The sequence below is a fragment of the Xenopus tropicalis genome, chromosome 1 (genome assembly GCF_000004195.4).
Source record: "Xenopus tropicalis strain Nigerian chromosome 1, UCB_Xtro_10.0, whole genome shotgun sequence".
Classification (NCBI taxonomy): Eukaryota; Metazoa; Chordata; class Amphibia; order Anura; family Pipidae; genus Xenopus; species Xenopus tropicalis.
The window spans coordinates 129,836,131-129,900,975 of record NC_030677.2 but is presented as its reverse complement, the minus strand read 5'-3'; the positions used below and the strand labels follow the sequence as shown (position 1 = coordinate 129,900,975).

At 39.1% G+C, this 64,845-nt stretch overlaps 1 protein-coding gene across 1 annotated transcript; it reads left to right on the top strand.

The window, feature by feature from the left end:
- The first annotated feature begins 46,791 nt into the window (after positions 1 to 46,791).
- klf9 (Kruppel-like factor 9) lies at positions 46,792 to 54,835 on the top strand. Its single transcript, NM_001113674.1, has 2 exons — positions 46,792 to 47,814; positions 54,568 to 54,835. Exons 1-2 carry the CDS (start codon positions 47,175 to 47,177, stop codon positions 54,795 to 54,797), a joined length of 870 nt encoding a protein of 289 aa, NP_001107146.1. The 5' UTR covers positions 46,792 to 47,174; the 3' UTR covers positions 54,798 to 54,835.
- The last annotated feature ends 10,010 nt before the right edge of the window (positions 54,836 to 64,845 follow it).

The following is a 64,845-nucleotide window of genomic DNA, read 5'->3' as shown; positions in this document are numbered from 1 at the left end:
AATTAAAATGATTCAGTTCTAATTTTAGTACAAATTACTATTGCTTTGTGTGTCAAAAATTACTGCTTACTTCTCAAGAAGTATCCCCATGCTGCCTTGGCATGCAATGGAATTCAGTGGTCTGTAAGACAGCTAAGGCATGTGTGCCACATGAGTGCTACAGGAGGCATCTTCATGTTGGTGTGTGTGACAGATTGCTAGGCTTTTTTAATAAATACAACTGGGGCATTTCTCTATACTCTACCAGGACAGAGTGGGCCAATATCTACAATAAAGTTTGAAGCACACATCTGTCAGATATTGCAGACCCACAAATTTTAATCAGATGGAAGGGCTCTATAAATAATCCTTTTACGGTGGCCACACACGTGGCGATTTGCGATCTTTCGTGTGACCGATCGGTGAGTCGACCGATATCAGCAGCCTCCTGCGATGTTGGTCGACTCGCCGACTTGCCATACTCGCACCGAATATCGGTGCGTGTATGGCCAGCTTTATATTTATTTCCTTATTTACACAGTGCTGACACATTACTGCAGCTTTTTACGGAGACTATGCACATACGTTCCTGCCCAAGTGCAGCTTACAATCTAAGATCCCTATCACGTTCACAAACAGTAGGGCCAATTTTATCAGAAGCCAATTAACCTGCCTATATGGTTTTGTAGTATGAGAGGAAACCAGAGTACCCAGAGGAAACCCACACTGACACGAAAAAGCATACAGGGACATTCACAAACAGTAGGGCCAATTAACCTGCCTATATGGTTTTGTAGTATTAGAGTACCCAGAGGAAACCCACACTGACACAAAAAAGCATACAGGGGCTCATTTATCAACACTGGGCAAATTTGCAGATGCTTTCTTTCCGCTGCGTGTAGGGCAAGATACTTAAGGGTTGATTCACTAAAGTGCGATAAAACGAGCGCTATTTATAAAAAAAAATTTTATCACGTCTTATTTTTCGCATCTTAACGCACGATTCACTAAAAGAATATTTGCATTAATTTAGACGCAATGCTGTTTGCGTTATTTAAGTCGCAAAGACTATTTTTGTGTGGTATTTGACGAAACGTGCGATAATTAACGCAGCATGCTACCTGTTGTGCGCGCTAATTAATGCACGTGCGCTACTTATCACACGCACGCCATATTAGCCATACACACCATTACGTTTGTAAAACTACATTTTTTAAAATGACCATTTCCCTGCAAACTGGAGGCTACATCACTCTAGGGCCAACACATACTTGAATAAATCCCACTGCAAAGTCCTTATTGTGTTGCCAAAAGCTCATGAACTGTACTTTTCTATAATTACCGCCTGCCCCAAGTAGGTGTTAATTTTCGCACAGACTAATGCGATATTTAGCGTGTTTTTAGTGTTTAAGAATCATGCGTTAGTATTATTTCTGTGCAAGAATTAACGCAATGCGGTAAAATTAACGCATTTGGTTGCGCGCTATTTAAAGCACACAATATGCGACTTAACACATGCGATAATACTTTAAGTGTGTAAGTGTAAGTCTGCAATATGAATAAGAGAGGACCTGAATAAAACAAACAATAACAATAAAACTGTACAGTGAAAAAGTGTTTGGCTTTTCACTCTACTGCACATGTGCAATACTTTTTTAGCGTCAATTTTAATTAAAAAAAAGCATGCGATAAGCGTTATCGCACTTTAGTGAATCAACCCTTTGGTGTTTTTTTGAACTTTGTAACTAACTGCTAAATGTTTTTAATTGTAACTTAATATGTAACAATTTTAGTTACAGTGTTATTAATGTGGTAAAAAATGTTTTGTATTTTAGTATCCTGTGGGGCTGTTTTCTTCGACACATTGTTTCATTTTGTCATGGGACTTGAATTTTAAACTGTGGCTTTCTGATGAGAAAACTGTTGACTATTTATGTACACTTTATGCACTTTATTCACTATGATCCAAATGAATTGGATATAAATTGTTGTCACTTCCACTAATCTGTATGCTTGATAAAGGGGTCACTTTGCCCTGAAACGTTGCACCTCCGCAATAAAGATTTTGGGGTTTGTCCCAATTACAGCTCTGAGTGCCATTACTTTTGTTACTTGGGAGGGTGCCGATCCCTCCAGCAGTGTGCACCGAGCGCTAAAAATTTTTTTGGAGAGCTAAGGGTGTGCGAGCAAGGTCACCTGTTCATTTACAAGTTTGCAGATGGGCAATAACAGTGATTGACTAAAAAAAACAATTCAGGTAAAATAATGAATGCAACAATTTGATATTCCATAGGTAACTGCCCACAGGAAAACCAAACTTCAAACTGCAGCAAGGCAGCTGTGCTTCCCCCTGAACCACCGTGCTGCACATATACAGAGAGAGAAAAGGTAAGTTATTCTGGGAACTGTACAGAGTAATTTTGGAAATGTTTTTAAAAAAAGGTTTACTCATTCCTAAAGGAGAATAAAAGGTAAAAACTAAGTAAGCTTTATCAGAAAGGTCTATGTAAATACAGCCATAAGCACTCACAGAAAAGCTACACTGTATCCTCTATCAAAAGAAACACAAGATTTCTTGTCTACTTTTTTGTATTTAAATGCTCATCCTTGATGGAGAAACATATAGGTATACTTATGGATACAACTTAGCTGTAGCAAGTAATGCTAGTCACCAGCAGGAAGCAAATCAGTGTATTGGTCTGTATTAGAAGAGGTAGAGATTCACTAAAGGAGGGGGTAATTCTTTCCATTTACAAATCATCTATGATATGCAGTGCAGTGTTGGGCTACAGTGCACAAAGAAAAGTGGCAAAGCTAGTAAAAGGTATGGAAAACATTAATTATGGAGAAAGGCTGATCAAGTTGTTTACCTAGGAAAGGGGGTGCTTGAGGGGACATGAAACCTATGTATAACTATACTGTATAAGGGGACCAAGCAACAAGCTTTTCAATGTTTTAAACAGTGATCCATCCCACAGATGGGTCAGCAGTGTTAGCAAACCAAGGGCCACTGTGGATCACCAAGGGCCCCTGGTCCTTATTAAGTGTTTAGTAAGGATCAATGAGGAAGCAGACTGGGAAACAGACTGGGCAGGTGTGTGAGAACAGAAAGAAGCTTTATTACAACAAGACAAAACAGAAAGGTATGTGCCACCACTGGCAGGGTTAATTGAATGTAGACACTTGTATAGATGCTCATTTATGTAATAAGCCAAAGCTGAGGAAAAATACTGGTACAAGTGGGGTTAAAATACAGGCAAGCCAGCTTATTCACATGCAATATAAAAGTCCTAGGGCAGCACCAGGTGGCAACAGCTCAGGAGGTCAAGGTCAAAGGCAGTTTAAGAGGTAGCAAAATAACATAAGAGGGAGGCCAGGTCATTGGTGTCAGTGGCCCTTTAATCTTCTATCTTCACACCTATGTGCTCCACAGTGGCATCTTCCCCAGTAATGTCCCTGTTCAAGCACGATGCAATGATGTCACTTGGGAATGCTCAGACCAGAGGTGTCTCTTACATTCAGCCTTCAGAAAGGAGATTCCATCTTAAGGTGAAAGCTGTTTTACTGTCAGATAAATTAAAAAAACTCTCATATTCCAACTTCATTGGTTCTAAAGAGAAATTGTGGAAAGGTGAAGGCAGTTAATAAAATGTCAAATTTCCACCCCCTCTACAGAGCTAAATGAATGTATAAGAGGGAACAACTGGGGAAGACTCTTCTATACAGAGCTTACTGTAAGTCTATACTGTAGTTAAACAAACTGTCTTGATAACAGGGAGAAGGTAAATAGTAAGGACAGGAACAAAACAACAATACAAAAGTGCATTATAATGAAAGAAAATCGCAACTTTTTAAATAATAGAAGGTAGAATATATTCTAAACATAACTTCTACATAATTTTTGTGTATGTTGAACACAGGTGTTTATTGTCACTGAAATAACAGTTCTGTGTGATTGTCCTTTTTAGCTTTCCTGTCATAAGCATCTCAATGTTTCTATTCTCAGGTCTTATTCTAGGTCAGAGGCTTTGTACCCCAACACAGAACCGGTACTAGCTAAAGCAAAGTAAGTATATATACTGTATATATATATATATATATATATATATAGACATAGTATTTGTATTATTATTATCTATTATTTAGAAATAATAAATAGTTATTAATGTACCCCTATTGCAAAATATAAGGATATTAAAAGTCACAGAAGAGGTAGACGGCTGAGTGATTTTATACAGTTCAAGGAACTCTGAGTTGGCTTATAATATCCTTATATTTTACAGAGGGGAAGCATTATTTATTATAATTCACAAGGTTCAGTGAGTCATGTAGCAGAAATTACATCACTGAGCTCCGATTATACCTGATAACATCACTAAGCACCATTTATAAGGCTATATATATTAGGCACCCCCCAGTGATTGTAATCATTTACCTTTTACCCCGGGCTGGTGCTCCTGTTAGGAGAAAACCGCACCAGCTGTGAGCCACCAATCCTCTTGCTTCTTCTTTCTTTGCGCCGCTTGTGCATGTGCAGTAGAGTGAAGAGCCAAACTTTTTTTTAAAAAAATGGCTTTTTCACTCTACTGCACATGCACAGGCCCCGAGATCCCGAAGAGAGAAGGGAGAAGATCGCTGTCTTGCAGCTACTCCGGGCTGGTGTAGTATTCTCCTAACAGGGGCCTGGGTAAAAGGTAAGCGATTACAATCACGCAATCACGGGGGGGGGGGGTTCCTTACATTTGTGATGTAAAAGTGATTTTACCTTTCCTTCTCCTTTAATGTTATGTGTTAAGTGTTTCCCATTTTCCTTATCAAAACAGTTCCTTTATATACAGTGGCTTGCAAAAGTATTCGGCCCCCTTGAACTTTTCCACATTTTGTCACATTACAGCCACAAACATGAATCAATTTTTTTGGGATTCCACGTGAAAGACCAATACAAAGTGGTGTACACGTGAGAAGTGGAAGGAAAATCATACATGATTCCAAACATTTTTTACAAATAAATAACTGCAACGTGGGGTGTGCGTAATTATTCAGCCCCCTTTGGTCTGAGTGCAGTCAGTTGCCCATAGACATTGCCTGATGAGTGCTAATGACTAAATAGAGTGCACCTGTGTGTAAACTAATGTCAGTACAAATACAGCTGCCCTGTGACGGCCTCAGAGGTTGTCTAAGAGAATATTGGGAGCAACAACACCATGAAGTCCAAAGAACACACCAGGCAGGTCAGGGATATAGTTATTGAGAAATTTAAAGCAGGCTTAGGCTACAAAAAGATTTCCGAAGCCTTTAACATCCCACGGAGCACTGTTCAAGTGATCATTCAGAAATGGAAGGAGTATGGCACAACTGTAAACCTACCAAGACAAGGCCGTCCACCTAAACTCACAGGCCGAACAAGGAGAGCGCTGATCAGAAATGCAGCCAAGAGGCCCATGGTGACTCTGGGGGAGCTGCAGAGATCTACAGCTCAGGTGGGGGAATCTGTCCATAGGGCAACTATTAGTCGTGCACTGCACAAAGTTGACCTTTATTAAGTGGCAAGAAGAAAGCCATTGTTAACAGAAAACCATAAGAAGTCACGTTTGCAGTTTGCCACAAGCCATGTGGGGGACACAGCAAACATGTGGAAGAAGGTGCTCTGGTCAGATGAGACCAAAATGGAACTTTTTGGCCAAAATGCAAAACGCTATGTGTGGCGGAAAACTAACACTGCACATCACTCTGAACACACCATCCCCACTGTCAAATATGGTGGTGGCAGCATCATGCTCTGGGGGTGCTTCTCTTCAGCAGGGACAGGGAAGCTGGTCAGAGTTGATGGGAAGATGGATGGAGTCAAATACAGGGCAATCTTGGAAGAAAACCTCTTGGAGTCTGCAAAAGACTTGAGACTGGGGCGGAGGTTCACCTTCCAGCAGGACAACGACCCTAAACATAAAGCCAGGGCAACAATGGAATGGTTTAAAACAAAACATATCCATGTGTTAGAATGGCCCAGTCAAAGTCCAGATCTAAATCCAATCGAGAATCTGTGGCAAGATCTGAAAACTGCTGTTCCCAAACGCTGTCCATCTAATCTGACTGAGCTGGAGCTGTTTTGCAAAGAAGAATGGGCAAGGATTTCAGTCTCTAGATGTGCAAAGCTGGTAGAGACATACCCTAAAAGACTGGCAGCTGTAATTGCAGCAAAAGGTGGTTCTACAAAGTATTGACTCAGGGGGCTGAATAATTACGCACACCCCACTTTGCAGTTATTTATTTGGAAAAAATGTTTGGAATCATGTATGATTTTCGTTCCACTTCTCACGTGTACACCACTTTGTATTGGTCTTTCACGTGGAATTCCAATAAAATTGATTCATGTTTGTGGCTGTAATGTGACAAAATGTGGAAAAGTTCAAGGGGGCCGAATACTTTTGCAAGCCACTGTATATTGTCATCTATGTAGCTGAACTACAATTGATGAGAGCCAGTGTTAAACAGTACCTTGATTACTGCAAAGAGAGAATGAAAATTAGTGTGAAATTCCTGCTGCTTCAACTACTAAAAGAATACTGTCATGGGAAAACATGTATTGTTTTAAAACCCATCAGTTATTAGAGCTTCTCCAGCAGAATCCTGCACTTAAATCCATTTTTCAAAAACACTAACTGATTTTTTTATATTGAATTTTTAAATTTCACATAGGGCTAGCCATATTTTTCATTTCCCAGGGTGCTACAGCCATGTGACCTGCTATCTGATAAACCTCAGTCACACTTTACTGCTAAGCTGCAAGTTGGAGTGCTATCACCCCCCTCCCAGCAGCCGATCAGGAGAACAATGGGAAGGTAGCAAGATAACAGCTCCCAGTAGATATCAGAATAGCACTCAATAGTAAGAAATCCAAGTCCGGCTTTGGACTCCTCCAGTTACATGGGAGTAGGAGAAACAATAGGTTACCTGAAAGCAGTTCTAATGTGAAGCGATGGCTCTTTTTAGAGGCTCAGACTCAATGCACTGAGATGGCTGCCTACTCACCAATATTAGAGCTAAAAAATAGTTTTGTTGGTTCAAAAATGGTAGCGTGAATTATTTGCTATGTATACTGTGTAATTTAGAAATAAAAAGTATACCATAAAAATCATGTCAGTATCCCTTTAAGTACAACTTCCAGCATACTACAGGGAATGCTGGGAATACTGCTTCTAAGCTACTGTCTATTGTTAAAGGGCCTTTGTGTTACATAAGATGCATTTTAGTCCCTGTAACTTCCTTGAACTTAAGTTCTAATTATATAAAAATTTTCCTGATGTTTAAAAAAAAGAAAAAAAATCAATCTAAAATCTGCACCCCCCCCCACAGTGGTCATCATAATAGAGCAGACAGCAAAGAAAAAGAACATTTTACCTTCATTTTCCACTTGGCCTAATGTTTACTTATAGATAGGAGGGAATCTATCCCTTATGGCGTATGTAACATTAAATCAAGTTTGTTTTTCCAAGTCACGTGTTACCAAGCAGCAAGAAATTATAGCTCAGATATAAAGCTTTTTAATCTGTTCCACTGAAGTTTGCATTCTGTTCTTTGTAACACGCAGAGACAGACCTGGGTAACTATAGTTCGAAGTGAAGTGCCTCTGCAGCTATAGACTGAGGCCTTTTCTACTTGCATCTCGCGTGTGTACTGTACCTCTGTGGTGACACAGTGAGGTTGCACAAGTTCAGGCTCAGTTCAAGAGAAAAGAACATTCTGTGCTGGATCACAACAGGCAGGGCTGAGACTGCTATCACTGCTGTAAAACAAGATCAACAACACCAGCCTGGAAAAAAAAAGCACCACAACAAGGGTAACTGACAGATCCTTGGAACGACCATTCCTTTTAACCCATCCCATGCCAGAGCCATCAGCTGTTCCCTGCCGAGCAAATTAATGCTAGGCTGGCAAGCACAAAGACTTAAAAGCATGACGCAGGCGAAATTTCAACAGTCAGTGGATATCATGTCGCCTGCCACAAAGCAATTATAGTTTAACCAGGAAGAGCAGGGTTTCAGTGCCAGCACTGTTGTTACTGCTCATTATATAGAAACTGAGGCGTACCAGAGGATTCCCCATTATGCCAGTCACGTGTGTCAAAATAAAATCTGGAATTAGCTGGCAAGGGTAACCAAGAGATTCATTATATGTTTCCAGATGCAGTTCTGCTTGAATAACCATTGTGGGTTGGATGAAATACGAATATGATCAACCCTTTCCGTGAGATGCTGCCATGTTTGGGTACTTTTCAGCTGCCTCTGTCTTGCTCTGGGATTTTATTTTCCCTTGTTATTTCCTCTCAAGTCTCTGGGGTGCCTTTCCTGTTACCTCTGCTCTGGGAATGCCCACAAGGCTTATAAGCATATTTTTTAACTCTTTAGGCACACAGTATATTTGTTCTACAGAGTTGTGAACGACAAGCAGTATTTGTTATTTCTAAGTACGTAATAATTGGGCCAGTGTATTCTTGATGCATTAAATCATGGCTAGTGTGATATACAGATAAGGGGTTAGGAAGGGCTGCCCCAAAATTCATACAACATGAATGTGGTATTTATATCAATTATTGTTCATAAACTAATGTTCACATTATCCTTTGGTGAGTTTGCATAAATATGCTTTACTGCTTTTGTATAGGCAATTTATACATTTGATTTTGATTCTCATCATGCAAAAGACTAACCTCAGACCTTACTGGGCCTTGGAAACTTGAAGTCTAAAAGCTGGGCCTACACAGGAAAGCCTATTCCTTTAGCACTAAATGAAAAAGATATTTGTCCTACTTGCCTAAACTAAGTTGATTGCTTGGCCTCTGCTTATGATAAGTAGTCAATCCACCTCCGGCCTGCCTCTGATCTGCCCTATGCCATCTCTAATCCTCCCCTTATTAGCTCCCATATACTCACTAAAACTCCTGCAGAGTCAACGCTGACTGTACACCTCTGCCCACTTGTGTAATAACTTTGAACCTGCAGCATAACCGTGCCACTAACATCATAACCCATCCTGCCTCCCACCCCAAGCAACCCTTATCCAATACAGTCCTCATCTGACAGCTTTCAGACAGATATTGGTGGGAAAATACATGGAGAGGGCAACATACATGGGTCAATAAGATGATAACTATGTTGGTGAGCTTTGTTCCATCCCCTCAAAGATGATAATGATCAGTGGCAACATCAGTATGCTTTAATAAAAATATATTATGTACCTTTAGAGGCAGTTCATCATCATTATCAAAAAAAAGCTCAGCTGTTTGAAATTAAACTGATCTGACACGTTGCTATGGGTTATTAGACTTTGCACCTTTAATTACATTGTCCATGGTGAATTTATGTGACATGTAGGAAGCGTATAGGACTTTACAACGATCTTTGTATTTATGGGGGTCCTAAGCTGTAATACTCTTAAAGGAAGGTGTGCTAATATTCTTGATTATAGTTTCATAAAATGTGGTCAAGTTAGCAGCACTTTAAATAAATATGCTTTGAAATTTGTATGCACATTTGCTGGGGTGTGCTGGTCACACCTTGGAAAATACACGCCACACATTAACCTCAGAGATCCTTAAAAGACCAATATTGGTTGCTGTATATATTTATTGGCCTACTGGGAAAGGAAACCTGTGACAACATAGTGGCCAATATCTGAAAATATTTTTTTAGGACTCTCTAGGTCACAGTGTGCCACATGAGACAAGCTAAAAGTGGGTATCTTGCTCCCCTAAGTACTTCCTATCAATAACTATAGTTCACAGAGTGAGAGCAGACATTAGGCACTGATTTGTTGCCACAGGAAGAATAAAATGATTTGAACATTATTAAGGAGAAAAAGATATTCCCTGGATAGATAGTCATAAAGTGAACTGTCCCTGGAAATTAGGGAGAGCTGGGAACTATGCAACCTTGAAATATCATCTCTGGATAGAGGGCACAGCTGCACATAGAAATGAAAGCTGTTTGCTGAGAGCATAAATATTAAAGTATTGCCTCTACTGGCAGTTGGCCATTTAACATGGGGCACTTCCAGCTGATTAAAATGAGAGGTTAGGCATTTGTAGAAGATGATTCAATCAAAATATATTTTAGTTGAATTGTTGTATTATCTGGCTTGTCACCGGCAGCCACATGTCTCATATGTCCTGGCAGGACTGAATCTTTATCAAAGGCTACAATAGGATAGCACCACTTTGTGGAGTAAACAAACCAAACAATGTTTTAAGGGAATAACTTTCAAATTAGGTATAAATTCTTATTTCCTAGTTTTAAGGGAGAAGAAAAGTACAAATTACTAGGTGGCAGCATTGTATTCACTGGGCACTAAGCAAGGGGCAGGGTGCAAAAAACATGTTCCAGGTATTGTAAAGAAGCCCTCATGGGTCAGAATGCCACCTGAACCCTTATCACACTGGCAAAAAGTAGTAAGGTGTTTACAGTCCCTATTTTAAGTTTGTTACCTCCATTCTAGTTATAGGCAAGTGGTGCTTATATGCTATTTATATATATTCAGCTATTAGGATGCTATTCAGCTATTAGGATGCTATTTATTATTAGGATGAGAGTGGATTTTAAAACAAAAAAGTTCCTGACTGCCAGCCACACATGCTAAGGGATAGAAGTCTAGATCAGTACTGACCCCCACCATAATTATTTTACCATCTGTAATAGAAGGCATAGTTTAGGGGAAAATGTGAGTTCAAAGAACCCCCCCAATTAATACCACCATACATACATACAGTATATATACAAACATACAGTGTTTGTCTAGGAGGCCCTGGAAACCTTGTGCTATTTTTTTATTCAGGTCATATCTAACTGCTAATGTGGCCCTGGATGGGTTGGTATTGATCATGGCCATCATTTAAGAAAGGGTCCAGTGACAAGTAGCTCTATGTTACCTCCAGCATAGAACCTTTTGAGACAGATATATGATAAATGATAGGTGGATATGAGTATAGAATGAATGTTGAAATACTCGTTTGACAGAAAATTACAGACAATTTATGTAATGTATAAACCCATAAAACAGATGTTATGTTAGGCAAGCAGTCAAAACTATGAATGAAGAATCCAAGCAGGCAATGATTATTTCAAGAGCCAAGCCAAAAGGAAAAATCCATTTAAGCAAGTTTATTTGACATGGTCCAAATATGTACTCAAATGAAAATGTAAAGTATCAGAAATTCCAAAACACCTAATAACAGTTAGAAATATATATGACCTGTATTATTGTTGGAAAACCATGTATTAAAAAAAAACTTCTCTGTTACCCTTTGTATGTATACACTGAAGTGCCTGCACACTTTTGTACCTGGGCCTATAAAAGGACAGGAAGCTGCCCTAACCAGTGGCATTTACTGTGAGCTAAGCATCCTGTTCCAACATCTTTTCATTAGAATTTCCTGGCTTGTTTCTCACATTAATTGCCTGCCTCAACCTGGATTCTACCCTATGGTACTTTGCTTTTGCCTGGACTCACCACCTTCTCTTCTCTCCACTGCACTTCTGTCCACTCAATTAGCTCTATGTTCCATTGTCGGCCTGTTCTTTTTCAGCTAAGGTTCTAGTGGGCCACACTCTTGACCTTTTTTCGAGCTTATGAGAAACATAAAAAAACAAAAAAAAATAGGGCTCTAGTTTTCTACCTATTCTTCGTACGTTTATGTAACAACAAACACAACAAAAGATTTTACATTTATTCTGAATGATTTTTTTTAATGAATACTTTCCTGTAAAAATAAAAATCTAATAAATGTCAGCACAGTTAATGAAATAAATGAGCAAAGGGGCAATAGCCCTGGGCCAACCAGATGCTTGTCTGACTACATTTAAAATATTCATGATGGTAAAATTATAAAAGTCACAAAGTTCGCACAAGATCTAGTAAACAAAAGTAACTTATAGGATGTTTGCTTTCCAACTGGTGACAAATAAATGCTTCCTGCTGATTTGTTGTTTACTACACCTGGGAAAACTTTGCAACTTATGTATATTACCTTCTCCTCCCTTTTATTCTTATAGGAGGAGAGTTTGACAGCCAAGCTAGTAGATATTCAATACAGTGTGCAGTAACTTGATATAACCCCTGAGACATAACTATCTAACTATCTAAGCTAATTTCCCAGCAGCCTTTGCTTCTTGACATGTGACTATGCTAGCACATGTCAGTGTGACAGCAATTTATCACATTCTCATTCAGCTTGTGTGCTCTACAAGCAGCTGCTACTGCTAAATGTCTCAGTCCCCACAAACATGTATGCAACAAGCAGTGTCTGTAATCTCCCAACCTCCCTTTTATTTTAGTATGGGTTTCTCAGAAAGAACATATATGCTGTGCTTTAAATTGAAGCATGTTTTTAAAAATGAATAAACATGAAAATATGAAAAGGTTCATGTCCGTTCAGTACATATTTGAGATTCCTGTGCTCTTTCAACTGGTCAGACCAGGCCTCCATAGGAATCTTTAAGGCCTGTTGTGCTTTAAAAAAACAACTCTAATGGAGGCCAGGGCCAGCTTCTTGCTCCATAGAGCATCATATGTATGGAGAAAAGCATTCATTTTTTAAAATTCAGGAAAAACAATTAATAAACTAAGCATATTGTTTTATTATAAATATTTAAGCTTAACTGAGTGGTCAGTTTTTGACATAAGTTATCCAGTTCAGTAAAATTACAGAAAGTCACTTTATGTTCTAGATTCCCTCAATCACAAAACCCAAACAGAACCTTAGATGTGGTGTTCCAGAACTGTAAAAGTAAAACTGCTTTCATTAACTGAAGCATTTTTATATCTATATCAAATGACAGTGAAAATTATACTGCATAACATAGGCACAGCGAGTATATTATAAACCTTTTTGTTCCTGGGAAATAAGTAAAGAGGCTGTGGTTTATATTTTGGTTGTAAAATTCTATTCCATATTCAATGTACCAAATAAGCTAAAAACCACATGTGTAATATTTGAAACACAGTCATTTTATGTCTGGTAAATAGTTTAAACCACATAGCACAACCAACATGCACCTCTAAAACTGGTAATTGGTAAGGGCTCAGTGGACAATATCTTGCACACATGTTCCTCTGGAAGGCTGACCCTGATGCTGCTTGGAAGGTAATAGCAAAATATGATATTTAGAATGATCAGAACCAACAGTGAATGCCAGTTTATAAAATCCCTGAACCACATGTCCTTGGAAACGAATACACATTTTTCTGCAGCCCCAGCTAAAAGCAAGAGGTAAAATTAAGTGCATTTTGCAATTTTGGGTTTAAGGACAACAGCCACTAAAAAAATGTTAGGGTCATTGTGGAATAAATGCAGTAGTTAGCAAAAAGTAAAAGATAAAAGATTGTTAATTAGGACATAGGATGGCCTAACGCATGTCATGCCAGTTGGAGCACTACTCATAGGACAACAGTCTCAAATGCTATGAGTTTTAGGGCAATTCCAAAACCATAGCTGCAAAATATTAGTTAAAATCAGATCTCTCTTCTTCTATATGGGCAAGACTTCTGCGGTAACAGCCATCTTTTCTGTATGTAATAAAATGAGGCCATTATGACCCATGCATTTAATCCATATTAACCAAACGGTGATTCACATTGATCAGTTTAGTGGAGTTCAAAAATTATAACCAAATATCTGGTTGTTATGGGTTACTACACATGGGCAATTTATAGCATCTTATATACTACATACATACTAAAAAAGCCAAATAGTCCTAATTTTAATGCAACAACTTATTGCCCTATATGATGATAGTCTTAGCCCCAATGAAACCAAAAGAAAAATCAAAGAGGAACCACCCTGTCTTCTAAAGTTGAGCTATGTTGTCTAAATGAGTAACAACAAATGATAAAGAGCTCTGAAGTAGCAAGCTATGAATCTATAAAGAAGTATGACGTTCTGTTTGGGATGGCAATTGGTAATACAGTCATGAATTATTCCAAATTATGTTTCAACCGATGTTTTGTGAGAAAAGAATTGAAATGAAAAAGAAAAAAACAAAATGAAACCAGATTATACAACCACCTTAAATGCTGAAACACACATTTATAAATCTATAGTAAATAAACTACTCCACTTGTTTCCCCATAACTCTAATACTACTCGCTTTTAATTCATAATATATCAGCTTTGATTATTCAAATTTAAGCTTTAAAAAGAATTTAAGTTCACTACTGAGTTCCGAAACAAAATGCTTCATGGAGTCCTAAACTATTTAAGTGTTAAAGAATCACATTTTGGTGGATATTTTACTAGCAATAAAAGAATTTTCTGTTTTGGAAAGAAGAAAATAATTCTTATGATAAGGATAAATTATGGGTAAGACAAACTACTTGCCCACCACCAACAATTATCGGCAACAAACCAAGGCACTACTTTGAAACCCAGACAGTGGTATAACTATTTTGGTTGAATGGGGAGCCTCCACAATGGAATCTGCCCCTCCCATGCTTCTAAATTTACAGTTGCTGATTTAAAGGTAAGCAGGGGGCAGCTCAGCTTATTGTCAAGTTAAAGAGGCCTAAAAAGATTTTCATGTGCATCCAAGTATGTTTAGTACTGCATGCAAGGCAGGGTCTACCCAGATGTGCAAGTGGAGAGGCAGGGACATGCTGCCATGCCTTGTTGGGGGTGGATTGGGTTCTCTCCATACTCTAGAACAGTGATACCCAACCAGTGTTTTAACCACCCCCAACTCCTTGGATGTTGCTCCCAGTGGCCTCAAATTAGGTGTTTATTTTTGAATTTCTGGCTTGGGGGAAAGTGTTGATTACATAAAACCCAGTGTAAAGCCAAACAGAGCCTTCTATAGGCTGCCAGTCCACATAGGGGCCACCAAATAGCCAATTATAGCTGTTATTTGCACCCCCAGGACCGTTTGCCATGCTTGTGTTGCTCCCCAACACTTTTTCCATGTGAATGTGGCTCATGGGTATAAAAGGTTGGGGATCCCTGCTTTAGAAAATACGTGCAGTACAGCCCAACATTTTTTTTTAAACCATTTGCTGCTCTTTAAGGAAATTTACAGACAGAAGAATACCAACCCTCATTCAACTACAGGTAGCAAAGGTTTGGTGGTGCTGGAAACTTTGTTTAGCAGCTGGGCAGTATATATCTCAGATAGTGTTTTTAGAAAGACAACCGTTACTGGGGTTGGGGCTAAACTGTGAAGATGGGGCACTAAAGATAGAGGTTCAGACGATGGCCATATCAAAAATAATAAATGACAAAGATGTCTAGAAATCGTACAGGCTGTCTACTTTCTCTTCTGAATCTGAATTGTATATGAGTGGTATTGCTTGTCTCATTTAAACTGTAAGAAAAAAATTAACACAAATTCTAGAAATATACGTTTGTTAACCAGTTAATATAAAAATATGCAGACAAACTGTTTCAGAAGCATCACAACCTGTTTACATGTATAATGCTTGTGTCAAGTGGTTAGCATGCTGAGCAGGACTCCACACCCCTCTGATTTGCCTGCATGTTGTGAAATAAATCCAAGGAGTGCTTCCTTCCTCTGAACAGAGGCTCTGTGAACTATAAATGTAAATGATGATTCATGGCAGTAGTCTGCTGACCTGGCTCAGGGCTTTACCAGTGAACATTTAATCTAAGTATTTTATAACCCTTCCAAGTAAGCTGTCCTTATGTTTCTCATGCCCTGGTGACCCAGACCTAACGTAATTTCCTTATTGGCCCCATTTAATGTTGTAAACATGTTTAGAGATAACCAAGGTCCCAAGCTGTAACTGCCTGTGATAATATAGAGCTTGTATAGATGAGGATTTGATAGCTATGAATATGGAATAGACAGTACCAAAAAATCCATAGCAACACTTGCACATTAACAACAGAAGGTCTGTAGCATTGAGGAAGTATGATCTTATTTTCTTTGAAGTGATATGACGTATGCTTGATATGCTTGATTTCATTGTGATGCATCTGCCCTGGCTGAAAACTCAGGATAATTTAAGGCCAATTAAAGCGATGTCAGGTTTTTATCTACTTGTGGCCTTTTAAAGTACCATTTATGTAGTTTTTAACCAGCGTTTCTGTGTCGCCAGAGGTAGCCAGTGCCACCCCCTCAACCAATCCACATACGCAATAATTCCCTCTGGTTTCAGCTTAAACAAGGCAGCTTTTTTCCTCCCCTGGTAAAGTCCTGCATGCTGCATTGTGGGGCACGGATCTTACCTTGTCTCATGGCAGCCGTGCCACTCTTTCTAACCACTAATCTGTTTTATGAGGAAATCTGTCTTTTAAAGGAGGCCTTTCTAGGCCATCTTTTTTGTGCCAACGGCTTTGCACATGTATAATGTGCTGTTGAAAAGCTAAGCTTTGGGGTTGCCATTAGCAGAAAGTAGGTGACATTAGCTAAATCAGTTAATTCTTTTTTTCTGTTTTGGGAGGTTTTGCCATCACCAATTAATGACATCTGTTCTGCGTATAGAGGGTACACATTGTGTCTGTTGCCAGTAATTAAACTTAAAGGACAATGAAAGGTTAATATAAATTAAAAGTAAGTCTAAAGGCATTCTTTTTAAGTACTTACTGCATATCTAAATTCCCAGATCCCTGCTTGCTTCTCTGAGATATGGTGCTGGCAGCCTACAGCAGTGTGAAGACTACAGTGACATCACTGAAATCTCTCTTCCCTTCCTGTAGGTGCCAGCGGCAGCCTTCCTATTCTCTGAGCATGTGTGTAACTTGATCCTGTCTCCTGTTCTGAGCTACACATGCCCACCAGCCAATCAGAAGCGGATCTGGCAGAGAGGAGGGGGGGAGGGAATGAAACACATGTGCAGTATGAAGCAAGGAGGGAAAGGAAGGGAGAATACCTTTTTAGAGATGGCTGCCTGTTCTAGAAAATGTGAAGTAAGTGTGACTGAGTAAATATTTGATTAGGTGAGCCAAAAGTGTGGCGTTTTTACTAAACAATAGGAGGACTATTGGGCAGTATGCTTTTTACATTTTGACTTGCATTCTCCTTTAAGGTTATATTGGAAATGCTAATTTTAAAGTGGCATCTGGGATTCTTTGCACAAGCTATCATATTGCTAACCAAAATTGCCATAGTAATAGTCAAGACCACCACTCATGCAAACAGCATCACTAAGCCATTATTTATTGGGGCTGTGCTGAAGATTTCATCAAACCTCTTTAAAGTTAGATAGCAGCCATATTTCCAGGAAATTTCTAGGTGGTTTGGGAATTTCAGGTATGCACATTTTGGCTGATAGTCAATAGCTAACCATCAGCGGGTAGAATTAATTGGTCACTTGTTTCAAACAATAAATAATAAGAAAATGATGGGTCCAAACATATTTTGATATTATTATTATTTTAGATGTTTTAATATATTTTTTTAACATTTACTTTAAAATGTGTGGCATATCCCCTTGACTAAGGCATTGCGTGTAAAAACTGGTTTGTTTACTCTCATTCTCATTTCTTTGCAGAACTATTTCACAATCACGTGTATTGTGTGGTATACCTGAGGTGATATTACACTTGGATTCATTTTCTCCTACAATAGAAACTTAAATCTGGAACATGTTGTGAATTTTTTCTATGAAATGGCCAATATCATCCAACATATTAATGAAGCAATATATGTGCAGAATTGATCAGGCAGTTTACCCAATTGCAAATATTCTTCTCAGTTGCCTGGGGGTGTACCTTAGGGGAAGTTTTAACAAACCATCCTGTCATACTATTAAATCACAGTCAGTCAGTCTATCAACCTACCTGATGTATGGCACAATAATATAATATCCCAATGTTCGTCCCACAGGCCAATCTGTCCCATTCTTAGATTTTGATGTATATATCTGATGTATATATCTGTATTGAGCAATAGGGTTAATAGACCCTATGGCTTTAATTCCCTACAGGCTCAGTTCCCTTAGTTATTAGGCAGAAGGGTCCACATCAAAGTTAGTTTATTTACGTGATTGTTACTGGCCCATGGGTTGGTGACCACTTTCTATTACACTTTAATATAGTGCTGGAAAAGGTTTGGCACTTCTTTGGCCTCCGCCTATGGAAAAGGGTGCATGTTGCTGGGAGGCCCTAGCAAACATAGCCCCCAAGGGTAGTCGGCCTCAGAGTAGGTTCTTGGAATGTAAGATAGGAAGATAAGCTAGTAAGACAGCTTGTACTCCAACAAGTACTGATGGCTGGAGGTATCCCTCTACTCTGTTGATAACTACCTCAAATGATATTTGAGAAACCCTGTGTGGTGAAATGAACATTCTTTTGTTTGGTTTGCACCCTGTCCTTATTTTCTGTATAGCATCAAGAGAAGTGTATTTGCATAACATCCCCACCTTCCTCTTTTCCTTTGCAAAAGCCCATTCTGGGTAAGACAGTCCAGTTTGACCCACTTGTACTAGTCTGGTAAGGCATTGTTGAACCACTAATAGAGGGTACATAGCCATTAAACTTTACCCCTGAACAATGTAGGTCTCTATTAAAAGAGAAGGAAAGTCATTTCGGCATTTTATAGCCAATAGATTTGCCACATTAGTGCTACCTAGAACAATATATTTATTCTGCAGAAACCATTACCATACCTGAGTAAACAGCTTTAGAAGCTTTCTCCGTTTGCTTAAGATAGCAGCTGCCATTTTAAGTAGCTTCCTGCGTGCAGTCTAGCCGTTATAGCTCAGATCACACTTTACTAAGGGAGGGGAGAGGGAGTTCTTAGCATTCTCGTGGGAAGGGGAGCAGGAGAGGGGAGAGAGAAGAGAACTGAACTGAACTGACTCTGGCCACAGGAATTAAGGGTGTTTCTGAGAGAGGAAGTCAGACACTGGAACATCATGTTTACAAAAAAAGAGACAAGAAACCCTGTGTTTGTTTTGATAGATAGAGTGCAGCATTAACTGTGTCGCATTTATGGGTCTATGATCAGGCCTGGACTGGGATTCAAAATAGGCCCTGTCATTTCATGTACACAGAGGCCCCCACAGTCCCCCGTCCCCCCCCCAGCAGCCCAATAAATAGTGACTGTCTATAGCAGAATCCACAGATTGCCAGTCCAGGCCTATGTACTTTGCCATCAAACAATTTCTACACCTCATTCTCTGGTATGCTTACCCTTATCTCTAATGATGTTTCCTAAGAAGCACCAGAGAAGTAATACTATTATTTGCTAGTGTAATGGCATCTTTAATAAGTGAAAACAGTTATTGAAATGCTATCTACAACAGGCCTCATTTACAAGGTAAATTGCAGCTGCAGTCATTAAGGGAACTTGTATCAAAAGTGGTTCCTTGCACTTCCATATATGTGTATCGGCTCCACCCAGTCTATCCCACCCCCTGTTCAGAACTGAGTGCAAGGCCTCTATTGATGCAGACAAACTCTGGAGCAAATGGGCAAATTTGAAAGAATGCAACTTATCCCATAAATGACACCTCTAATGTGTATTTTTGTAACAATATACAGGTTTTTAAAAAAGGGTCCCAGCAATCCTCATGCATGGAAACAACTTGAAAGATAACACTGCAGAGATTAAACTTTATTTTAAACTTTGGAAAGCAACTTTTAAAAACAGAAATGTTAGGAATCGTTGGTACTTTAAAACATTTCTGGATTCTTTCCATGAGCTGGCATAGCTCCCAGAAAAGGCCCCCTGGCTAAGGGCAATGAATGGTAGCTGGATAAATGGCAGAGACTATAGGAGCTTTATATAGTTTACTGTTCAACTTAACTGTTCTTTTCCTTAGTGGCAATAGGCTGAACTGCACGTTTTCATAACAACACAAAGAACATGTATCCATACATTTTGCAATGCATTTTGATATGTTTATATATTCTAAATCCCACTGGTACATTTTAAAATGGAAACAATGTTCTTCTCTTTCTAACAGGAACCTCATCCCAACTGTGTAATAAAACACCTATTACTTTAGCTTATATTTATTACTGTTTACTGTTTAATTTATCATAACTATACCCCTGTTTGTGTTGTATGCCAGACACACATTAGAGAGAGAGAGAGAGCAAAACACTCTATTCCCTATTTGACCTGTGTGAAAAATATACATAGAAAGTGGGTTGATTTTCCCCCCACCCCTTCCTCACTGCACCACTGGCAACAAGAAATGTTTGTGTTTAGGGACTAGGTAGATGGCAACTGTAGGGAAATGGGTGCTATATGATTAGTAGGATGATTACTCCTCTTGCCTTGCATCTCATACCTAAGGCACAAATGGAATACCCCTCAATTACTGCTAAAAAGGGTTTGCAATTTAATTTTCTGGCCTAACATGTTAAGCACATTTCACTAATTGTTCCTATAAATGTTGAAATCACTCAGGAGACTCTGATGCTCATGTATAAAGTAGATATTAAAATGTGTCAGTCATTGGCTGCCTCCTACGCACATACATAAACATTGTATTGTCTGCTCACAAGTCTTGTTTTGGGCTGCTAGGTTTCCTATAACCTGACATGCCCTGATAATTATATCTATACATATTTTAATCCTCCATTATTTTAGCTTAAAGTGGAATTCCAAGCCAATTATAGGACTGTCTCTCTGTGGCTATATATGCAGAAAATCTATAAGTGAGATGCAAATGATTCCACTCTATCAGCAACTTGGCATGTTCAATAGCACTCTAAACTCCAGCCCTTTGTTCCCAAACAATGACTAAGCATAAAAATGATACACGCACTTCTGCCAAGCTTTAGCCTTATTGTTTAATCAACAGAAAGCAGCAGCTTCACAGTGGGCTTATGCTGGAAATCTCTACGGATGGTTTAACAGCCATATTTATAGCACTTCTTAGCATTACACACAAAGAAATAAAATGACTGCTCTATAAAGGTAGCCGATATCATACTTGATTAGGTTAACAGCTTAACTAATCGGTCTTTCGAAACTAAAAAAGCCAATGCTTTGTTAGGACGATGTGGTCACCTCCTTGACATATTTTACAATTTATAACAAATGTTGCAATTCTGTTAGAACTCTTATGCAATGAAATTGGCGAGAGGTTGTAAATTTAAAGAGCAATGACAGTACAGAGTCTGTGCTTCAAGGCCCAGTATTAATATGTGACATTCAGGCACATTTTTATCTTTGGTGTGGGAGGGTTTGGGCTGTGCTCTTCCTGACACCCTGCCCACTCATGGCCTAAATGTGCCCCGCATCTATTTATAGACATGTTTGCCCCGTCCCCTTTGTGACATCAGAGATGGGGCGGCACAGATATATAAATAGATGCTGACCCACGGCCATGGGGGGATACCTACGTGCCTCCTTCAGTGTCTGCTTGGCTTTTACAAGGTGAAAGGACTGTAGGGAAGCTGGTGCAGGAAAACTCCCAGGATTTCCTCCATCTCCCGTGGCAACAGACTGCACGTTGCCACTCTAACTTGTTCTGAATCTTAGTTTTCAATTTCACACACAAATGATGAAGGAGTCTATGGGGAGAATAAAGGAGAAGGAAAGCTACTAATGCAGTTGCTTCTGAACAGATTAGCCACAATTGGGCAAGCTAGAATGTTATAAGTATTCTGTAGAATGCTTTACCATACTTGGATAAACAGCCCTAGAAGTTTAGGAAAGCAGCAGCAGCCATTGTAGCTTGGTCTGACTTCCTGCCTGCATCTCTGTGCTGTGGGCTCAGATTACAGCAGAGAGGGTATGGGGGGTAGGGAAATGGAAGGGGGAGAGGGAGAAAGCTGAGCATGCTCAAGCCCAAGCCCAGGAGGTTTGAGCTGAGAGAAGGAAGTCTGATACAAAAGAACATGTGTACAGAATAGAAGGAAAGAAATGCTGTATTTCTTATGATAGAGGACTTAGTGCAGAGTTTCTGTGAGTGCTTATGGCTGTATTTACATAGACCTTTCTGATAACACTTACTTAGTTTTAACCTTTTCTTTTCTTTTCATTTAATATATTATTATACAATAATCTCATTATTAAGATCTTTTTTTCTTGGGATTATGGGTTTTCCCATAATATCCATATTTATGAAAACTCTTAAAAGGCTTGATCTTGATCATGTTAAGTTGCTGAAAAGCCCAAGTTAAGGGAAACAATTCACAATCAAGGAAAAAATAATTGTGAGATGATTTATAAATCTGCCTCTGAGCTCAGCTTGACCTGACCATTGGATTGTGAACCTAACCCACACCACAGTATACTTCTTTTATATCCTCTTATTTATAGTAGAACCGCTACTATGACACCCTACTATGGCAATGTGTAGGCATACAGCACCAAACATATTCCCTGGCAGGTTTGGATTTATATTTCTAGCAGCCCTAGGCCAGCCCATGTTCAACTGCCGTACTGCCCCCCACCCTCGAGTGTGCATATGCATGGATTTTCCTTAGCTGCTTGGCACTCAGGGCACTAGTGATTTTGTATGTTAGTATTAGGGAGTAGATGTGATTACATGGCATGGCACCCTTAACAAGAACTTTTGTGGCCTTCCCACAAATCTGGGCCTGTTTCCTGGACAAATCAATACTTTCAATACATCACTGGGCATCTTGTAAACAACAAATGGGAAGCCAATAGGGTTGAATTACAGCCCAGGCCCTTGCAGTCAAATACCAGCCAGGTGGTAACCCTAGAAGCCAGCCCAGTTCTCTGCTGCAGTTTGTCATTTTGGGGCCTTACTGGTGGAGAAAGGAAGCCGTGTGAGGTTTTTAAGGTACAGGAGTCCTGGAGGATTTCTTTCTAGTAACAAAAGAAAGAATCAGCAGCTTGTAAAATGATTTCACGTGATGGTATGTACTAACAGATTTCTGCTATATAAGTTAAAAAAAAAACACTTACTAAAACATCTGTAAACAACAAATGAGGAAACACAAACCGCACAGGAAATAAACACCGCAGTTGCGTACTGCTGTCTTCAGCAGAGCACTCATTTCTCACAGCAGAAACAGACTGGAGGCAAAACGTTCGCCTCTCCGAGCATACAAGGTAGTGTTTCAGACACTGAAACCAATATGCAGGTCAAATGAGGTGAACAGCTTACACAGCACACTTTCCTGTGAGATGCTATACCTTCCTGTGTTTCTGTTTTGAGTTATTACAGTGCAGCCTGCAGAGGCCAAGCTGAAATATTACTGCTTTTTATTAGATGTGAAATGCTTTCATGAAATAGGTTCATGCCAACTAAAACTATGCCATTTAAGTAAGAGAATTAAGAGAGGGGGTCATGAATGGCCCTTTTTGTTTTTAAAGGGAAACAAACCCCGAATGTCGGCCTTGCCTAAAACTATGCTGTAACTTTCAGAAACACATTTGCATGTGAAACACCCTGGGTTTCCTGCGCAGAGCCATGGGTCTCATTAACCCTTTTCATTGGATAGCGTTTCTGAAATGCCACCTGGTGCCTTACTGCATTCACACATCTGCAACACACAGCGGCTCCACCATCGGGAATCAATTGAGTAGTACAAGCAGGCCAGGACGGCTCAGTTGTCAAACCACACGTAGCAGACAGTAAAATGGCTCATTCTGTTGCTATTACTATTTATTATTTAATGGCTCATTTTGTTGCTATGAACCCTGTACAGCCTTCCTTCTAAAACTTTGTTTCACTTTAGTGTGTGTTACGCAGTGCCGCGTGGTGCATCCGCTTCTTATAACACATGATGCCATGTACAGAAAAAAGTGGGTTAATGGGGGCAGTAAAAGTACAATACTAGTAGCTTTAGTAGTATAGTAGCACAATGCAGACAGCTTTATGTAAGGGTAAGATTCTAGCAAGGCCTTCATCTGAGCGAATAGCCCGTTGAGTGGATTTATGCCAAAAGTATCAGAAAATATTGAATGGATCACCTAAGGACCAAGCAACACCCTGCTTTCACTCATATATTGTTTTTATGTTATTGTAGAGTACTGGATTTCTACCAAAAAAGTATTAGTATAAAGGAAAGCTTTCCAATATATGTCCCCTCCCACCCCCACAAATGTAAATTGAAACCAAAACACTTAAAATGCATTCGCTGACAGCCCAGCCTCCAGCCTCTCTACAGTGGGCCAGCAGAACAGAAAGCCAAATCACAAAGACACAAACTATGAAAAAATAAACTTTTGATGACCTGACAATTAATCTATCATCTACAACTGAACGTAAAAAAACCCCATTTGTTAAAGGGAAAAAAAAAAAATTGGCAGAAATTATTTGTTTTATATTCTGTTTCAGGATCTCTGTAAGAGTAAGCATCCAGTAACTTCAAAGTTGTGCACCGGGGATACCATTTTGTAGTATCAGTGTGGTCTGGGCAGCCGTTGAGAAGGTCATTACAAATCATCAAGCAGAAATTAGGGTTGCCCAGTGCCGGGCCAAGCTGGCTAGGTGCCCTAGGCAACCCCTACTGACTTGCCCCCCTCCCGTGGGTGCACGCACATTGAGGAGGGGGCTGTGGGGACCGCTGGTGGGGGTGTGGTAAAGGGGTAAAGTGCTCGGAAATAGGGGCAAGTGAAAGAAGAGGTACTTGCCTTGCGCCCCCACTGTTGCGCCCTAGGCAGGTGCCTCTTCTGCCTACCCCTAGTTCCAGGCCTTGGGGTTGCCACCACACCCCTTTAATACCAGCCACATACTGAATCCAAATTCTTCATGGCTAGTTAGCAATTAATTTAGATGCATGCTGCATGTAAATCAGTTTAGTCTGTAGCAGGCATCTAAATTAATTGCTAATTAGCCATGAAAGATGTGGATTCAATATGTGGCCAGTATAAAAGGGGTGAGGTGGCAACCTTGCATGTCATAGACGCTGATGCTACAGGGTTGATTATTAAATTCTGATGCTAATTTCACTGGTGGCAGACCTGTTATGTACTAATAATCTGTATTATTTACTAATCGGCCTTATATTGTGCCTTATATATATATTTATACTATATATTGTGGGTTAGCCCCTAAGATCAAGTAACTGACAGCAGCACAGAGCATGTGTAGTGAATCAACAGAAAAGAAAATGGGGAGCTAGTGTGGGCATATGTAGAGACACAGGTCTTACCTACTAAAAGGCTGTGGTTGCCTTAGACTGGTACAGAACCCCAAAACATAATGCCAGTGCACGGTTTGCCTGAAAAAATTATTTTTACAAAAAATGAGGTGTTAGTATCAGACTTTGGCCAACAAGTTGCCAAAATATGTTAGCTCACATGCCATGTCAAGGCCCCTCCTTATACATAAGTCCTGTAAAGGCAGTGTAGGGGCCTTGATGTGGCATGTGAGCTTACATATTTTGGCCAAAGTCTGGTATTAACACCTCAATTTTTGTAAAAAAATATTTTTTAAGCCAAACTGAGAGCTGGCAATCTTTCTCCTCCTTTTTATGTACAAATAATAGTTTTTTTTTATCATTTCTAGCAGCTATTCAACTCCAGAATGTAGGTTAGACCAAGTGCTGGCACAAGGGTTCCCCCTTTAACTGCACCATTTTACACATTCAAAATTGAAGAGCAGTTTATGAATTTTAATCTTTTTATAGAGATGCCCACTCTCCATTCTATACTGACCATGCACCAGGGTTTCTAATGTATTTCTAATGTAATTACACACACTTGAAATTCAGCTTTCCAGTTTAAAATAAAATACATTTATATTCATCAGTAATTTACGCAGGATTTTAGGTCTATATTATGGTCCTATATTGGTGGAGGCATCCTTTAGCAATAAAAGGTCACATATATTGAACATCCCCCAGCTATAGTTTGTAGTATATACAACGTTATATAACACAGTAAAGATATTTGCAAAACATGAGCTAGTGTTCTAGAACTAGAATACTGCAATAAAAGTTTGTATTAAGAAGCTAACAAATACAGTGAAGGCAATATAAGTTTATATCAGGGATCCCCAACCTTTCTTACTCGGGAGCCACAGTCAAATGTAAAAAGACTTGGAGAGCAACACAAGCACCATAAAAGTTCATGGAGGAGCCAAATAAGGGCTAAGATTGGCTATTAGGCAGCCTCTATGCACACTATCAGCTTACAGGGCTTTATTTGGTAGGAAATCTTGTTTTATTCAACCAAAACTTGCCCCCAAGTCAGGAATTCAAACATAACTCCCTGGTTTGGGGGCACTGAGAGCAACATCCAAGGGGTTGGGGAGCAACATGTTGCCCCCGAGCCACTGGTTGGGGATCACTGGTTTATATAATCCTTAAATGTGCTAGGCCTATAACATGACACAAGAAACCTGATCTCATGGTAGCATGGAGCACATGACACAAACTTCCCATGATGCAGTATTTATATTAATGAAATAAACCCCAAACATCTATCATTGTGCTCCAATTTGAAAGAACTGCAAGAGGCTTAATGTGTAATAAAGTGTTGTCTCTACATGTCTACGGTGTTTAATTCATATTCTTTATAGATGAATATAGATGTATCTACACTAATACAGTTTATGAGAATGTTTAACTAGCTGCTAAAGTGTATGTAGTAGTTTTGGCACTGTGTCCTATCCATGATCTTATCCATAATTGGCTATAATTTGGGTTGTTTTATAGGAAACATCTCTAGGCAAAGATGGCACGGAACAGATATAACAACACAACTCAGCTAGGTCTATTTGTTTTCCTCTCCAGCAAAAAATATAAAACTTAAGCAGACAGAACATTTGTAGTAGTAATTAAAATGCGTAATGGCAATACGTATAAAAATTTGCTTTGTCATCAATTTCATGCCGAGGCCTAACAGGCTGAAACTGTAGTATAGTTTAGTGTACATACTCTGTTCTTTCTCTTGACTGACAGAATCTGCTATGCTTTCCAGATTGCATATATATCTTTATTTATGCAGCTACTTGTATGATTTGTGCAGTACATTTTTTCAATAAATTAATTGTATGGACCGTGGGAGTAAACACTGCAATAATGAATTATAAATATGCATCTCCCTGTATTAATTTCTATGGGATTTGTAGGGGCTTATTTATCAAAGAGTGAAAGTGCAAGTTCATCCTTTGATTAACACACCTCTAAAAATCCCATACAAACTAACAGAGAGTTGTAGAGATTTACTCTGTCAGAGTATTGGAAGCTCTAACTGCACCCTAACCCCCATATCAAATAAAAGGTACTAAGTTTTCCCATGAGTAGTAACCCATAGCAACCTATAAGATGTTTGTTTTTAAACAGTAAATGCTAGCTGTTGATTGGTTGCTATGGGTTACTGCACCTGGAAAATTAGTCATCCTAAGAAATAATTCCAAATCCTTTTTTATCATGTTAGATGAGCAAAATAAACGTTACTGACACTATATAAATTACTACATTTTGTTTCCTTCAGGCTTGGAATTCACAATCACAGCAAACAGACAGGTGCCATTCTGTGGGCACTTATTAAGGCAAGTTCTGTAGCACCCCAAAACCTAATGCTATGCAAAGTCTACACAATTATTTGCTGTGAGAAGGGAGGGGAAATGTGAGGAGTGCAGTGATGCACAAGAAGTGCTAAATGGAAAGTGAAAGTAATCTCATCTTACTTAACAGGACTTTTATTATACAGTTTTGTATGTGTTGGTGACAGGTCCACCTTAAGAGACACAGGTGGAAGTAGGTTCCTGCCCCATAAAGCTTATTATTATAGTGAAGAGGTAACTTAATGGTATACATTGGAGAGCACTTAGTGCTTAAGCATTTAGCCCATAAAAACAGGATCAAATACTATGCTTTTCCTCCAACATGTATCACTGACATTAGTTTTGAAGAAGCTGTAGGAAAGTTCCTTTTGGAGGAATTCAGAGCAGTAAGACAAAAAGATTAAAGATGGGAAATGGTAGTGAGTATTGTGGAAAAACAGTGGCTCTGATAAAAACAACCAGGAACTTATGGAGACGAGATGTAGTGAGGAGTGAAGGACTTTTATTGGATTTAGATTATATGAATTGAATTCATTATTGAGGCATGACAATAAAGAGTGATTTTTGTCACCACTTTCTAGTTACAGGTTTGTACACATTCAAGTCAACAGAACAAGAATTGTTTGTTTTTTTTTTTAAAACAACACAGTAATTCCAAATTATTCCAAATGATGTAACATATACTGTGAATTAATAATGGTCATATAGACAGATCTGCCCATTCAACCACGTGGTAGGCCCAACTTTTGCAGATCTAGTTCTTTGGGAAGACTTTTTGACAGAAAGGGGACTCTCAAAATAGCCACAATATTAGTGCAAACAATATTCTTATATCTGCAAGTAGACTCCTCAGACAAAAGTGAGGTGCGGGGACTTGGTGGTCCAGACAAGGTGAGCATCTCAGAAGACAGGGGAAGGGAAGGTAGAATTTCTGACTCCACTCCACAGATCTGCTACTTTTGTTACTGTTTTCCAGCAACAACAAGGGACATATAAGGATAAGGAGCAAAAATGTTATCATGGGTACTATCCAGGATTACCAAGGGCAGATAGATATTACTAAATGTACTGAAGGTGTGAGGACTGATGGGAAAAGAAAGTGTCATCTAAGCACAGTTGTAGATGAAGCCAAGGCGATCTAATGAGAGTATAAAGAGAGAGAATAACAAAGGTTCCAGACTGGTACTAAGAGCAAGACTCTGCACTACAAAGCAGCAATGCTAGCCACTAAGCCACCATGCCCCCCCATATTTTCAAGTAAACAAAATGAAGTATATGTATGCCCTTGAGATTTTTTAACAATAATATTATTTCTCTTGGCACTTTAGATGGAAAGAAAAGTTGTAAGTAAAGGTGCTTTTTTGTTTTGCACCTCAGTGGCTACATTCTGTTTCTTCTTAGTGAATGGATGGGGCATTAGCAGATGGATGAATGAAAATAGTTTAAAAGCTTAATGCATATGGCCACCCCTACACCTGCTCACACAGCACACCGTCAAGATGGAACAGAGGGGTAACTTGTGTTATGATTGACATGTCCTCTGGCCAGAGCAGAGCTTGGAGAAGGATCTCTAGGCAGCAGAGAAACTGAAAAGGAAGACAGACTGTGATTTAGGCTGGTAGCAGACAAGCAATAACTAGACAGGCTTAAGGTCAGGGCTGGCAGTGGAGATTTAGAACTGATAGGCAGGCCAAGGTCAAACACCAGTCCAAAAGCTTAGTCTGAACAAGCCAGAGTCAACACACACTGGAGAAAAGTATAATCATATAATCAATAATAAGAATGCCAGGATGATGTCCAAGTACGGTGCAGATAAGGTGATGTCCCCATCAGACCTCAAAGACACAGCTGGGTGGTGTGACATCAATACACACTTAGGGGTTTATAAATTAATTTTCTATTGACCATGATTCAAGAAAAAAAATAGCTAGGGCTCATATATGTGCATTTAAAGAGACACTGTCTGACTTTAAAGTGAAGTGATATACATCATGTTGCATTTGCTGTAATTGTAGTGCTCCTTAAACAGACTAAAACAGTCTGTGGAGACTGGCTGGATACAAGCCTGGATGTGACCAGTATGTGATAAGTACACTTCTCTTTGAAATCATTGAGTGAGCTGTGTACCCTTTTCTGCCTGCTCCCTAGTATTTTAGTAAATTAGTCATCAAATATGATATATCAGTTTTCGTTATCATAGGGGAGTATATATATATATATATATACCACTTTGATAAAGGCTAGAGTGCTAGCTGAAATTTGTTTATATAAGTCCTGTGAGTGCTGACCCTCTCTCAAGCACCTTCAACTATATATATATATATATATAATATATATTAATATGTATATTAATACTAATGTGAGAGTCCCCCCTTTCTTCAGGCAAAAAACAGCAGTCCAGTTGGAATTTAAACTATACAGTGTACATTTAAAATCAGAGCAGTAGTAGCTCAGGACTAGTAATTTCAGACATACTTTATCTGGAAGGTTGAGATTTCTGGAAAATAACGAATACAGTAATCTGTGTGACATACCAAATTCCTTGTTGTACAAAAACATATGTCACATTGCTAAAGATTGTATTTAACTATAAATCTGTTTTTATTGATTCCAAGAGGATTCAAACTCTAATATAACAAGTCCACTGTGACATAAGACTGAACATATCTGCTGACTATAAATACACTGTGTTTTTCTATATTTGATAACATTTATGTAATGAAATAACCCTGAATTTAATGAGTGTCAGCACAGAAAATATTTCACTAGATACATCTCTTTCTGGAAAACAGGAGAAGCTGAATAATGCTTTGTTTGATAATCATCATCCATCAAAACACAAAAATAAGGCTGTGGGTTTCTGATAAAATTACTCTGGAGTGCAGAATGCTGGCATGCCAGTTTTTTTACAGTTATATTGCAGTCAATGTTGCCTGTTTTACTAAGGACATTTTTCTTAATATATGTTGCATTCAGTCTTTTTTCTGCCTAAATCCAATAGCTTTTTGATACAGAAAAAAATATTTTATGGATCTTCTCTATATGGAAAACAAAACGTTAAAAGTGTGACGTTTCCTTCTTCTTATCAATGTAAGCACCAACTATTTGCACTGAAATCCTTAGCACTAGAACTTTTATATAACATGGGAACCATGTGTAATGTGATACAAATTTCACAGCTTACAGAATAATTAAAGCATGAAGACTGTTTTCATACATTTCCAATGCATAGGCCTAACCTGAGTATAATACTATAAGTTTGTGCCAGCATGGTTTTATGCGTAACAGATCTTGCCAGACTAATTTAGTCGCCTTTTATGAGGAGGTGAGCAGGTATCTATACTATATAGCATAGTATCCAAGGCTATTGTGATACTAATATCTACAGTTAGTATTAGTGGTTGTATATATAGTTTATGTATGTTATAGTATAGATTGGTAAGTATAGGTTGTGTGTGCTGGGTTTACTTGGAAGGGTTGAACTTGATGGACTCAACCCAATGTAACTATGTAACATGAAACATCTTTACACATGTATGGGATCCATTATCTGAAACCCCATTATCCAGAAAGCTCTGAATTATGGGAAGTTCATTTCCCATAGACTCCATATTCAAGTAATTCATATTTTTAAAACAATTAATTTTTTTCCCTCTAATAATAACACAGTGCCTTGTACTTGGTCCTAAGATATAATGAATCCTTATTGGAGGCAAAACAATCCTATTGAGTTCAATTACTGCTTTAATGGGTTTTCTTAGCAGTATGAAGATCCAAATTATGAAATGTTTCCTGATCTAAAAAACCCCAGGGCCTGAGCATTCTGGATAACAGGTCCCATACCTGTATAACAACAGTATGTGTCTTCAAAGTCTGTGCAAATGATCTCCCAGTGACAGCAATGTAGTTTTGATACAAAGTACTGCTATGGGTACTTGGTTAAAAGGGATATTAATGAAAGAAAGAAAGTTCAAAGAAGAGTGACTAAAGAGTACTGAAGGTCTCAGATAAAAGGAAGCCTGGCCAGAAGTTCCTTATGGAGAGATATGACCGGCAAACTTGGGGAACCTGCAGGTTTACAATAGAACATTTTGCAGGTTAGGGTCGGGTGCTGGTTTTAGGAGCTAGAGTCGGGTGTGGGTGGCTTTTCCTGACCAGCACATCGCTACTGTGCACTGTGCACAACTGGCTGGGGTGCAGTAACAAGATGAAGAAATATATATGGCAACAGAAAATAAGTGGTCCTTTGCAGAAACACATTAGTTATATCAAAATTTGAGGGACTTCTTACACAACCCACAGGTACACCAGTTCTATACACCAGGCTATAACTTTGTATTGCCTTATGAGTTATAACAGGTTTTTTTATTCAAACCTACCTTTATCTAGCAGGTACAGAAACTGCCCACATAGGTGGAAAAAGTAAAGCTATATAGGACTATCATAAAAGGAAACAATCACTAAGAGAGACTGTTCTGTACTCTTTAGCTGAAGCTTTACCTCTAAATAACATAACAGCAGTAATGTTTCAAGGACTTCAGGTAAAATGACCTCAGAATTCCAAGTACTTATATCGAAACAGAGCACTATAGAAAACCTGGCAACAGAGGAAGAATTCTCAGAATTATGAGAGTGACACATGCACATTTGTACTTTGCTCTCTTGTTGTACTTGTGGCCACAGTTAATTACAGATTTTAAAAATGACGCAGATGATTAACCATGTATTACACAGGTATATCCTGTGTTCCAGCCACTGCTTCCTCATAATCATATAAATGATAGTTGTTAAGATTACAGTGGCACTTGGACTGTTATTATGGTTGGATAAAGAATGATCACTCACTGTACGTACTGTACTCACTTTGGCCCTAGGACTTTAAATAAAAAGTAACAATAAGATGGAACCCAAATAGTTAACGCATGTTTAAATATTAAGGGTTAAATTCTATATCATGTGTGGAGTTGTCACTTGCTCCAACATATTTACCACTTTAGCCACTTGAAAGACTTTTTAACAATAGATCAACTGCAGTTCTAAATACATTTCTCATTACTCTCCTTAATGTGGCTCACAGTATGTGGGGACATAGCCTTGATTACCAAACCCAGGACAGACAGTAATGTTGCCAAAAAAATTTCTTTGTATTGAGGTGACGATTTACAGTTTTTTTGTATTTCTGGTACAGGTATCGGACCCCTTATCCGGAAACCCGTTATCCAGAAAGCTCCGAATTACGGAATGCCCGTCTCCCATAGACTCCATTTTAATCAAATAATTCAGAATTTTAAAACTGATTTCCTTTTTCTATGTATAAATAAAACAGAACCTTGTAATTGATTCCAACTAAGATATAATTAATCCTTATTGGATGCAAAACAATCCTATTGGGTTTAATTAATGTTTTATTGATTTTTTAGTAGACCTTTAGTAGAAGGTATGGAGATCCAAATTACAGAAAGACCCCTTATCCAGAATACCCTTGGTCCCGAGCATTCTGGATAATGGGTCCTATACCTGTATTGATATTTTTTTACTCTAAGCCTATGATTAAATGCACAAGCCTGTTTTCTTGGATACGATTTGGAATTAACTTTGTTAGTTTTACTTGGTCTTATTCATATGTACAGGGATGATTTGTGTAGCTTCCTAGTCTAACTATTGCACACAAACCATTAGCAATTTCCATGTGAGTTAAAATGCAAGGTAGCAAATAATACAGGTATGGGATCTGTTATCTGTAAACCCCTTATCCATAGAGCTCTGAAATTATAAACCCCTTATCCAGAGAGCTCTATAATTATAGGGAGGCCATCTTCCATAGACTCCATTGTAATGAAATAATTCACATTTTTAAAAACTGTTTCCTATTTCTCTACAATAAAACAGTACCTTGATCCTAACTAGGTTATAATTAATACTTACTGATGACAAAATCAGAATGGGTTTAATTAATGTTTAAATCATTTTTAGTAGACAAAGTACGGCGATCCAAATAACAGAAAGACCCCTTATCTGGAAAACCCAAGGTCCCCAGCATTCTGGATAGCAGGTGCCATACCTGCAATAGTATTCCACCCATCTGATAAACTGATAACTGCATTTTAGCATAAACATTATAAAGTTGAAGGTGTCTAAGATCAGGAAAGACTCATGCAAGGCAAGAAAGGTTTCCTGAAAAGGAAGAGTATATAAACCTTATGGACACTTTTGACCACTCACAGGCAGAGAACACTGGAACTAGAAAACAGTGGCAATGCAACTTGGTTCATTGGTAACTACCTCATTAATCTAAAAGAATATCAAAATTGCATGATCTAGACCTATTTGAAGGCAAGCCAGGATTCACTAATGCTACTGCAGTAGACAGTATTCAATATGTTTTAGTCTGTACACAATGAAACACTTTTCATTCTTTTGTCTTCTGCTATAGTATATGCTGAAAAAAGAAAACAACTCCTGGTCACTAATACCATATAACTTATTACAGACGACTTAAATCACGCAAAGAAAAAATTAGCAGTTCCCTAAAAAACTATTCTGTGGTATGCTTTTAGGCCTGGTTGTACGTCATGATTTTCGTACAACCATAAAGACTTTCATCACCTTGCTAGCAGAAGTTTAGAAGTGGTTGGTTGTGTCATATATGAGGTTACTCCATTAAAAGCACACTATTGACATTGACATCTGAAAGGGAAAGTATTTAATATTTTTTAAATATGTCATTTATAGTATGTGCCATATGGCAGCCATGTTACTAGACCTAATATACTAACAGAGTCCTCATTAGCCTGTACAGTGTATTAACTGTGTTGAAAAATACTGTGGGCAAAGACTGCCTGGCAAAGAAAAGTCAACACATCTCATGTCACCTTTCTAGGTCATACACAATTCAATTTGAGGTTATGTTTTTATGCTAGAATATTTTATGGTTAAAACCTAGATGAAGGTTTAAAAACCAAAACAAGTAACTTTGGCACATAAGCACAGTTGTGGTTGCGCAAAGGTGCCCACAGTCATTGTTGACCCTAGGCAAAGATCCAACTACTATCCTGCCGAGAACAGTGCAGCAAAAAAATTATTAAGCCAAACCCACTTTTGGTCACACCCCTAAATATCGCACCCATTTTACCAAAACTCAACCAAGACTTGCCACAAAAATTATTTGAGAAAATGCAGAGCTATCAACTGCAGGATTGTAAAGAGATACTGATACCTCAAATTAATATTTTTTTAAAAAATATATCATAACATTGTCTTTGCATGCCAGTTATAATTTTTCCATAAAAATATTTTCCCGGTGCTTTTACATTACCTATCATATCCCTCATGTTTCTCTATGAGGGGGCTGCCATATTTGTGCAGCAGGAGGCCGTTAGCATTAGAAGCTGTAACTGACAGGCTGAGAAGGGACAGTCAGGTTGGTAAAACAGTCAGGTTTAGGAACTTCAAGTAACAAATCAGCCCTATCAGCGAAATATGATCAGCATGACCTATAGGGAACTTTTTATGTAGATTTGTATTTTGAAAAGTAGTTATTTAGTGTCAGTATCACTTAATGGCACAGTGCACCTCTGATCTGGTATAACCATATGTGATATGACATCATTTCGCATGTGCAAGATTTGTGTCATATCATGAAATGCTAATAGTGCGTGCGCAGTAAACATTCGGGAGTTTCCATCTTTCCTTAAGCTCTTGGTGCATTTGCTTGCTCTCTCTTATGTAAACTTATGTAAGTTTATGTAAGACTTATGTAAACCATAGTGTATATTATTCTTTTTGAGCATAGTTGTAGTAAATGACGATCAATTACGTAATTCAAAACCTGATTATTGACATAATAGATATATGTTCTTGGAAACTAGTTCTTTCTACGACACCTAAGTGGTGTCCTCCATGGGGGGAGGGGTTCAAACAGTGGGTGCTGGGCCATATCCTACAGGTATACTATGATGAGATTTCAGGGGGAAAAAATCCTATTTTCTCTCCTAGATAATCCTGGAAGCCTAATGTGACGACAAAAATGAGATTTAAAAGGGCCATTACCAAAGTTTAGACCAAACAGTCTAAAAAACCATTCCTTATGGTATACAGAGTACATAAAATTTCAGTATATTTATTCATGTATAATCTAACCTGTAGATTAGAAATAATTTTATATGAAATAAACATACATCAATATAAAGCAAATCTCTTCTTGAATACAAACTACACATACGTTATTATACATTGTTCCCTGAAAATAAACAAATTGGATTTTCTGACTTTAAAACATTAACACAGTTTGTGTTGACAATGTGTAGGCTCCTAGATGTTAAATTCCTATCATATTTAACCTTGTCAAAAATGCATAACAAACAATGCATTCCATTCTTCTATCCGCAAAGGCCCCCTTAAAATATTTTCTGTATACCTTAGATAATCTTGTTTGTTAACACTACTCAGCAAAGTAAAAGTCTTTTAAAGTCGTTAAAGTAGGGTGACATCAGCACCTTCTTCCCCTTTGCCTCCCCAGCTCCAGGCTTACTTTATTGCATTCAGTTCAGAGAAGATGTGGCTCATTTGGTTGCAATTCTTGGGAAATGTGTCTCCTGACCAAAGCATTAGCCTCACAGTCTGATTCTTCTTCACTGCAGCTTCTGAGAGATCATCACCCATTTTTAAGGGGCATAAGACTACCATTAAAGGAAATATCTCACTGATCAATTTGGCCAGGTCAGTTATATTTGCTATTTGTTTAATTTAATTAGCTTTGGAGTGCTCCCACAAGAAAATAAATTGTTCAACACACCATTTACATATTTTTAGGGTGCATATACTTATAAAAAAGTGTTTAAGTATAATATAAGGTATGACTGAGTTCTCCCACAACTCAGTTATAGTCTTCATAGATTTGTTTAATAGGAGTGCTTTGGAGTGCTCCCACAGAAAAACTAATTATTCAACACACCACTTACATATTGGGTAAGCACTGGGTAAGCAAGGGTGCATGTAGTGTTTCCCACTCATAGATTTGTTTAATAGGACCATATGGTGCTACAGTATGATGTTATAACAGCATTATGGTGACTTATTCATTATGTATTGCCAGGGTTGTCTAGCAGGCTGTTGTGACCATCTAAGGGATCTTTATGGCCCCAATTCTGGCAAGAAATATTGTATAACATAATCACTTGATTATAACACACCCTGTTACATAGAGAAAGTTTTACAGCATTGATATATGGAATAGGCATGTTATATTAAGTAGTATGTAGTTCCTTAAAATTGAGGGTAGTAGATTTTGACAAAAAGGTTTAGAGAAGCAGAGCTTATTCACCAATGAAGAGTTTATTCACAGAAGGGCATATTCACCAATAAAGATACAAACAAGCAGTTGGTTGTGTCTGGTTCACACTGATTTTAAACTTTTTGACTTCTTGTCTTACCTACAATTCTGGGCTCTCAAAGCACAAATGGGCTTGTAGCTCAATAGCTAGAGATGTGTTTGTAGGTTGCATGTTCCTGCTTCTAGAAAGTCAACCCAGAGAATGCAAAGGTATGTTAAATAATGGCCTACCCACAGAGATTATAACCACTGTGTATCATGCAGTGTCGGACTGGGACCCCAGGGGCCCACCAGAAAACCTTAGATCAGGGGCACACCCTCCAAACTATCTTTCCTCACCCAACCTCTTTATTCTCCAAGTCTCTTTTATTTACACGCTAGCATCTATTCTTCCATCTATTTCTCCTCTTTGTTCCCATTCAGAAATAGAGAATGGACCATGAAACAGGCCAAATGGTCAGGAGCAGGAGGGCCCACTGACACCTGGGCCCACCGGGAGTTTTCCTGGTATCCTGGTGGGCCAGTCCGACACTGGCATCATGTACCAGCAACCTTGGCCTCTACAGCTCAGGCTGGCATAGCTTAATAGCTGACCTTCCCAAGTTAGAGATCTCATCTATTAAATTAGCCATGTGGCTCCGGTCCAAGGTCATCTTTCGTTCATCCACACAACAGCCTGTTCCCTGGTCAGCTGCCATATTACCACAAACACAACTAATATAGAAATTGATGCCATAAAGGGACATGAGACACTGGGAGGCTCTAGGGCAATCCCAAAACACATTACACTGCATCAATTTTTGGATTTTCTTATTTCATAATATCCTACCAAACTTTTCTTCTCAGTGGCAGTCAGTGAGCACTGCAGAAAAATGAATTTAGGACCCATTACTTATTTTATATACAGTATTTATACAGTATTTATTGGAATTGCACAGCAGGCAGGGCTCCATCAGATCCCCTACACCAGTGCTGTCCAACTGGCGGCCCGTGACCCCCTCTGTGTGGCCCCCCACCTGTCTGGCTGATTTAATGGCTTACCTTTATGTAAGGTTTAAATGGTATCAGTACTGAGATTAACTGGCCCCCTGCATATTCAGGCTGTAATCCCCCTGTATTGAAAGAATTATATTATGTCACATTAAGACATACCCTTAAATCCATATGCCTCCTCCTCCCCTGTGGATAGCACAGCAACCCCCAGTACATGATTACACAGGGCAGGCAAGAGTATGGCACATAGGCAGCATAGGGCAGGAAGAGTATGGCACACACAGGCAGCTAAGGGCAGGCAGAGTATGGTACACACAGGCAGCATAGGGCAGGAAGAGTATGGCACACACAGGTAGCATAGGGCAGGAAGAGTATGGCACATACTGGTAGCATAGGGCAGGCAGAGTGTTGGCACACACAGGCACCATAGGGCAGGCAGAGTATGGCACACACAGGCAGCACAGGGCAGGTAGAGTATGGTACACACAGGCAGCACAGGGCAGGTAGAGTATGGCACACACAGGCAGCACAGGGCAGGTAGAGTATGGCACACACAGGCAGCACAGGGCAGGTAGAGTACTGCCTGTGTGTGTGTGTGTGCCATACTCCGCTTGCCTTATGCTGCTTGTGGGAGGTGAACCTAGCAGGAGTTTGTTCTGGTAGTTTGTTAGCAGTTGGAAATAGCCATTAAATTGTCCCTAAGGTGTGTAATTATGTGCTGGGGGTTGCTGTGTATCCACAGGGGGGAGGAGGCATATGGATTCAAGGGTATGTCTTAATGTGACATAATATAATTCTTTCACATATGAATGATGGTTGATATCCCAGTAGTGAGCACCAAGCATTTTGTTTTTTGCTGTGCTACCATCATTAATGTGGGCATGGTCTTAAAAGCTCTTGTGATAACATGGGTGTGGTTTAAAAGGGGGAGTGGTCAAAATGGCTTCCATTAGCGGCCCTCCGCTATGTATGCTAGAGAAATTCCGGCCCTCAGCACCACAGAAGTTAGACAGCACTGCCCTACACTATGACCCTGACCCATTTTCACCAACCAACCCCTACTCTACTTCCTATTTTTTTATGCCCCTGCCTCCTCAGCTAAATAAGTTTTCACCTAAATCGGTAGGACATATTATTTAGCATGGCCCTATACAACTAATGGAGGTTCTACACCTTCTTATCCCACTATTGTTAGCCTGTCCATATAATGTAAATGTCTAACATTTGTCACCTATCCAAAGAGTTGTAGGGAGTCTTCATTTTAGAACAGTTTAAAGCAAGAGTTTGTACAGGAATGATCAATATAGCCTTCACTTATATATTCCATATATATATATAATATAATAATATTTATTTATTTTTCTCAGTACTAACCCACACCTGACACACGCACACACCACCAGTCAGCACACGACAAGTGATAAGCACTGTTATTTTCTGAGAAGTCTTGTGACTAATGTTTTTTTCCTTAGCACGCTGCAGCTGTTATTAGTACAGAGGGAGAGGGAGGGAGAAGGGCTTGAGAATCAGCAGGAGGATAAACACGCAGAGGAGGCAGACAGCATTTCCTGAAGCCTTTCTATTATCCAGCACGCCCACCATTAGAAAAAGTACATGCAAAAGTACACTGAGTCCTTCCCTAAGCACTCTCTCCCTCAGTGCCATCTCCAGCAGGCAGTGGGTGGAGGCCTCACTATCAACATACACAAATCCCTCCCACATGTCCCTCCTCCTTCTCCTATTCTGACACCCTCTTCTTTCCTCCTTGTGCGTGACTACTCTTTTTTTTTTTCTTTGTAAGCCAAATGTCAGTACAAACAATGAAACAGCAAGAGTACAAAATGACCAGGGTCAACATCTTCCTGGAAGGAAGATACCAACCTATTTCTGTGAAGGGTAAATAGGAGCTGTATATGGAACTCACTAACAACTGCCAAGTCATCTAAAGGGATCTGGGACAGTGCTAGATATGGGATGAGTTATTAAGTGGCAGTACATGGTTATTGTGTCGGAATAGCCGGAGGGTAGATGTGTCTGGCTCATGCTGCACTAGGTAGTGCAAGAGCAAACCAGGAGGTATAGCGAGAGACATGGTGTACCTTTGGCACTGACAGGGCTTCAATTACCAAGGAACATTTACTATGTAAAATTAATAAAAGCAAAAGAAAAACATTTATTTAAAATCAATCATAGAATATTAAAATAGTATGATATGTTCTACTTATAAGAGAATTATGTATGTGTGGGCTGAGAACCACTTATTTAGGTCTCGATAAATAGATGTCTTGACTTTGCTCACCTCCACCTTCTGCGCAGGCCAATTTTGCATTTTAATATAGTTAAAAAGCCTTGCATGTTACAGCAGTTCTCTTAACTATTTAGGAGTTATATAATGTTGGCATTGGTTGCATCATATTAACAATGCTTGCCATTGGGACATAATTTAACCTCTCGCAGGGGCAAGCATCTCTCCCTCACCATTTTATTAACTGATATGAGGTGGGGTACCATAAGGCTACCTACTCAGACATTTATCTCCCATCAAATCAGTAGGTGGCACACTGCTGCATTTTCTGTCTTCTCTTTCTTTGTGTCTGGAGAAAGGCAAAGTAAGACTTAGCAGCTGCAGACTGGGCTGCCAAGTTTATATGTTGCTAGTTCTCCCACCTATAACAGCCAAATATGATCATCCTTTTACTGGGTGATCAGTAAGCTGATCTATTTAGATCTTTGTAAAAAAGCAGAGAAACGACTGTTCTGTTGGTCTGGCTCGGAGCTTCCTGATAGCTAGATATTAGCCTTTCTTGGCAGGAAACACCGTGAAACTCCCTAAGCCCCATGTAAAACGTGACATCATTATGTAGCAAACATAAAATCCTTCCTAACAACAGACATGGGATAATCTAACCGTCCCTTCTTTTGTGTACATTGGCATCGGCATCTCAGTACAGCCTCACAATAACTGCCATAGTCTGTCTGTAATGGCAATGTTTCTAACAGCAAAGTGGCACGAACAGCTTCCGTAACAAGGCAACTCATCATAACAGAACAAAGGGGTTTTTTTAGGATCAGATCGTGAGCTCCACAGTTTCGTCCCTGTACCATTTAGGGCGGGCTGCAGTTTCAAATCCAGGGCAGTCTGTTCATGTGCAACAGTGAACTGCATGTTCCAGCAGAGGGGATTTCTGAGAACTGAAGCTGTGTCCTCAGATGAACTTCCCTGCTGCTTGCTGCAGTACAATTTCTTAAAGCGGCGCTCGCCTTGCCACATCTTGTAAACAAAACCTGAGCTGAATCAAGCATTGCCTATAGATACTGGATCTGGTAATTCAATACATCGCTGGGGGAGAGAGGCTAGTTTTCAAGCATTAGAAAAATGGAAGTTTGTTGAATAATTAAATAAAATTAGATGTTAAAATGCTTTTCCTAAGTGGAGGCTTATCCAGAAGATTTAGCAGTGCAAAGAGTTAAATGGCTAACAGAAAATGTCTGTCTATTTCTGAGACAATTTCATATGGTTTCTAATCATATACATAGGAAGCAAGCTATATTTAGCAGTCGCTTCAGGCATTTTCCTCAGGATTCTTCATGGCTGGAAAGCATAATGCTGTCAGTTGGAGCAAGGCTAAAACCCCTCATCACCTGCAGCACAAAAAGGTGCCATTGTTCTGTTTCAAACAATGCGTACAAGCCCCCTCAATTTAACCCCTAACTGCCAAATCACTATTTCCCAGTGCAAATCTAGTGTACTTGTGTCTTATTTCTGAGGCTGGAGGTTAGTAAAATATTATAATATTTGATTCTAGAAGACATGAATAAGTAAAATAGCATAGAATAACTATGCAGGGCTTTCCTTAAAAAGCATTTGAAGAAACATGAGTATAACTTGTAATGTTTACATGCACTTTTTATGTCCATTAGTCAGCATCTGTGTAAGCACAAAGAAATATTATTGTAGATCACGTTACAAGCCAAAAAATAGTCTTCAAGATAAATCTTAACACAGACCAGCTTGAAGCTGATTGTTTAAGCCATGCTGGGGGAAAAAAAACCTGAAATCCTGTGATAAAAGCATTAAATAACGTAACCAGCATGGCAGAATTAAACTAAATAAAGCCAAACCAGTCCCCACTCAAACATACTCCCAAATTTGACAATAAGCCACAACCTAGCATAACCCAGAATAACCTTAGGGTGAAAAGGACAGCTTGTATAGGAATTTAAAGTGCTTCTTTCTATTAGGGAGGCACCAAATTTGGTCAGGGATTCAGCCTAACTCCAGACCTTTTTGCAGGATTCGGACTTAATTGAATCCTAAAGGGTTCATTTGCCGTTGCTTGAGTGCAAGTAAACTACAATGAACTGTGAACATTAAAGCAGTCAGGCACCCTGAATAACACGCAAGCTATAGGGGTGTTCCAGGTGTTGTCTGGGTGCCACCCACATGTTGCCCCTACTGGTCAACTGAATATGGCTATTTTTATGTAGAGGATGCAGGGTTTTTAAAAAAAACTACTCCAAAAATGATTGATTCTCTGCATCAGCATGTTGTGACATGCTGCCAATTTAATAATATATATTATTTGCATGGCAGAACTCCCCTTCCCTTTAAAGAACACTTAAAGGTGTTTGAGGCTCCAGAAAAAATATGTTCAGAAGGCCTTAACATATGAGAAACCTTAGAAAACATCATTAGAGCAGGACAAAACCACAAAATGAGCAATAGGCCCAATTAACCACAACTATCGCCTTGGAAGCCTATTATTTTCTTCTTCGTGCTTGCTTGGAGCAGGCATCATCATTCCTGGTGGTAACTGTAAATGGCAAATGTACCATGGAAGCAATGCTCATTTTATTTTTTCCACAAACTAGACAGGGAATTGTGTGCTTAAGGTTATGCCAAAGCTTTTGCAGTAACATCTAGAATGGACAGGGGTAAAATGTAAGGAGAATGTTAGACGTTCCATGCACAGGCTGTATGCTTTTATACAAGTCATGGAAATGTGAGGAACTTTAAATATCTTCATATGTTAAAGTAGGGGGTATAGGTTTTATGCCATTTTTAATGACACATAAATGACATCACCAACCACAGGATATAACTTATGATATCTCTCACCTACCAGGAATATTAATGAACAGCGGCATAGCTAGCGGTCTGTGGTCCCTGATGAAAAATCTGGCCTTTAGGACCTTTTCATTGTCAACTCAAATATGCACAGCATCAGTTACCACAAGCCACGACCCAGCCCTATCTCTTGTATCTCTGGTAGCTTCAAACAGCATATCATGTTCTTAGGTTCTAATATGTGGTCATTTTCCTTTAAGACAAGATGCATGAACAGAGTAAAGAAGGAGCATACTTAAGTAGCACAAGAACATTAAGCAACCAATACAATACATATGATCTTACTACATTCATTTGGCATACAAGACATGTTGCCAACCTGCCCCTTATTGGTACTTCGCCTTATCTGGGTGGCATGGCATAGCAGAGGAATCACAAATTGCTTATCTTAAAATTGCAACTTTAGAATTAATTGATTTAATTTATTATTAGATAAGATGAATCACCGTACACGAAGCAGCTTATTACTCATCAAAATGAAGGCAGATAGTGGGAGAGACATGATAAAAGAATCATAAGGAAACATGTTCGGGATAATCACTGATGAATGCATATAACTTTATCTTTGCAATGCCAAAAGTTGCATAATAGCATATATTCAAAGTGCCTTCAATTTCTGTTTCCTATGTCTAAATGATACCTTTGGTCTTCATCTGAATCCTCTTTGAAGAGCAAGTAACACAAAGAAACTAAAGTGTCCTGTTAACAGTTTATATATAATACTTCGATAGATTTCGCCACAGTGTATTTCACCTAGTAGAGCACCCAAAACTGCCCCTGCTGGTTATCACTGACTGAACTACCCATGTATATTAGTTTTTGGCTCAAATACGCACTAACAGTTCTAGTGGTATTAGGTGCTTCTTATTGAACTCAATAATAGGAAAAAAAATGTCCTGTGTGCCATTAGCCTTACGCTGTATATAGATACCTATAGTTTTTTTTCTGATTGGGCATTTGGGGCAGGTCAAGCATTGATTCTTGGATAAGATGGAGCGATGATCCTGAAGACTTTATGAAACATCTGAGGAAACATTTACATTTACAATTACATTATGCAGGTGCACATGGCCACAAAGTGGTGCACTGGATGCTATTCACGAAGCTACATTGTTCCCAAACTTGCTCTAGCTGGCCTAGCTCCAGTGAATCACATGCTAATGTCATTAAAATGATTTTTGGAGGGCATGCCATATGTACAAACACAAAGCAATATCTTTAAAAATAATTGGGTGTAAATGATAATCTGTTTCCCAAGCCCAACAGAATATAGATACAAATCAATGAATTACTCAATGCACAGCTATTCAAAAATCAGAAAAAAGGAAGCAAATAGTATGTTAACATATAATGCTTTTTATTTAGCAAGTAAAAATTAACAAATAAGAGTTTCACATTTCAATGCATAATATACATTCTACTAATTAGCCTTGACACAACAGAGCAGATATAAAAAAAAGCAGACATGTGTAGAAAGTCCTTTGTCAAGGGGAATCCCCTTGTTACTTACTATATAAAGAACATTATATGTTAAAATACCATTTGCTTCCTTGACTCTCTGATTTTTGAACTTTGCAGACTAATCTGTGTTGCCCTGCCTCCCATTCTCTATCTTCTACTAAATGGCAATTTTTAAGGCCCCATGACTGCTGAAAGACTCAACAGACTATTTATGACATCAGGACTTTAATACAATTCAGCAACCAAAGGTTATATATATATATATTGGCAATAAAATTGTGTAATTAAAAGGCAGATACACTACAGTACTGCTTCTGCAACTGATTAATACGGCACTGTTCAACTTTTTCAACAAAGCAAAACTACAGTCAGAGGGTTAGGACTAGACTGAATATTTGCCTCAATGTTAAAAAAGTTAAACAGCACTGTATTAAACAGTTGCAGAAGCAGTGTCTTCTTTCGTTACAGGAACAGTTCTAGGACACTCACACTAATGAGTCAAAGTGAACAATAGCACATACACAGCAAATAAATCAGCAACTTAGGGATAAGGTTCCTGACCTACACTATGCCATGTCAGCAGAGAAGAAAATATAAGGTTCCAGTAAATTTCAACAATCAGCACATTAGGATTATTGGATTACTCTGGACCAGATTCAAACCAACATCCAAAATGTCCCATATTGCATTATAAAAGTGAACTTCTGTTGAGAACTTGAACATTTTTAAGACCAAGTTGATCACACAAAAAATGAATGCAAGAACTGGTGCCATTCTAGCCATGCTAGATACATTGACCTTATGTCTCAGCCGCTCTCCCCTATGGAAAGTAAGCTCTTGCGAGCAGGGCCCTCCCCCTAGTGTCTCCAATCCTTATCCAAATGTAACTGTAAACCGTTTTTTGTGAATTTTCTATATATACATGTTAACGGTTTTGTATTTTGTACCCCTTTATTGTGTAAAGCACTGCGTGAATTGATGGCGCTTAATAAATAATAATTCATTCATGGTATTCTGCAACCAAAGACACTCATTGCACTTTCCACTGGCCTAAATCGGTCACTCAGGGCCCCTCTGCAGAAAAATCTTATAAGGGAGTCCAATATGACCAGTCCACCCTTCCCCACCCCGGTAGGAGAGGGGCTGGGGAGGGGGGACTACTGTACAGCAGTATATATAGTTACACCACTGGCACTTCCATATAGTTGTGCCCAGCACCAATGTGTCCATTCAGCCTCCTGTTCTGGGTCAAGCGCAACTGTTTCTACTGACACAAAGGAGCACTGAAGCTACCACCACCTTGAAGGTGGAGTTAGTCAATATGTGCAGCACACTTGCACCTAAAAATGCCACTGTAAATTGTGATATCCCAATTCCTAACATTTCTCTTCTACTTCTCTTGTTAGTCAAGATTTTGGTCAGCTAGGTCTGTAGCCAAAATGTTGGGTAGAGGTATCTCATGGTATTTGCTGACACCATTGGTTACTCTATGGATCCCATTTATAAATGGAGTATTTTATTATCAAGCAGATTTGCAAATATCTCTGGGCAATGCACAATAACTTACCCTTGAATGCTTAGGAGGTGTGAGCACCACAAATACAAAGGAACCATGCACTTGCGGAACAGGTTAGAAGGCAGTTTGTAGGGATAGCAGAAAATTTGATGGGAGTCTCCTACTCTGCCTGTGCATCATATAGGAGGGCACTAATTGCCTTCACAGAACTGCTGTTTACAAGGTTCCTTCCAGGAATTTACCAAGCTTTCCTCCAAAGGAGGTGTGGTCATACATTGCCTTTAAAAATGTCTCCTCCTATACCTTTCATAAGGGATTGACAAGCGTCAGGTACTATAGCACCTGTATATATTCCTTTCCATATGTATTTCCTCTGCATACCAAAATAAACCCTGAATTTTTCTGAAATCTGAAAGGCTCTACAGTCAGCATAGAAAGATGCTGGACAAAAAACAGAGCATCACTAGCAGTAACAGCATTAAAATACTGACATGCATGAAAACTGATTTAAGAAATCAGCAAATCTCTTGAATCCTTTTGTACCTTGTAGACTTTCTTGTTTTACATCATTGCGTTATCCTTTGATAATGTCAGCACAGCAAAGTGAATGGCTGGTGAGAATAAAGAGTTGTGAGAGCAAGTTAGAACAGACAGTGGCATTGCCCTTTTAAGAGCCAGCTGTGTGCCTGTCTATATGTGTGTGTATGTGTGTCTGGCGGACAAGCACGCTGGAAACAGAACTAAAGCTCTGATTGGCCGAGCCCTGAGTTGTGTCCCCGCCTTAGGCCGGGAGGGGTAGCCTGATTGGAAGAGGAGTGGAGGTAAACAGAATAGAATGTCCCCGTCTCTTGAAACCTATGGAAGCCGCATCCCATTGTGGTGACGCGTGGGGTTGTGTTAAATTGTTACCGAGCAGGAGAATGCCCGAACCCTGAGAGTGGAAAGGAGACAGAAGGTGGGGGCAGTGAGTGTCTCATATGCAGCTTTGTCTGAGATTTCAGCGCACTCTCTCTCAGAGTGAGGATGAATGCCCTGGAACTACTGAGGGAGACAAAGCACCTGGTGGCCACTTGATCCCCCCCTTAGCCTAGGCGAGCGGGGCTAGCATGCTGCGTTAGCCTCAAGTGCCCTGTGCTGTGCCACGTGTGGGCTGCCGCCGCCGCCGCCGCTGTTTTGTGTCTTTGGCCAAGTTTGAAAGAGCGAGCAAAGTGTGTGCTGCAGACACAGGAGGGGCGCAGAGTAGGGAGGTCCCAGACTAGCACTGTCTGTGATGAAGATGAGGGGCTGCACGCAGTAAGAGCGGCACTCTAACGCGCACTCTGAGCTACTGTCTGCATCGCCTGGCTCTCTCTCCTCTCTAGCTCGCATTGGCAATGACAGCTGTCGCTTACAGTGACTTCGTTGCTGCTCAGTGTCTGGTGTCTATTTCTAATCGCAAAGCGGTGCCGCCACAGGAGGAAGTCGAGGGGCCCCTGTACTCGGCGCTGGACAGCCGCCCAACACCTGCACACTCGCCTGCGCTACACCTGAGGAACATGCCTGAGCAAGAGGCAGCGCTGCACCTGCCCGAGCCGGGGCCGAACAAGGAACACCACGACGGGCCGGGGGAAGCGTGGAAGGATTATTGTACTCTGCTAACTATAGCCAAGAGCTTGCTGGAGTTGAACAAGTACCGTCCCTTGCCTTCCCCTGCCTACAGTCACAGTGATGAGGAATTGTGCTCGGACAGCGACGTGACCACAGAGTCCGGCCTCAGCTTCAGCCCCTCACACAGCCCGGGCAGCTGCAGTAGCAGCACTACTCCCAGCCATATGGACTACAGCCCCGAACCCGGCTCCACGCAACCACTCCCACTCACCCAGGACGCGCCCAAATCCCCGACACGCCCACTCGGCAAGGACACCGCCCCGGTCAGGTCAACCAATGAAAAAAGGCACAGGTGTCCTTATGCTGGGTGTGGCAAAGTTTATGGGAAGTCTTCCCACCTTAAAGCCCATTACAGAGTCCATACAGGTTAGTAAAGGCAACTCCCCGTCACATGATGGTCCTGAAGTGGGAGGTGAGGGGGATTGATATAAATAATAGAACATCCTCTTTTGTGGTGGTAGCACATGCTTACCGCTATGTCTCATGTAGTTAACAAGAACCTGGTAGAAATGTATGGATAATACAGTATTTGCTGAAATGTAGTCAATAATGGAACAGTTGTATCTTCTGCATGCTGTCCCCATGAAGGTGTCAAATGTGGGGGACCTATAAATTCTCTGCAGGATGCCTGTGTCATTTGGGGTTCTTTGCTTTTGAATTTTTATGCCTAACTTGCAGCCTTTCAGCCATATTTAAACTGCAGTGACCCACACCCGGTCCCTAACATCACCACCAATGCTTGGTTATCGGTAGCATTGGGATCTGGACCAGAGATGTGGCTAGTTCAATTTCTTTGGCATGGGTGGAAACTTTAACCCACCTTATCAAACTTGGTTTAGTATAAGAAATGATTGATAAAGCCAGAACTGTATATAATTGTAGCACTGGCACCAACTGATTTGGTTCTCATTAATCCTTGCACAATATCAGTCATTAACCATGCTTAGAAAACCTCCCCCTGATCATTTGCTCTCTGGTTGATTTTTTCCATCCAACACCATCATCGTAAATCCTTGTACTCATGGTGGAAATGTTTCATTTTAGGTTTGGAAAGCCTTAGCGTATTGCCTAGCGGCGTCCGTACGGTGTACAATGAGTATCCCAAAGAGTTGAATGAGGGAGTCTGGGTTCCATTCAATCTTATGTGCTGTTTTTAGAAACTTGGTTGTAGCGATGTTTTGTTGAGACTGATGGGGGGTAGTTCCCGTAGATCAAGATACGCCCACTGGCAACGCCTATATTTGTAACGAGTCCAACTAGTGGTTGGCTACCCCTTGCTCATGGTTTGTAATATGATGTCACGTTAGAGTAGAGTAGTGTGCACCTAACTTGGGTTTCATTCACTGAGCATAGAGCTCTCGAGGTCCGGTAGCCACATACGTGATCTTCCGTGAAGAATGGCAATTGTTTGAAGGTATCATAGTCAGCTCTGTGGCAAGTTTTCTGTTTCAGACACAATTGATGTTGTGGTGTCTAGTCATTAAAAACATCTTTCAACATAAGCCCATGTTATATCTTTGTAAACATATGTAGTTCATTTTTAAAGGCATCATCTGTCTGAGGCTTTGCATGGTCTGTGCCGCCTAAATTGTGTCTGCATCGTCATTTTATTGCATTTTTTTTCTCGTTTGGTTAAAAGCCAGCAGGCTCTTTCACCTGTCTAATAGCATTCTTCATTATCTCCTTCCGCACTAACATACCAAGCAGCTGACCTCATTTTACCTCTTCTGCTGAGACCTAGCATGGATACTGTTTCTCTGCTGTTCCAACGTCTGCCTGCAGACAGCGTACTGTACAGCACAGAGCCACGGCGCTTCATAGAGAAAGCACAATCGTATAACCATGGCAGAACATATAATTGTGGTTGAAATCGATGTGTATAAAATACACAAAAGGGAAGGTTTTAAGCTCTTTTCCTCATGATGAGGATGGATGCTTAGCCTTGAGCTGTGGGAAGAATTGCATCCCACAGGTATTTAAATCAGGGGTATAATGCCAGCTTCACAGCAGCCCATGAATCACCTTCTGTTGGGGCATGCCACATATGGTATCTGTGGGATTAAGGGTGTGGTGAATAACGATGGTATGACAGAAAAAAATCAGCAAGTATTTCTTTCTTTTTGTGTGGAAATGCAGACTCCTTGTTGTCTGCATTATAATAAGCTTTGTGACTGTGCAGTTAACCCCAGTCCCTGCCAGAGCAGGTAATAGGCATAGTACAGACGTCTCTCTGTAGAGGGCTCTTTTCTGCTGATTGTTTCTCCCAAGCCCATAATTAAACATATTAGTGGATTTCTGATTTACGACAGCAGTTTGCTTTGAAAATGAAGCACAAGCATTCCTCTTTTATACTGAGTTTCTTGCTAGCAGCCACGGCAGAGTAATAAAGCTTTGGGTGTGCCCATGGAAAAATACGTCCATGCTTAGTTACTTGTACCACTCTTTCATTACAGGGGTTATGAGAAGCAGTAATGCAGAAAAATATAAGATTACTTCTAGAAATCTGCAGCCACAATGCTAACTGCAGACTAATCATCGATGAGTGAAATCTTTACAGAGGGCACTGTGCATGACCACACCTGCACACATAGTTCTGTAGCTCTTTGGAAAGCAAAAGGTTCATTTCTTTTGTCTGTGATGAATTTGCTAATTAAAACTTGCAGTTTCCAGAATAAGCAAAACCAATTTTCACTACCGACAATTCAAATAAATTGTGTTAGTCTGTTTCCCTGATAGCACCAGTTCCCTGGGATACCGGTTGCACAAGATTTCTAAGCAGCCTACCCAATATTCTCTTTGCTTGAAGAGGAAATCAGTGCATATGCAAACACAGAGCTATCTGGGTCATAGCTGAGAATGGCTAGTAGATTCCTTAGATTGTGGGGATGCCCCTCTGGGGGGGTGAACACATGGCAAAAGGACTGAGTCTGAGGGGCAGTTAAGGTGAGATTAGAGTAGAATGCCTAATTGCTCTGCTAGATACACATGGAAGCCCAACCTGAATAGGTAGAGCTTTATGGCCAATGGTCTTTGGAACTCTGAATGACTGATTTACATTGCGCCAATATTGTCCTATATCACACTGATACTAAGGTTTATAGAGTAAGAAGGACATGCTTTCCCTGGTCCAATAGCCCATGGTAACACAAACAAATGTCTTATTTCATTATACCATTTGATGGTCCACATTTGAAGACTATTTCTTCTTCTTGTTTGCAGTCTAGCCATTATAGCTCAGATCACACATTCCTAGCCATTATAGCTCAGATCACACATTCCTAAGGGAGGGGGATGGAGTTCTTTTGGGAAGGGGGAGCAGGAGAGAGGAGAGAACTGCACAGACTCTGGCTACTGGAATTAAGGATGTTTCTGACAGAGGAAATCAGACAGATGAACAACATGTTTACAGAAAAAGAAGACCAGACATCCTGTGTTTCTTTTGATAGAGGACCCAATGCAGCTTTTCTGTGAGTGCCTATGGCTGTATTTAATTAGACATTTCTGATAAAGCTTACTTAGTCTTTACCTTTCCTTCTCCTTTAAGCATTACTCTTGCATTTTATGGACACAGTGGCCCCAGCAATATATGAGACAGTAACACCAGAAGTTTATGATACAATAACTACAGCATTTTGTGGGGCAGTGATCATGGTATTTTATAAATCTCTGGCCCTTGTGATATATGACACATTGGCAACCAACATTTAATGACAAAGTGGTCCCAGTAATTTGTGGCACTGTGGCCTTAGCATTTCATAGTACAATGATCTAAGCATTTCATGCAACAGTAGCTCTAGCAAAACATGACATAGTCTCTCATGCATTTTATGACACCTTGGTGCCAGCCTTTCATGACAGAGTGCTTGCAACAGTTTATAACACAGTGGTAGCTGCATTTCATGATACAGTGGGACCTAGAACTGTGGTTCCACTAATATATTACATAATGGTGCAACGGTGCAAAACTTTTATAGCCTGTTGCCACTCTTGAAGGCCACACCTTTTTGCAAACAAACCACACCCACTCTTGAATCCGTATGAGACTTACTACAAAAATATTTTTCCTGTCTGAAACATACATTTATACTGTCTCATAAACAGAAATCACTGTTCACAAAAATCACAGTGGCCCCAGCAATACATGCTATAGTGGCCCCAGCATTTAATGACACCATGGTGCCAACATTTCAGAACATATTGGTTCTAGCATTTTATGAAACAGTGAACTGAGCATTTAATGCCACAACGATCCCAGCATTTAATGACACTGTGATCCCAGCATTTCATGGCACATTGGTCCAAGCAATTCATGATACAAGCTTTAAACAAATATGTGACCCCAGCATCAGCATTGAACACTACAGAGCAAGCGTATAGGGCCTCAGCAATGTATGACAGTGTGGCACCACCATGTCATGACACAGTGGCCTCAGTTGTTCATGACTCTATTGCCTCAACAATACATTACATAGTTTGCCTAGTAGGTTATGACACTACATTTTATGCATTTCATTTAGTGGTGCTTGCATTTTATGACACAGTGGTTCCAGCATTCATAACACACTTACCTCACCATTCTATCACACAGTGACCCCGGCATTTCATGACTAAATGTAAAAGCATTTTGATGCCAAAAATGGTCCCAGTATTATATAATACAGTGAAAAAGCATTTCATGACATATTGGTCCCAGCAATTCATGGAACAGTTTCTGTGCATTTCATGGTACAATGGCCCCAACATTATATGATGCAATGATTTATACATTTTGTGATACAATGGAATCAGCAATAAGTGACAGTGACCCCCGAATTTCATGTCATGAAAACTGTATTAAGGACTAGCACATAAAAAGACTTGCAGTCCTTAGTGCTTGGAATGTTACCTGGAAGTATCCATAATAAAATAAATAAAGATAGCAGGGCACATTAAAGTATGAACAAATAGCCATTATACAAAAAGAAGCATTTCTTAGTGTTTTATCTATCAGAGGCTGTTGTCAGGGGCACTATTTTATAGAAAAAGATTTTCTTACAAAACTTTTTATCTGATTGTGTCCTGTGATGGCTGAAATGCATTGGGAATGTTTCGGTTTGTATAATACATGACACAGCCTCTTTGCATTTCATGGTACAGTGGCCCAGCATTACAGGACACAGCCATTTCATCATACAATGAACCCAGCAATATATGACACAGCGATTCCAGAATTCTGTAACACAGTGACCTGCAACTTTTGATGGCATTATTGTCTCCGCATTCCATGGCGTAGTGACAACATGTCATTGCACAGTTTCCAGCATTTTATGGTAGAATGGTCTCTTTATTTTAAAACCCTGTTGCCCAAGCATTTTATGTTATAATAGTTCCAGTTCATTATGACACAATGACCCCTAGCTGCTACTTGTGCCATGGATCAGGTGCAGTCACTTCCATCTTCTGCCATCCATTCCCTGAGCTATGACTGATAAACCATCAGGAAATTGCTATTAGAATTTATCACACTGCCTTGTCAATCATAATGCAACTTTTTCTCTCTAGGCAATGGGACCTGGGTGGCTGCCCCTCACTCATCCCTATCATAGTCTGCCATTGGGATATATCATTGGTAAAGCTAAGCTATTAATATTTGTCTCTCATCTCTAATGCTGGTATGGTGCTGTGTAATTTAATTGTAATATTTAAATAAATGACACCAATTTCTATGTTTTAACCCAATCAAATAAAAACTGTTTGCAGGCAAGGCAATTGTCTGCTGTTGTTTTATACTGGTCACTGGCTCATGTAGATCACCACCTATCATTTTCCCACTATTTATTTATACTGTACATATAAGTTGACAATGCCATATTCTTTGTTGTGTTGAAGTATTGTGTATAGGTGTTTCAAAAGCACAGTATTTTTGATTACTGGGAAAAATGTCATTGGTCTTAGTGGCAGGGAATGTTTTGTGCACTCATCAGTATGAGTGAGTCTGCTATACTGCTTTCTATGGCTGAAGCATTCTTCCTAGACATTAATTGCATTAGCAAACTAGGGCTAATACATAGATGGTAAAGTTGCTATGAAGGGTGACTGTCTGAGATGAGGCAATTCATGTGGCAGTTGCCTCGGATTTGTGTTCATTCAAATATGCACATAAAAGAATGTTCTGTATAAGTTGAAATAATTAAATGTCTAATTTAAAGGAAATAATTTAAAGACCCATCAGCATTTAGGCTGAAATCAGAGCCCTTAATACTATTTTCTTGGTCTTTTAAGATAGATACAGATACAGTTATGGGTGAATCTGTAAAGTAAGGGTTAACCCTTGCTGTACAGATTGAGCCATAAAAATGCAGTCAAGACATGGCATATTCTGAAACATGGAGTAAGTTATCTCTTGACTTTCTTGCTGTGGTTAAAATATGAGCTTTAAGAAAACAAAACCAGTTAAAGGGATTGTCCAGCTTTTGCAAAGTCTTACTAGGATGGTAGGACTTTGCAAAAGATTCACTTTTCATCCCATAAGTAATTAAAATAAGTGCCTACCCACATCAGCAGTGAAGTGGTCCTGCGCATGCTCTATCGCTTTCTCCCCCATTTGCATACATTTTCAGGCAATTGAATTAGAAGTATGCAAATGAATAAGGAAGCTCAGACAAGTGCAGTAACACTTAGCGCCACTTTGTCCTCACTTCCTGTCTGTCTTCCTGCTGCCAATCACTGCAGCTATGGGTAAGTGCCTATTTTTTATTTAAAATATAATCATTGGGGAAAGTATTTATTTTTCTACCACTCTCGTTGGACATTACAAAAAGGTGGGCAACCCCTTTAACTTGCGGACATTTTAGTAGTATTACTGTATACATATTTGTTTCATCAAATTCTACCTGTGCAGATTTTTATGGGGGCATAAAGCAAGGAATGATGGGTACTAGTGGATTTTGGTGCATGGACCTTCATATTGGATTAAAGGATCTGCACTAACACAAAGGACTCAAGTTGATGGTTGAGCTGCAGTGACAGGAATATGAGAGATAAATGGTAGTACATTATGCCATTCCAGTGCTTTCATATCCTTCTAGTTGGTTCTGTTTTCTTTTCTCTTTTTTAGGTAATTCTTTTTTACCCCCATAGGTGAACGCCCTTTTCCGTGTACGTGGCCTGACTGCCTTAAGAAGTTTTCTCGTTCCGATGAGTTGACTCGCCACTACAGAACCCATACGGGTGAGAAGCAGTTCCGATGTCCACTCTGCGAGAAGAGGTTCATGAGGAGTGATCACTTGACCAAACATGCACGTCGCCACACCGACTTCCATCCTAGCATGATCAAAAGGTCCAAAAGGTCCAATTCATCATTCACCTGAATCTGGGAGTATATAGTTCGAGTAGCAAAGCTGTTCAATAAAAAAAAGAAAAAGCTCAGCAGCTGTACATATCACCTTTTTTGCATCTTTTCAGAGGAAATGTAGCAGTTCAATGTTCATGCTTCTACAGCAGTGTAATTCATGGAAACTGCTGTGCAATTTTTTGGTGGCACACAACATTAGATATCTTTTTGTAGTGGTGTGATTTGACCCATCACAGTTTTGACTGTAAGATCTTCTGTGCTTGCTCTGGCATGAATATGTGTTAATCAAATAGAAAATCACAGTGGATTAGCTTTAAATTTGTCAGTGGAATACACGTATATGAACATTTACAACATACATAAATATATAAGGGAATTTTTCTAAGATGAAACCATACAGTGTACGATTTGGAGCAAACACATGTTGTGTGCTGACAAAGTGAGTACTTAAACTAAGGAAATGTGGTTTCTTATGGAATTCTGTCTTATAGTATCTTGGATCTGTGTATTGGGGTTATTGGAACAGTAGACTCCTATTGCTGTGGTTTTGAATATCACCGTTAATGGGGAATTAAGTTTTAAAAACAGCATTTCATTGAACCTGTACCTCTGACAAAACTGGTTTTCGGAGGACGGGGCATACGAAGAAGAGAAGACTTGAAGCAAAGTGGCCACTAGAGTGCACAGTTTGTACTGCCTTGTCTTCTCAAATGTATGTAGCCAAAGTCAACAAGTCTACTGAAGGATGAAGATGTGTTTAGTGGGATGCAATGCTCAGTTCAATTTTTTAATATTCCAAATGCACATGTTCCTGTTTTAAGGGAAATTGTAAAAGCCCTAATAGTTTTTTGGGGCTTTTTTTTGTCTTTTTATGGAATTTGCTTGCATCTGCCTCTGGAATCAAAGGTAATGAGGTGGAGACAACCAATGAAATGATACAACTCTGCAAAAGTAAAATGATATTGGAATATCCGCATTACACTCAATATGCACGGCTTACTGTGGACATAGCAATGACCAAGTGATTTTTGCAAAACCAGAATGTTTGACTTAGCTTTTGCCAGATGCGTAACATCTATTCAGTGCTTGGAAAATTAAGCATTGTTAATGTGCGTAGAGAAAATGTGAATGGGACCTGCTCTATAACACAACACCAGGCCTTTCTCTGACTTGCCTTGCATCTGGTTTGACAATGCATCCCCTTCAGTATCATCACACTTTCTAGGCAAGAGTGAATCACACTGTGCAATACACATTTTAAGCACAGATATACAGAAAGCGTCATTGCTCTATATGCCTCACCCTCGTGTCATTTAGTTCTTAATACGACGATCCGATTCACGTTTACATTTCTTCATTTGGTAGCTACTTGCACCAAACTGAATACAGACTTTCTTTGCACCTTATGTTTCCCGTGAGAATTTCACACAAAGCCTTTATACATATAAACTTATTCCATACTGGAAGGGGGTGTCATCCCCTTTCCAAGTGTAAAGGGTTAACTATGCAGCATATAGCCACACTGGCTGTTGAAAAACTAAATTGTGTTTGTACCTTATTATTTATCCCTTCCTGCTACTGCAATCAGACCAAGCACTCCAATCTCACATACCAGTCAGGTAAGTCTGCCACAAACTTTACTGTATCATGCCAACATCTCTCTGAACGCAGCCCGATGTTGGCTACTTTTTCTTTCCACTGCTGTAAACATAAGACCCACTCTTGGAGAACAAGCCAAGTATGGGTTTCATGTTTCTTTTGCCATTTTACTTGACTTAACTTACATTATTAAAGCCATGTGCTGAGTGGCCAGGGATCTACTCATCCCATCTGAACAGCAGTAAAACAAGATACTGCCAATAATGCTAAATCCTGGGATATTACATGAAAATTTAAAATAGAAATTGGTCACCCTCAAAACTGTTTTATCATTATACATACTGAGGGTTTTTATATTATCTTTTATTGCAGAGGGTATAGTGCCTTCTTCATATGCACCTGTTATCAAAATATTTTTAACATGCTAGTCTGCTGAAGGTGCCCGGTATATTTTATATTTGGGTACCAAACAAGTCACAGTAAATATGGCTAACTTTTTGTTATGTTGCCATATTGTTCACTGCAATAGCTGTAAAAAGTGATACATTCTGTAGAAAGTAAGCAGAGTGCAAAATCAACATTGCGCGAGCTGGAATCTTAGTATCCATACAGAGATTCGACATGCGGCACCATAAGCACCTTTATTTAGCTCCAGACTGCAGCTATCATTAGATATATTTTGACCACACTGTGCAATCATCCATTTGTCTTTTGTTTCTAAAGGACTGTTGCATACACAAACTTAAATACAGTTATACTATGAAAACAAGAATGTCAGGAAAACCATTATACACTTTCTACCTCTGTTTCATTTTTTGGAACACCCTATTCTTTATTCCGATTTGCAGAAAAAAAAAATTCTTCCATAACAGATTGCCGGTAATATTTATCCTGTTTTTCTGTGGATTTTTTTCCCCCTTTTTTTACTGCCAGGAGCAGTGTGCGGGTTAAGAACGAACAATCGTTTAAGAGGAAAAGCCTGGACAACTGCAAGCATTTCTGGTTTTGCACATTAAAAAAAAAACACACACACACACTTAAGTCACACGCAAGCACAAATTAATTGCTGTGACTTAGAATGAAAGTCAGTATGTGTTTTTGTCAATTTGAAATCCCATTTCCCCTCTTCTCAAGAGGCATACGTGTGTGATTGTGGCAGATAGGATTGTGCATAGGTAAAATGATTTACCGCCTGTAAAATATTTTCAACAAGACCTTTGAGCATTGTATTTACGGAATCCTGACTTGCTTTAATGTGTATAAGTAAAGATATGAATTGGGTACATGGTGGTCAGTAGATATTAAACGTTATATTAAGATAGGATTTTAACATGTTTCAGTTCGTAAAATGGAAAAAAAACATCATTCAGACATTTAATTGAGTTTAAGATAAATGAATTTCAGTCAAAGTTGATGTTAAGGAAAACAAAATATTCATTTAGTGATTGCATTACAACGCTTGTGTCTTTGCCACTTCAGAAAGCAATGTTTTTTTCCCCCCTAACATTTTGTAACTCTTTGCTGTGGCTTTTAAGTCTGTACATTATGGCAAATTCAGGAATTCTGGTTTTTCCATGCATGTTCCAGTTTAGTTGAAGTTACACCGTTTTGCTACATTTTAAATATAAATAATACTGCTTAGTACAAACCTACTGTATAACACATTCCATAGCTGTTACTCCTCTCTTATCCCAGAAATGATAGGGAAATAATACCCCGTGAGTCTTTTTCATTAACACACACAGTTGAAGGAAAAGATTGACAGGATTTATAGGTTTGCTTCTCTTCCATTCATTTTCCCTATAAAAGTCATAAATAAATGCAGGTATAGCATGGCCATTTGCATTTATACTTATGTCCTACTGTATGCTTTGGCATACATACACCTTAAAATATGCCATAGACTGGTACTGCTCTTGCCAGTACAGGTATGGGAACCCTTAGCCTGAAAACCGTTATCCCGAAAGTTCCGGATTACGGAAAGGCCATCTCCCATAGACTCCATTATAAGCAAATAATTCTAATTTTTAAAAATTCCATTTTTCTCTGTAACAATAAAACAGCACCTTGTATTTGATCCCAACTAAGATATAATGAATCCTTATTGGAGGCAAAACCATCCTATTGGGTTTATTCAATGTTTAAATGATTTTTAGCAGACTTAAGTTATGGAGATCCAAATTACGGAAAGATCCTTTATCTGGAAAACCCCAGGTCCCAAGCATTCTGGATAACAGGTCCCATACCTGTATTGGCTTTGAGCATGTCCTAAAAGAAAAAAGAAATATGGCAAATATCGGAATGTTCTGAGAACACAGTAATCTATGCATGCATGTTTTTTTCCTTCTGTTTAAGGGAATATGATTGGAAGATGAGATCTACTAATAAATAAGCTACATTTTCCCTTTAAATAAATCCTGTGGTATCCACAAAGTTCACAAAAGTCTATATCACTGTAGAAAAGTGACAGTTGACTTCTTAATCTTTGCCTGACTTTTGAAGGTGATATGTAAATAAGTGTGATCTCATGCCTTTTCTCAACATCATCTAAAAGATTTTTTTTTTTTAATCCTGTTCACATATGTGTTGCAAATATATGTGTATACACTGAACACAACCCAGTTTTGGGTTTGTCATGGAAAAGCCCATTATTCCCTTTTATCTAAAGGTGTAGCTGTAGTTTCTGCTTTTAGTACGTCAATAAAGTCAGTGACTCATTGGCTGCGATGCCCTAGGGTTTTGTCAGACAATAACTAAACGATCAAGCTGCTCAGTGAATGCATTCATGGCTGATATGCACTTAAAGGGCCAGTAACACTAAAAAATTACAATAATTCTTTTGTATTGTTATGTATCATGTATTTCTATCCATGTAATCATTTATTTGTCTTTAAGGTGATATTAGTCTGTTGCATAAACAAACCCCTATTTGTTAGTTTCAAGTACAGGTATAGGATCTAGTATCAGAAAACCTGTTATCCAAAAAGTTCCAAATTACGGGAAGGCCATCTCCCATAGACTTCATTTTAATCTATTAATTCAAATTGTTAAGTGATTTCATTTTGCTCTGTAATAATAAAACAGTACCTTGTACTTGGTCCCAACTAAGAATTAATTATTTCTTATTGGTGGCAAAATAAATCTGTTGGGTTTATTTCATGGTTAAATTATTTTTAGTAGACTTAAGGTATTGAAATCTAAATTACAGAAAGATCCCTTATCCAGAAAACCCCTGGTCCAGAGCATTCTGTATAATAGATCCTATACCTATACAGTGATTCTTAGTAGTTTAGGTAATACATATTCATGACTTGAGTCCACAAAGTTACAATGTCTGAATATAAATATTGTTTACAGATGGTTAGAATTTTTCACTAAGGGGATCATTATGTTTAAAAGCTTTATTTTATTAATGTTAGTGTCTCACTATACGGTAGCTCTGTTGACGTCACCATTTAAATTAAAACTCTAATATATGTGTATCATATCCTCCAAAGTAAAGGCAAAATATTTTATGTATTGGTATTAATAGATTATGCAGTTTGCTTTTACCTTTATCCACACATCTCACTTTCATTTAGCATCAGGTAGCACTTTATAAAAAGTCCTTTTTGCTTTCAACTAGTAGGGCTGAATCTGATAGACTACCATAGACTACAGTGTGACCAAGTTGCTGTAATATAAATGAGGCCTGAGAACTAACTTATTGGTATGTGATTAGGAGAGAGAGAGTTTGACTATAGATGATAAAATAATCTTTGAATTGAATTATGCCTTAAGATGTTCTTTTACCCACATGCAATATAGAATACCAGGCCTCACAAGCACCATTATATATGGGCTTGAGAATTTATTTTTGGTAGAACCTATGGTTTCAGTAGAAACCAAGGGAGTGATTTGTGACACTGAGAGAAATGAATGCCAAAGTATTAAATACTATAACTCCCTTAAAAACTTTAAAAATAGTTGACAAACACTAAATAGTAAATAAAAAAAATACACTAAATTGCTTGTCCAATATGTTATTGCGAACCAGGCTTATTAGTATGAATTTGGTCCTTTCTTTGCTGCTATAACAGACTATACCCTTTTGGGAAGACTTTATTAGTGAGGTTAGTGAGGTTTATCTCTTGTGTTTAGCTAACAAACTTTGCAGTTTAATTCAACCCATGGTTTCAGTCAGGTTAAAGTCAGGGCTCTGTGTAGGCCAAGTCCTTCCATTTCCATCTCAGCAAAGTAGTTTTGTTCAGACGTTGCTTTGTGCACATGGAATTATTGTGCTGGAACAAGGAAGGGCATTTCCCAAACTGTTGCCATTATACAGGATGCATGAATGTCACTGTAATCTTTAGCATTCAAGTTTGCTTTCACTGAAACCAGTAGTCCTTGCCCAGATCAGGAAGTTGCCCCAAACCATTACTCATTCTCCATCAAAATTTACAGTCTGCATTATACTTTCAGGTAGGTTGTATTCTCCTAGAGGCATATTTATCAAAATTCGAATTTGTGAATTTGCTTTAAAGCAGAAAAATTGCATTCTATGCATTATTTTTAATGAGTCTACTGACTTAAAAACATTTTTTATTTGAAAATCTTGAAAACGAACACTTACATGTTATCTAGGACAACCCCCATTGACTTTTACTTGAACTTGCAATCTTTAAATGTCGAATTTTTAAATTAAATATTTACATTTTTTGCACTTAATAAATCTCGAACATTTGGGTTTTGGAAACTCTAATTGAGTTCATCAGTTTTACCTTAATAAACTCAAATCACAGTATAAAAAACTTAAATTTGAACACTGATAAATCTGCCCCCTAGGTGAACCAGACTCATTCATCTTGTTTCCTCTGTTCCAGTGAACTTTACACTACTCCTGCTCATGTTTAGTATACCACATAGTAATGTTTGCGTCTGGCTTCTCATGCATGGAAACCCATGTTAAGTTTCCATTTAGTAGTTCTTATGCTGATATAACTTCAGTGTGACATTTGGCAGTAAGTGTTCCAACTGAGGACATGTCATTTTTACATACTACACTTTTCTGAGAGGTTTATGGCCTACTTCTTTGTTAACCCTAGAGATTTCCTCTTCAAAGTCACTTTAATGTTTGACTTCTTGGATATGTGGCAACCTCTAGTGGTACTACATCAAAAGTCATTGACTCTCTAGTACAACCTGTTCTAATACTAATGTTGGTTTCTTGAGATTACCTGGGCGTAGGTATACATGTGTGTCAGCAGTTAGTATGATTTAAATAGCCAATTGCGTATATTCATTGCCCATGGTACTAGTTTCATTCAAAACATGTAGCTAGAAACAGCTAAAGGCACAAGTCTTGCACTCAAGGTAGACATGAAGTACTGGGCTTCCTTGCACCAGTGACTGCTGCCTTAACTCTTGCACCCAATTTTCCCAAGAGTTTAGAGATTAATACATCATTTTTTAGAAGCATATTTATCAATGGGTGGAAGTTAATACCTGACATTTGATAAATACACTTTTAGATATACCATAGGAATGAACAGAATGTTGGTGAGTTTTTATGTAAGCTCTAAACTCACATTATGATTAAATTGGCCCCAAAATGTCACTTTTCTGCAAGATGCTTAAATTGGAACGCAACAGGGTTAGTGTAACACTAATAAATTTGCTGTACTCAGCAACCTTGTTTACATATATAGGCATGCAGCATAAAAACATTCTAAATGGATACGTATATGCTCTATTAAGGTGATACTTTATGGGGAATTCCATAACTGCAACCAACAAGCAGTTAGCATACATCTGATTTCTTGCTGTATTTTACAAGGCTTGGAAATGATCACCTGTTTTGACATTACCCCCTTTATCTTTTGCACATGGGGCTAGGTGGCCAATTCATCTCATTTTCACATCTGGATGCAGTTTAAACCGTTGTGCCCACTTAATATACCTGTCCTTTATAAGTCCATACAGATGCCCAACCATAACATGTAATACAATTGAGTGGTAGCCTTGTCATTTGCTGATAAAAGTAGTTACCCCTCACTGGCACACACTGCTGTGTAGCCACAGGGGCAGCCATTCAAGGTAATATAGGGCATACATTTAATTAGCAACAGATAAGATGTGTAGAATTGTAGAATGGTTTTAGTACCAGGGAGATAAACAGGGGTCAAATGCAATTTAGGGCTTTCTACTGAACTATAAACTTTTATTATATAAAATAGGTCATCAGCTGCCAAGATATATTTTTTTACATGCTGGTTTAGCAGATAAGTCACAAGTTAAAAAAACTTTATGGTGTTACTGGTCCTTTAATTTCCAGATTTTAAATGGTTTTACCAAACAGACACTACTGCCTCATGTAAAGCAACAGTTATGCTAATATGAAAGAGAGCTTGATATTTCTATTAATTGAAAGCATATATAATATTCTAGAATTTCAGTTACTTGACATTGCCTGTACTGTTTTCTTCCACGGTCACTGAAGCAGTGCTCTCCGCTGCTAGCCACTGAATCTCGCTGCTTGGAATCTTAACTTTTTGTACTCTGAAATAATTCATTAAAAAAAATCATTTATTTGTTGTTGACACTGAAAAGGCTTGAATGATCAAGTAAAGGCAATTTCCAGCTCTCCAAGTGCTGCAGTACTACAATCCCCAGCATCCATTGTGAGGGAAATGCTGAGAGCTGTAGCTCTGCAACAGCAAAAGCACCAAAGCTTGCCTTTCCCTGCATTAGAACTTGGTTCCTTACAATACTAGTGACGGATGGAATAAGGGAATTTTCAGAAGTTTAGCTATAACTGAACAAATGACCTTACGTTCGGGCCCAGGCTTGCTAATGGTTAATGACGCTAATAAGCCATTCTTTTCTTATACCTGGTAAATTCTATTTGAGATGGCTCTCCAGTTATATTTACACTTGTGTTCAAATACATAGAGATGTATATGTGTGCACATGTACTATTGGAGAGTAAATGTCTAGCCATGACTATTGGCCTTTAGTAAATCTGGGCCCAAAGGCAGACAGACATAGGCTGATTATAATGTTTTAATATGAACAATTGACCCAAGGGCTAAACTGATGGACAAAGCAGGATTAGGCGAAGCAAGGATGGCGATGTTAAATTCATCTGCTCAATCGGCTGATGGGCCAGATAAGTAAGTGTCGTCCCAAGTAGGAAGGAGCTGCAAACCCTTATGGGTCTGCCTATGCACAGCCCCCTGACATTGTTAGGATGGATTTGCAGACCAGATGTACTGAGACTGGACTTTGATCTAAACGGGGTTGGTCTCCTGAAATGCCTGTCAAGGGGCCCATACATGTAGCAGTGGTCAGCAGCACGGCCAAAATCAGCCCAACTGCTGCACCATACAACTCCCTGTATGGCCGGCGTCAGTCTCTCTGCACTAGTAGTACAAGAGTGGTAAGATATTACCAAGTGTAAAATGCAGGAAAAATACTTGCAATTTTGTAACATATTCATTTCTGCAACTGTTTGATTTTTACAATTTTTGTATAGTTTCATAAGTTATTTGTGCTGTCTTTTGGGTTTGGAAAGCAAATGGAATTGTTTAAAAAAAGGGTACGTGTACCCATTTTGTACAAGTGTATATAAATTGTTCCAATAAAAAACATTGATAATAATGTTGTCTTTCTATTGTCAATTAAAGGTACTTAGAGAATGCCAAGAAAGGGTTAGTACTAGTATGGGATCCATTATCTGGAAACCTGTTATCCAGAAAGCTCCGAATTACAAAAAAGTCATCTCCCATAGACTAATAAAAATAATTAATATTTTTAAAAATCCATTCCTTTTTCTCTATAACAATAAAACAGTACCTTGTACTTGATCGCTATAGCTAACATATATTTAATCCTTATTTGAAGCAAAACAATGCCTAGATTAATTTTTAGTAGATATAAGGCATGGAGATCTAAATTTCGAAAAGACCCCTAGGTCCTGAGGATTCTGGATAATAGGTTGCATACCTGTGCTTCTTTATCACAAACATTATATACACAAAATAGATACTTACAAGAACCACTGTAGGGAAGTGAAGCCCTCAAACATGGCTGGAAAAGCCGGTAAATGGCAAATTCTTTTGAACGCCCAATCAATGGTAAACTAAATACCATTTAGCCAGTGCTTAGTGTATTTAAAAGGGAAGGGAAAGCATTTTGGAATTTTATTGCCAATAAATTAGTCACAATAGTGCAAGCTAGAACGCCATATTTATTCTGCAGAAAGAATTACCATACCTGAGTAAACAGCCCTAGAAGCTTCCTCTGTTTAAGATAGCAGCTGCCATTTTAGTTTGGTCTCAGTAGCTTCCTGCTGCAGCTCTAGCTGCTGTTAGCTAACATTACACAGATGGGACAGGGGAGCAAATTCTGATGGGAGGGGGAGGGATAGAGGAGCAAACGGAGCAGACTCGTGCCGGAGCCCTGAAGGATTTTCCTGAGAGAGGAAG

Coding starts and splice junctions, on each gene's coding strand:
- klf9 (NM_001113674.1), top strand. CDS start 47,175: ATGACAGCTGTCGCTTACAGTGACTTCGTTGCTGCTCAGTGTCTGGTG. Junction 47,815..54,567: donor CCATTACAGAGTCCATACAG/GTTAGTAAAGGC, acceptor TTACCCCCATAG/GTGAACGCCCTTTTCCGTGT.